Genomic DNA, 72,089 nt, shown 5'->3' with positions numbered 1-72,089 from the left:
TTACCTACAACCCTGCTTCTTCCCTTCAATAACTAGCTAAGCAATTTATAGGTAACAAAGAATACACTCCCCAACACCCAGGTCTCTTTCAGCAAGGCATGCTTAGGGTAGGCTCTCCAACACTGACATCACACACCAGTGACACAACACTGTAGTCCATTCCAGGCAAGTACTTCATATTATAGGATGCACAAATATTGCACATGACACACATCTGACAGCCTGATACTTGTGCTGGGCAATTCCCACTAAATCTCACCCCCAGCATAGTTCTTAGTTCCTTTAACCCTCCCTCTCTGGATGATGCTCGCAGCACTTTCATACACAGTTCATAGAATCACAGAATGGTTTGGGTTAGAAGAGACCATAAATATCACCTGATTCCAATTTGACTGCCATGAGCAGGGACACCTTCCAACAGACCAGGTTGCTCAAAGCCCCATCCAATCTGGCCTTGAACACTGCCAGGGATGGGGCATGCACAGTTTCTCTGAGCAGTCTGTTCCAGTGTCTTACCACCCTCATAGTAGAGAATTTCTTCCTAATATCTCATCTGAACCTATGTGTCAGTCTAAAGCCATTGACCCTTGCCCTCTCTTTCCATTTTGGATGTAGCTTCAGAGGATTATAAAAGCCAAAGAAATGCATTGCAGAATGTGGGTAGGCAATGCAAGCCCTGAACTATGATCAGGTTACTTTCTTTCCCTAAGATGGCCCTTAGTTTTCCACACACTGCTTTTTCTGTCTTGTCTCCTATTTTCAGCAGGTTATGAAAAGAATTATTCTTGAGTTTCTGTACTCCTTTGGGACACTGGTTACCCAAGCTGCAAGTTCTGAGTGTGAAATACAGTAACAGTGGAGGGACAACCTCTCACCCCACCTCCCAAGCTGGGATGACACCAGGCTAAAAGGCTACACAAAGTGGGTATCAAAAACCCAGCAGGAGTTCACAATGACAGCAGCACCTCTTTGGACATGGTTTTTCCTTTCTATTAACTAACAGGATTTTTTTGCCTAATATTTACCAGTGAGCAGCATGTTAAGCATATTGTGGCTCTCAATGACACAATAGGACTGTCCCCCACATATCCCAAACACTTCAAATCCAAAGCACCTGTGCAGCCAGTTATTGGAATCTGTGCAAAGGACAAACCCAAAGCTGTCTATAGAAGCTTACTTTTCAATGCAGCTAGGCTCCAGAGAGAGCTATCAATAATATTGATTTGCAACAGAAATGTTGTTAGAAAGCAGGCAGCTTGAAAGAAAGGAGAGGCACTGCCTCCACAAGAAAGGAGAAGGGAGAGATCAAAGGTTGGGATGCTAGACAGAACTTGGAAAAAGCACAATATTTGCTCTTATTTCCTGTATCTCTGTGGGTTTATGTAGGGACTGTCACAAAAAAGGACACAAATCTCATCTTCATAGACACAGTCTATCTGCAAATAGGCACCTCAGCCTACTTAGAGCCAAGAACTGCGTGGCTACAGGTTTGTTAAAATGATTCTTCCTGTCAAAAATAAACCTTGTCTTCTGTGACTCACAAGCCAGTAGCCTTCCAGACTCACAGTCACTACCTGCAGAATTACACATAAGACCTGCTTAAACAATATTTTTTCTATAAATAAGGAAAGTATAAATTTTCCATCTTGATACTGGCAGTTGTGTCTTGTTTACATATGACATCAATATAGCTAAAGGATTCTCTCCTCTGCATGTGATCAAGCAAGAAAAAGTATTGTTCTTAATACTGACTACTTAATTAAGAAACAAATCTACCTTTGAAGTCAAGTGAATGTAGGAAAGAAATATTTTGGAAAGTGGTTTTGGTATCATGTATTTTTACAAGAAGCCTGAAGAAAACACAAACATCATGAGGGCACATGTTAAAGAGGATGGGGCCAGACTTTATCTAGGGATGAGCAGTGACAAGACAAGGGGCAGTGTGCACAAAACAAAACATGAGAACTTTCATCTCAATATGAGAAAAAATTTCTTTGCGGGGACCAGTGCACTGGAACAGGCTTCCCAGAGAGGTTGTGGAGTCTCTTCCTCTGGAGACACTCAAAAGCTGCCTGGATATGTGCCTCTGTAACCTGCTCTAGCTGATCCTGCTGCAGCAGGGGTGTGAAACTAGATGATCTCCAGAGATGCCCTCCAACCCCAGCTATTCTGTGATTCTGAATGAGGACCTGTAACACTTCCTTAAGCACAAGCTGGGGAAAAACACTCAGGACAAAATTCTCAGATTTATAAAGCTGAATGATTCACCTTCCTAAGTGAAACCTTGCACCTTCCAAGCTGCAGTGTTCATGATTATCTAAATTATGGTGGAGCCATGTATAAATCTCTGGCAGATGAGTTCTTGCCCTGAAGACTTAACAATGCCAGCAAGTCTCCTTCCCGTTGCATCGTGTACCTATTTTGTTTCTCACACCAGACTTTGCCAGTCCCATCACCATATTGTACAATCTAATAATACATGAAATGCCAGCAGATAGTGCTTCTGCTGTTAGGTTAGGGACTAACATTGCTGGTTTTGGTAACTACAGCTCACTGCAACACACCCACTTGTTTCCTTCTAATGACCCCAAGCACCATGTCTGGGCACCACCTACAAAATTAATGTTAGACAAAGACCACATTTTCCAAAGGCAAAGAAGGCCTGCCCTCCCCAGCAGAAATGTGGAGGCAAAAGCTCCTCTGACTTCTCCCAGAGCAGACAAGGTCAAGTCACGGTCCTGGTGTTCTTCCCTGATCTTTTGGTTCCCTCCTGGCTCAAGGTGGGGAATAGAACAGGGATGACTTGCCTACACAGCTGATAGCATGAATTTTCACTAGCTTTTTATGAACATCAAGGTTATTAATCCCATTTTTTCATTTTGATCAGACTGGCTTTCCCCTCCACAGAAGCAGTGGTGCATACTAGTAGGAAAAACACAAGACTTCTCACAGCTCCTGTCAGTTTCAAAAGAACAAAAATTATTCCTCATCCAAGCTGGCATAGAAAACCATGGCTTTTTATAGATGGTTGATGGGCCACAATGTAAATTACACTGAAATCTAACAGAGCAAATTACTGACTGTCATCAGTAATGGCAAAGTATTCAACAGCAAAAGACTATCACCTTGAATTAATGCCATGAGTTAATATTTTTAAATGCAGTATATTTCATACATAGATATGATCATTTTCCCTAGACAGACATCTAGGAGGGAGGTGCTTGGCTCCTTCTACAGTTAAAAAGAGGCCCCATTATAAAGCTTATATAGAAGTCCTACTTTTGAGCCTGTGTTTACCCAGGAAAGCTCACAGAAAACTCTTTTTGATAGGGAAAAGCCCATGGGCCCCAGGAAGAAAAGCTGAAATTCTCTCAAACTGCATTTTTACAGGATGAGCAAGCACGCTGGTCACATCAGCTCCCTGGCTCCTCCTGAGCTGGCTCAGACTCTCTGAGAGCAAGCTAACCAATGGCAGTAGATGTCTGTGGCTTTAAAAGAATTTTTTCTCAACAGTAAGCTTTTTTCCCTACTAATTTAAGTAGCAGTAAACAGAAAACACAAGAAGACATGCTCACCCTTTAAACTAGACACATCAGACATAACAAACAAAGGCTCTTGTATTTCTAGCTGACAAAAGAGACAGAAAGAGAATAATCTAAGAAAATTGATAAATCTGTCAGATAGGTGGCAAATTAGGCCCAAAAATCCTGCCAGATAAATGACTTCTGCAACTTCACAAAATGAGCATAAGGCTGTATCTCCATCCCTGCCTCCAAGCACCCCAAACTCTGATGTTCTCATCAGACCACCCCCCTGGTTAACAACAGAAATACTCCCTTCAGAAGAGTATTTCTTCAGGTGCAATTTACCTGATCAGGCTCCATGCAGCCACACAACTTAGCTGTCAAAGACTGAGCACTTACAGCAAACCACTGGCAATTAACTCAAGGAGTAAAGGAGGAATTCAGCTGCTGTAAAATCCAACAGCACAAATGCAGGAGAAAATCATAACCTCATTGCAGATGCTCTGTTAGCCAGCAAGGACTCTGCATTTGCCCAAGTGTGTTATTCAGTCAGCCTACTGCTTTAAACAAAAATGAGCCATTTTCTACCATAATGCACCAAATCTCAAGAGGACCTGGAGTGATGCTGAGGATTTGGTGCCCAGCTACTCTCAGTGGAAACTGGGTGAACATTGTACTTCTGGATTTGGCCAGTGATATGGACCTGAGACATACGGCACAAGACAAGAAATTGCTTTGTTTTCTAAAGCAGAAAAAGGAAAAGAAAAAAGGGGAATTTTTTTTTGTTTTTTGGCAGACCAATAGATAATGAGGTACCAGTTGGACTGATTCTTGAAATGCTTCCATAGGTGTTTTGATGCAGTATTCAGTGTAAAATGGCAGTCTAAAACCTACATAAACCTCTTCTTCATGTTGCTGTTAAAAGCACAAGTGAACACAGACATATGCCTACACCTTCTCTAGACAGTAGATTACTGCAGAATCTTTCTGTATGCTAAACCAAATGTAAAGACTCATTCCAGGAGTTAGACATTTACTCAAGTTTTACTACTTAAACCACTTAAACTGAAATGCTTGCAGCCTCAAATTTAAATAGCAAATTCCTCTGGAAGTTTCAATGAGAGAACACAAGATTACAAACGTTTAGTCCAACCTTTTATATAATACAGGAATTTCCTCTACAGTCTCAGGTGTAGAAATTATTTCCAGAGTTTGTTTGTTCAAGGAAAATCATGAGAAAAATTTTCATTTGTTTGACATTGTGGTAAACCACAAGTACACTTTTCACAAATTATTTTGAAAACCTGCATTAGTAGCTTGCATATTACCAAATCCAGATAATTAGAAACAACATCTAGTAGTTTTGATAATTCCCCAGCCAGTTTAAAATAAAATTACTCTATTGATGTCACTTGCTGTCTGATTTTTGTTCTAAAACATAAGGTGTTCCACAGAAAACTGAGAAGGCATAAAAACCCTCTAGGAAGACCCCAGTCAGCTGGCAATTCAAAGTTGGAATATCTGCAGTTAGCCCAGATCTCTAACATCTTAACACTGTCCTGTAGTGTACAACATACAAACATGTACATACATGTTTAAGGATACCATCTTTGCAAAGCACTTTGAAAAACCTCCCATCCACAAGCTATTGCTGATGGTGTTTTGATGGTTTGCGTCTCACTAACAAAAAAAAATTTAAGTTCTTCACATATTTTATTTTCAAGTGCTTGTTTATAGTCCAGTTACATGAAGATTTTCTCTTTGGTATTTTATTCCATACAATTTCCTTAAAATTCCGTTTGTCTCTTAGGGAACATTTTACTCCAATGAGAAGCATAGCCAGCTGTCTGATGTCACTGGACTTCTCCTACAGGTCAGATAAGCACATGTGACCCTTAGCAACAGTTTTGCTGGTAAGTACGTGTTCTAAATACATGGAAATTATATATATATATATATATATATATAATTATATATATAATATATATTTATATTTTATATATATATAATTATATATAATATTATAGATATAATATTATAGATATAAAATTATATATATTTTATATATATATATAATATATATATAATTATGGGTGCTTAGCTTGAAGAATTACTAAACTCATAATACTACTTCTTCTTAGCAACTCACTCTGGAGAAAAACTCTCTGAATTTCTCCTTACCAATCACATCATTATCATAATGAATTCATGTCCTAAAGACATTGCATTAAAGGAGCAGCTTGAGCTGAATTCACGGATTTTGTACAATACTAATCCACTCGTAAGACTCAGCCTTGTGCTCATAATATTCATTTTGAGTGAAGCCTTGAGGAAAGGTGTTATTCCCAGCTCAAACCACTGCTTCTCCCACTTCTACTCTCTCTTCTGGACACTTCCTGAGATGTCCTGTGCTTCAAGATCACTTGCTCAGTTGCAGCTTACTGAACGTCCTGAGTAAGCTCAAGTACAATTCCAAAGTGTGCAATTAACTTTGTAGCCTTTCTCAGGCACAACTGGATAGGGGTAATAGCTAAAACAGCCAACAAGCAATGTCTTATGACACAAATACCCCAAAGATCTGCAAGAGAAATACAAACTCACAGTATCACATGATAAAGTGCGTTCATCACAAGCTAAACCTGAAGTGTGAAATCACACATTTGTGCACCTAAATCTCTTTAGTTAGTAAACATCATGGTCTGAAACTACATGTGACATGTGGCTGCAACATGCTTGAAAAAGGCAGCCAAAAGTGGGGCTGTTTGAAAAAGCAGGTCACCATCCTTTGCATTCTGCTGCCTCACCTAGCACCAGTGTCGCTCACAACCCAGGCAACAGGAACTTACACTGGCTCAGTAAAAATACTGCCCAGAACAACCTGCTCACTGTGAGATTGACACACCAAAGAGTGCAAGAAAATCCATAGAAAGAAACCTCAGACATTCCCCCACACCACCATGTGAAATGCTCTGCTCCTTCAAATCTTTTTCTGGGGGGCCACATGTCACCATGATATTTTCTGAAAAATCCCTTTGCCAGGATTTTTCTCCTGAGAAGCTGAGAAGCCTCAGAGGAAAAGAAAAACAATAATTATCTGCTGCTGTGGAATGCAATAGGTGCATCTTTGATTGGTCCATGTTGGTTGTTTCTAATTAATGGCCAATCACAGTCAGCTGGCTCAGACTCTCTGAGAGTCACGAGCTTTCGTTATCATTCTTTTCTTTTCCTTGCTAGCCTTCTGATGAAATCCTTTCTTCTATTCTTTTAGTATAGTTTTAATATATCATTTTCTTTTAATATAATATATATCATAAAATAATAAATCAGCCTTCTGAAACATGGAGTCGAGATTCTCATCTCTCCCCTCATCCTGGGACCCCTGCAAACACCACCACAGCTGCGCATCCTCAGATTTTCCTGCTGTGTTCGCTCCCGCCCACCTCCCCGGTTCATCGGCCGCTGCAGGGCATCTGCAGAGCAGTACATGCTGCACTGCCATCAGGGCACTGATGACACCCAGCTCTCCAGCTCCTTCCCTCTTGACCCAGACACAGCTGCTGGCAACCTCAAACAATGTCTGGCAGAAATTGGTTTCTGGAAGAAGGCCAGCTGGCTGTTGCTCAACTTGGACAAGGCAGAAATAATGCTAATCAGCAGGGGGAAATGCTTCGAGGACCTGGCGAAATCCATAAGTGCTCCATCAGCTGAGGGCATTTATCTGGCCATCATCCTAAGCAGTGTACAGTGCAACCACCAGGTTGAGATTTAACTTTCTTACAAACTCACCAAAAGATTTGCTCTTTCTTGCTTCACTTAGAAAGACCTCGACAGCTTTCCTTTGAGTTTGACTGTGAAAACTGCACTAGGAGCCTAGATAGATGGCCAGGAGTGCCCCTTCTGGTCCTCTTCTGGATAACAAACCAAAACAACTGCAAGCCTGTTCCCTGGTGTCTTGCACATCCATCATTTTATAGCATAACTCATCTGGAAAAATGATAGTCACTTCTAAAAGTGACATTCACTGATGCTTTAGATAAAACTTTAAAAGCAATTTACACCCCACCTTGGAAAAGCAGCAGCAGCCTGGTTATCTTAAAAATCAAGCAATGTGACCAGATCTATTTTCCTCAGTTTCTCCTCAGTCCAAGGATTTTAGGTAAATTATGAGCAAAATGCATTGGGACAGATGATCTTTTATATAAGACAACTCATACTTCTCAGTTCTATCCTTATAAGGGACAAATAAGTCTGCATTAAAATTTCCAGCATTTTGCAAGGGATAATAACTCAGTGACTTAATTTACCCAGTAGCAGGACATTAATATTCTGAAACGTTAGAAGCAAGAACAGATGTGACACCTAAGTCCACTACCATGACATGAACACCAGAACTGACAGCATTGTATTTTGTCTTTGAACTGCACATCTGAAGCAGGCTTTTGGGGTATCTTTCTAAGCCATGCTGATCATTCAACTGCTGCTAGAAACTTCTTTTTCTTTCACAGAATGGGTCAGGATGGAAGGGACCACAGTGGGTCATCTGGTCCAATCTCCTTTCTCAAGCAGTCATCCCAGACCACTTGGCACAGGATTGCATCCAGATGGTTCTTGAATATCTCCAGTGAGGGAGATTCCACAACCTCCCTGGGCAATCTGCTCCAGTGCACTGTCACTTGAACAGTAAAGAACTTCATCATATCCAGGTGGAACTTTCTGTGCATCTGTTTCTGCCCATTGCCTCTTGTTCTATTGCTCAGCAGCACCAAGAAGAGCCTGGGCCCAGTCTCTTGGCACCCTCCCTTCAGATACTGACAGACATTGACAAAGTGTACTCTCAAAGTGTACTCTCTCAGCCTTCTTGAGGCTGAACAGGACCAGCTTCCTTAGCCTTTCCTCACAAAAGAGAGGTTTCAATCCCCTCACCACCTTTGTTGCCCTCCACTGGGCCCACTCTCTGTGAGTCCTCCCTTTAAAGGTCAGCCTGCAGGCTCTTTTGCCACCTGTTACTGGACTTGGGTTTACACCAGAGGTACCTGACTCAACCTCTTCAATCAAGACAGCTACACATTAAGCCAGTGTTGCTTGATCCATTTCCAGACCACAGTAAAGGCAGTAAAATCATAACAGGAGACTCGTCCCTAATAAGCAGTATTATTAGATGGTAAAGCTGCTTAGAACAATGCATTTTGCAAACATGATGAAGGGAATGTAGTTTTATGAGCATGGTTTGTTTCCTTTCTATAGGTATCTTCTGTCAAACAATCAGCTTTACTTGTCTTTGTTGTCATGTTCAAATAGACAGTGCAGTAGGCCAGTGTTACAGGCAGAATTTTTATTTGCTGTTTGTATTTGTTTAAAATATCTATTTAAAATAACACATTGTTTCTACCCAGCTATGTTAAAAAAAAAAAAAAACCACAACCAAGATTCACAATACTTCTTCTAAGTATCACAGGAATTTGGAGGCTTCTTTTTGGCCAAATTAGTTCTGGCCATATCCTTTTAACACTAAGCAGAGGCAATGATGTTGGTAAAAGAAGGCAGGTTATGCAAGGCTGAGAAGATATCTTCAGCACAGTGTGTACGGGACAGCAGTTCTCCAGGGTAACAGACAATAGCATCATTTTAAAAGAAAAAAAATACTTACAAAGGAGAAAAGCTGTGGAAACAAATTAATTTGGAATATGTAAAAAAGGATTATGAAAGAAAGCACAAACTTTCCTTCTCTGCCAAAAGAAGCGATTTACTATGTGTACATCTTTGCCTTGTTACAGTTTATTATGGAGTTGGGTAGCTAAAAGAAAAAGAATTCAAATAAGGAGAGGCTACAAAAAGGCTGGCTCCTCCTGTGAGCACAGGGGTGAGGAGAACATGGAATAATACATGAAAAAAGCAGCTCATTGCAACAAAGTGACTTGTTAAGCCTTCAAAGTCTGTCACCAGCGCTCCTCCAAGCAGTGTAACTGATTGCATGGCACATCGTGGGGGTTCAATGGTGTATATTTCTGACTTCCCTTCTCTAAAAAGAAACACTATACAGCCAAAATACAACAACCTTCCACTCGTACCTACATGCTGTGAACACCAAAAAGCAAATCAAGTTGCCAAGCGTGGTACATGGCAGTATAACAAGGGGTCATGGGATGAAAGCAAGAAAGGAAACATTTTAGGCTGAACATCAGGGGGAAAAGACTTTTGTTGAACTGTGAAAATGCTACATGCCCACGTTAAAAATTAGTTAGACAAAGCACTAGAAATTACTTTGTATACTACAGCTCTGCACTGGCAGAGAGATGGAGCAGAACTAATTGGCCTCTGCAAACCCTAACTTCTTATATCCTTCATAAAAAACAGTCTACAACAGCTCTTAGATTTAACAAAGGCTTGCACTTAGAAGAGAAAATGAAACTGGGAAGGCAGAACATCTCCTTGCAAGCCTATTTCCACTGAGAGCAGCACAGCGTGGGAGGTGCAGTCGTTCAAGCGCTTTATGCTCTGACTTAAGTTGAGAGAATCATTTACAGCAAAGAAACAGGAGGGATACCTTTTTAGCATTTTTATCATGGTGACTTTCTTAGCACACCACAGTTTGGGGAAAAAACAAAAACAAAAAAGTAATCTGCACATTTTCTTTGAGAAAAGAAAAAACTCACTTTGTTCATCTATTAAATCTTTTTTCCTGTACATTAACCCAGGCCCAGTTTCATCAAACCCAAAAGAGGGGCTGATATCACATGAAACATTGCATTCCTACACGTTTCATAAAGTGCAACACCTGTGCAGGAGGGAAAGGCTCAGGTTAAGGTTTCCATTCAGTCACAATTCTGTCAGAATTCACTCTTTCTGACAACAACTGGCAAACCAGTAGCTGATGCATCCTGGCCAGCAGGTCAGCAGTAATGCAGGCTCTAGGCTACCCACACCTCCTACCCAGTGGTTCTGATCTGGGATGGCTTAAGAGGGACTTTGGAGAGGAAAAGACCTGCTCATATCCTCAAATCCCAGAACATACAGTGAAAACATATAGATGCTCTCCATACTGACAATGTTTACTTTATGGACGTCCCTGGTAATACTCGGGGGATGAATTCTTGATTTTCACTGATTGCAATTTGTCACAAATATGGCAAGTAGATGAAATTGGTATGCAACTGGAAGCCCATACTACATTAGGAAAAAAGGCCTGAATATCTATAACAGAGGTCATAAATAAAATGAACTAGAACATATGAGATGAAATTCCTTTCCCTGGTCCTGGTAGAGGCATATGATTTCCATTAGTAAAAGGACCACTGTAAAACTTACTACAGAGGAGCTGATTTTCCCTTGGCAGTCTTCTTCACTATAGATCTTCAGAATTTGTTTGTATCTTGGTTAATGTTTTCATATATATATATATATATATATAAAAAATAAGAGTGGTTTCAACTGTGCAGAACTGACTCCTTTAGCTCCTTATGTGAAGCTAGGAAGATGTGCTGCATCTTACATTGGCTGAAATTCAATTTTTCACAATTATCCAAACCAACAAAACTCAGCCTGCCTAATTCTCATGAACACACACAAGCACCTCCAACAAAGTTCTGATTTGAGCAGATATTCTGCTCATCTGCTCTCTACAGCAGTATACGCCATGCAATTACCCTACAAAATAAAGCTTCTATCTGGTGCACTTTGCACATGTATAAATAGTAGAAGAGGTGAAAGAAATATGAATTATTCCTCAAAACTGCTGTTTGCACATGATAAAAAAAGCATACTGCTGGCACCATTCCCCTGAAATCTTAAACCCAATCCCAAGAAAGCACTAGAGAAGATTCTGCTCCAAGTACCTACGTGCCCATGTTAAATTTAAGAATTGGTTTAAGTACCTTCCCTAGACCAAGGCCCTGAGCAAGTGAAATATGATTTTTCTATTTAAAATATTAAAAAGATACAGGCTGCCCAAGTGTTTTACATTTCTTTTTCCTTCTTGACTTCTAATTCATTTCTGACATAGTGTTTCCTTTCAGTCTCTTGTCTGTACCATAAATCTACCTGTAATAATTTGGTACAAGTCACACACTTTGCATGAAAATGGATCCTGCACCCTTCCCAGCCACAGGATGTGAGGTACAATGTCCATCATAAGTCATGTACAAGGTATAGTTTCATTCAGGCATTGCATCCCATTGTGCATCCCAGTGTATCACAGACAGCTGGAATTAATTCAGCTATTTACTCTGGTGCAAATCACCAACTCCATGGAATGTAAGCAGCCTAACATCAGGAGTAGATGAGATCAAAATTAGGCCCTCTTATATGCACCTTGCTTTGCAGAAACATTAATTAATTGTATTTATGGTCTTGGGGTCCCCATTTTTAACAGAGCTGAGACACCACAAACTGCAGTCACATACATCCATCTTAGCAATTGGAAGAAAATATTTCAAATTTATTTTTAGAAAAAAACACCAGCCACTTTCACTTTTTTTTTTTTCCCCAAAGCTCACACAGAACTATCCAGTCTCTGCAAATGGGATCCAAAAATTAGCTGGGGAAAGCAGGAAGGTGCTAGCTAGGCTCTGGATCAGGCAATAATCCAGCAGCTGACACACAGTTTCACAGCACTATCCTGGTTCTGCCTGATTGCACACTATGTCTCTCATCAGACACCTTGACACGCAGCTGTCACACCTCCACCAAATTATTCAGGAATCCCAGCTCAAGAAGATGGGACAGACATCTTTGTCCATAAAACCATAAAAGGTTTAGAGTGACACCCAGGATGAAGTTGGCCCCTTATTTTCTATAATGGAGATGAATAGGAGGAAAAACTGAAGGAGTAGTTTCTCCAGCTGTTGATGATAAGACCCTTAGTATATATATGGCATGCTCACCACGTGCTACTGGTACAGGGCCCTTCATATTTTGTGAAGTAGGATAGCAAGCTTAGACAACTCAGAAAACACTGCTGAGCAGATATCAACCTGTCAAAATCAGTTTTACTTATTTAACATCATAATCCTTTTTTTACATCACTACGAATTTCTGGGGAACTCTAAAGCCCAGACCTAGGACAATACCTTCCTTTTCCTAACTCATTAGGTTTTTTTAAGGGTACCTTTTTTGTTGTTTTGGGCTGAGGTTTTTTGGGGCTGTTTGGGTTTTTGGTTTTTGTTTTTTTTTTGTTTACAGCTCTGCTCATCAAATCTGCACAGTGGTAACAATATGAAGAAAAGCCAGAGAAGCAAACCAAGCTAAATGATAGCACAAGCATGTTTCACATAAATATTCCTTATAAACAGTGGTACTGCTGAAGCTACTGCACTGGCCACAGACCCTACAGTTTAGTACCACTGACCTTAATAGCAGGCAGATGAAGAGCAAAACTGACATGTCAAGCATTAAGCTAGAGTAATTTGCACTCTTATGACCAGATCCTGAGCTGGCACACAGTGACCATAGCTTCCACAAGATCAATGGTATGAGGTCAATTTTTTTTCTAGCTCAGTCAACAACTTTTAATCTGAGCACTGCCAGGAAATCAGAGAAATCACTCAGCATTTGTTAAACTGCCAAATTAAAACTTACAAGTTGCAGGTTCTTTCATCTTGATACCCATGTTTAAATACACATTTCATATTACTAGAGCTGCAAGAAATTAAATTATTTCAGATCACAGTTATTTGGAGACTCTTTTCCCCTCCCTGTTACTGACTCAGAGCGAGCCTACTGAAACTTCCCAGTGGAATTTGCATGCAGGGTTCAAATAAACACATATATTCAATGCCTGTTTTACTCCTAAAGAATAATACATCCTTTTCTGAGTGAAGACATAGTGAAAATAATTTCCTTTTCCTCATGGATTTTCTGGAAGGAAAATTGGGATACCTCATACACCCCAGAGTACCCTTGTTTTCCTTACAGTAGACAGGCTGTGCTATGGAAAGCTACTTGACATACAGAGCAACTAAATCAGTGAAAGCACATCAACAAGATGGTTGTTTGCTTTGTCTTCACCTTGAGGTAGGAGCAGTGCCAGCAAACACTGAATTAAGAACACAAGACAGGTAAGACTCCTCCATCCACCTAAACATTCCCCTCCATCACTGTGAGCTGCTCCACACTTCCATGTCTTTCCATATGTGTTCCAGTTTGTCTTTCACCATCTCTTTGTAGTTCCATGCCAGACCCCTGGAATTCTGTCCCACGGCAGTTCTCCAGCACAACGCCCTGCTCATCATCTCCTCTTTTGCATTGCTACAGGTGATTGCTCACCTGTTCAAAGGGACCCAGCCAGCACACAGCCACCAGCCCATGGTCACCAACCAGTCACTCAGCTACCACAAGTCACCTACCTGTCACTCAGCTTCCTTTCATCAGCACTCACTAAGTACACTAGTGATGGATATATGCAACAGCTGCAAACAAAAAAATTTCAAACAAGACATATGCAGGGCAATGAAATCTTTCATTTCTTCTAATGGAATCATGTTAAAAGGCTAAATTTCCTCTGAATAAAATCTACAGAGACTACAAAATCCCCAAGAGATGGAAAAATAGTGAGGGCACAGAAATGGCTGAGATGTAGAGAGACTGAACCTGCAGACAGAAAATTTGCAAAATTAAGTTCAACTTGGAAAAAATACAATAGAGCTACATTTTTTCTTAATTAAAAAAAAAAAAAACCTCCAGACCACACAAACCTAGAAAGCAGCAATGGGTAGGAGACTGAGGGTCAGTAACAGATAGTAAATTAGACATGAGTCCACAATGCAGTCTGACAGCAAAAAAGGTCACCACAATTTTAGGCTGCATATGCAGAGACAGCAAGTAACAGGGAAGTAATGTTTTTTATCTATATTGATCGGGTGCAGTCTACTATGGAAAAAACATGCTCAATTTTGTGTTTTGTGTAAACAAAAACTAATGGCAGTTTGGAGGGACTTCATAGAAAACAGCCACAGAATAGCTTGGAGGGCTAGCAGAACTAACCAAGGAAGATGAAAAGCTGGCAAAAATAAAAAAAAAATCAACCACAACAACAACAAAAAACCCCACAGACATTCTCTCACAAAGAAATTAGAACAATTCAAGAAGTTGACAAAAAGTTATTGCTGAGGATAAGCTAGGCAAACCTGCTCACTTTTGCACCAAAAGCAGTCAAGAGTTACTTTGAGAATTACCAAGTCTAACTTGGAAGTCTGTTAACACTGATGGGGCAATTATTTTCAGAACTGCTGTCCTGTGTGAATGTCCAGCTGCAGCCTAGTAATTGTTTCTGGTTCACACAATAGCTAAGAAAAGCACAACAATGTGAAAGACTGGAAAGAAGACACACCAAAGAAGATGTAAAACTTACTCAGCATTGCAAAAGGGAACATGAGTAAAACTTGTAGAAGAAAAATTAAGGAGTAGGCCCGGGCTAAACACTTGGGCAATATTTCTCAAGGCTGAGATCAATCAGTCAGGATGACCTTGTATCACCCTAAGGCCAGAATTCAGTGTGACATAAGGGGGTTCAAAGTCTTGAAGCTGCATCAGAAGACTCATTATTGAGCTGAGGTGGACAACCAAGGCCAGTGTGTCCTGAATGAGTGCCTCAAAATGACTGGTGCAAGTTCCTCCTCATAACATTCTCAGAGGTAGCATAGTCCTTATAGTAAAACCCTGAGAAAAGTGAAGATTTCTGAAAGTATTAAAAGAGTTAACAGCACTTTCTGCTTCCCAGATTTCTGGGAACAGCTCAATCACTTCACACTCTCTGCTGATCAGAAAGCAGTAAAAGTCTTTACTTTTGGCCAAGCTCCTGCAGGAATCAAAGCCTACAAGCCTGGGCTTTGCTTTGCACCGTCCTCATGGCTCCTGGCTGGGCTCAGGGTATGGGCTGAGCCTGCTCCCGTCTGCAAATCCACTGCCTCATGAAACATTGAAGTCAGTAAGCAACCATGCAAAAAGCATCTGTGTGAAGAGGGAAGGCAGGACAGAAAAAAAATAAAAATCAATGCCTGAAGAAAGCATTGGCATCTCAATATGCCATTCAAAAGCAAACCCATCTTGATGTAGTGCAAGATAGCCAATGGAAGTAAAAGGACTGGTCTTTCTCAACATCCTATGCCGTTTACAATTCATTTAGGCAATCAGTATATTTCAACACTCCTTTTAAATCCAAGCTGGAAGTGCTTAGTATTGAATTGGCACAAGTTTAAAAGAGGAAAAAAAAGGAAAAAAGCAAAAGGCAGTACAATAACAAAAGAAATCCCAATCCATCTTTTTCACTGAGGTGCATTGCCTTGCTAATTTTGCTGAGAAAAACAAAGCAGTTCTGGACAGCTGGTTAAAAGAAGCTGTTAATTTAGAATAACCTGTTTGTTAATTGCCTTCAAACTTGGTCAGTCAGTTTCTGCACTCTAAACCCTAAAGGTAGCTTGAAATGAATGCATCTAGGGAGTGAGGAGTAATTAGTGCAAGCAGGCAGCCATGGCTGGAAGACAGAGGTCTCAGTGAAGGGAGGAAAGGTCTAAACCAGTGCACACGCTCCTAGGAATTTGCCCTAGTGCTCTCTCCCTCTGCTCCCCCTCCTTTTCCCTTCTGCTGCAGAGCTGCAGCTACAGCTGGAGCCCTCTGCCAAAGCAGGGATGTCCCACTGCCCCTCAGGCACTCTGCCACCACCAGCAAAAAAAAAACTTTGCAGGTTGGGGTTTTTTTTGGCACAAACAGCAAAGTGAGCAAAGATCCTGCATGCAGCCATGCTGACTGCCTTCCCTCCCTAATCTGTCCCTCTCCTCGCTGGGAGCCATGGGAGACAGCTCACTGGGATCCATGGCACCAGCCCCCCTTCTAGAAAGCTTCCATGGACAAAAGATGCAGAAGGCTTCCACCAGCTTGTGGGTACTGAGGAAAATATCCCCCTACATCCCAGAACCCCAAAATACAACCCATGTAGAAATACAGCTTCCACCAAGATTTCACAGGCATAAAGGATGATTTTCTGTTTTCCCAGCTTGCTGATCTCCTCTCGCTGGGGTAAGGCTGCCCCATGACCACCTTCAGGGAGAGAGACTGCAGAGGGAGTGGAAAGAAAAAAACCCTGGAAATTAGTCACTCGTTTTACAAGCTGCCTCTGCCTGGTTTGCCATGCACTCAAAATAGAAAAACAACTGACCTGTGAGTTATTTAAACATGAGTGTAACATTTAGAGGCACAAGGCAGGGCACACAGATTTTATTCTACTGATGTCTGCCTGACCCCTGCAAGTAAGTCCTCAGGTGACCCAGGCACACACAGCCACTGTGGCCAGCAGTTCTCTTCTGGTGTCCCCACCGCCTCCCTGGGTGCCAAGCAGAAATGTGGTGCTGGTTCACACTGTCCAAGGGGAAAGAAGTCTCCCTTAGAAGAGCAAGCAAGGCTAACAGGAGCCAGGCTTGTTTCCTTGTAATACACATAGCATCATCCTCAGTAGATTTCCATTCTGGCAGAAGCCTAGTGCATTTTCCTGCAACAGCGAAGCAGATGCACAATGTTTAGAGGGAGCTGGGAGCCACAGCTCTGAAACAGAACTTCCAGCAAGCTGTGTATGCTGGAACCCACCACGCTTCCCAGGGACAGTAAAGAAACCGGTGTTCAGGTGGGAGTTTGGTAACAAAGCTCCTCCCTTCTTTAACTCCACCCCTTGAATGTCAACCAATCCCAGCCCACTGTGTTCTGACTTTTAATCCTTATTAAAATCACAGAATCATTAAGGTTGGAAAAGACCTCTAAGATAATCAAGTCTGACCTTTGACTGATCACCACCACACCAACTAAACCACAGCACTAAGTGCCATATCCAGTCATTTCTTTACCACTTCCAGGAATGGTGACCCCATCATCTCCATGACCAGCCCATTCCAAAGTTTAACCACACTTGCAGGGCAAAAGCTCTTCCTGACCTCCAATCTGAACCTCCCCTGCTGTGGCTTGGGTCTGTGTCCTGTCATCCTGTCACTGATTGCCTGAAGGAGAGCCTGATCCCCACCCGGCTACAACCTCCTTTCAGGCATTTGTAGAGAGCAATAAGGTCCCCCCCAGGCTCTTTTTCTCCAGTTTAAGCACCCTGCTCCCTCAGCTGCTCCTCATATGATTTAATCTCTAGACTGTTCACCAGCCTTGAGTTTGTGATTTGTATTGTAACAGCCTATGCCAAAACTGCATTTGGAAAGGAAAACAAACAAACAAAAAATTAATAAAAGCTGGTTTCAAGCTTATACCATACCTTAGTATAAAGTCACCCCTATAGGCAGAGATGAGATGCACACATATGTATACTTCGGCCAGCATCACACCCAGGTCCCCAGCAGGAGCACAAAAGTTTTATTCCTTTTTTTTTTTCCTCTTAAACACAGCATAGCTCTAGGTTATTGTTTCTCCAGGGGCAAGTACATTCCTGTTCTCCCCACACTGCTAAATCCAGTAGTGCCTTAAGAGGCTTTGTCTTAATAATTTTCATCACTGTTATTGATAGATGTATTGATATTGGAGGTGGCCAGGTCAGGTTGTAATGACTCTCTGAACTCATAAGTTATTTATGAGCACCTGCTAATCTGCATCACATGGAATTGCTGAGTTACAACACACACCGTCTTGTAACTCCCATGTTCTCTCATGGAGAGCACAGGCTGCTCCCATTCAAAAGGGGTCCAATACACCAGTGAAATCCACCACAACAGCAGAGGCTTAGCACAAGCCAGCACTTCACATTTGCCCCTTCACTGCTAACACCCAAGACTACCCTTTGCAAGGTGTTCTCCAGACATATTATGGTCACAACACCACCATTTGGAGGGAAAAAAAAAATGGGCAAGAAAGGTAGATTTTTCCAATGCTGAAAGTATTTTATTGGCAACAAATATTTCTGAAAAAAATTATACATGACCCTAAAAGGAGCTTCCTGTATCTTCAAATCCACATTGTCAGAGAGCAGCCACCTCTCGTCCTTTTTGTTAGCTTCCAGGCTGAAGGGAGAAAACATGGACTTCCATTTTAGAAGGGAGGCAAGCACCAGCAACTACCCCAGATTTCCATGACAACTGCAAACTCTCAACACATCTTCTGATTTTGTTGCTGGTGTTTCTGTCTCTTGAGCTAATGCCAAGCTAACTCTAGCAGCAAAATTATCATGCAAAGGCATGTGGTCCATTAAAAATATGAGTCAGAGTTGCAGGGTGATGTCACATCAGCTGCCCCTGATGATAACTATCAAAAGTTAGCACAAGCTTCCAAATCACAAACGCCTTGGCTCTGATCCTATTTTAGTGAATCTGCTTTTACGATTAAACCATCACTGTAATTGGCACTGGAAGAGCATTGGCAGTCTGCTGTGGTTGCCTTCCCTGCAAAGCGTGTTTGTGATGCTCATCTCTGAATGATGCATAGTGTCTGCCTGTCTTCAGATTTAAAAAAGAATTTAAAAAAAGAATGTATGAACAGCAGGTAGACTGGTCAGCAGTGATTCAGTCCCTGGCAGCCATGATGAGAGTACCACAAGCTCAACTCAGCCCTGCTGGAGGTAGGTATTTCTCCATTTCCTTTCATGGCATTGCACCTACATTACACCAGGTATGAAGTTTGGCTTTCTATCTTTAATAAAATATGGTAACTCCCTTTCACTGACTACCAGCTTTTTTACTACCAGCTTTTTTGTTATAGTCTAATTTGGGCAACAGCTTGAATGGCATTGTACTCCATAGTCAGATAGTGGGGAGAAGTCAGAGAAGGGGAAGAGACGGAGCAAGCAATGTGTCTTGTGTACTTAAATAGCTGGGTTGTCGGAGGAAAAAAACCTACATGCAGCAGCAAAAACCAACCAATGCCTAGGAGCTGGGGAGAGGGATTTACACACTTTACATTTTCTAATTTCCCTCTGGATAAGAATTGTATAGTTTATCTAGCCTTTTAAGCTGTGGAAAAGGGGAGGAATATGGGGTTTTGAACACGCTACCGTTGCACGTGCCTGCATTACAAAACCTGTCTTTTTTTTCCCCCAAGCACAAACGGTAGATAAAATTTAAAAAATTAGGCTGGCATTGAGTATTGTGATACATGGGGCACTAAACGTTTGGGTGGTTGGTGAATTTCTCAAATAAATTAGAAGTTAGCATGAGGCAAATGAAAATAACCTTCCCCTCCCCCCCCACTACTAAATAAAGCACAGAAGGGAGAAAGGATGGGGGGGGGGGGCAATCTTAGAGATTTCTCCTCCCCTTTCGTTGTCCCCCTCCCCTTTCCCGATATTGATATTGCTCTGCTTTTTGATCTCTGCACTTCTTTGTTTTGGCTTCACAGGTATCAAGGGAAAATGGCTAGCAGTGAGTTCTGTAGCTTTTCCTGCTCTACAGCCCCTCTGGCTTAGCCAGCTGGATCACACTGAATTAGTCAAGTACTTCATTATCTCCCTTCTCTGCACATTTAGCTCCAGGTAATAAAATGCCCAAACAAGAGAGCCAATGCCTTCTGCTGCACTGTCTGTGAAGTTTTGTTGTTTTGGCCAATTCTGCATATCAGCATTGTGCTATGGGAGGGCATCACTTTTCATCCCTTGCCTGCAGTGCTTCCCAATCTCCATTTAGTCACAGCAGTTAGCTAACCATGTAGCTGTTGATAACATAGCACAGTTTTGGAGCCCCTTAGCCTTCAGGAGGTCTGGGATTTCTCTTCCCAGTGTGGGCCTACAGGAGGAGAGGCAGCTAGCTGGGAGAGCCAGACCAATTACATGGTGAGGATGGATGCAGAGCTGTGGATGTGAGAATTGCTCTTATTAGCAGCCAGTGGAGTAGGAGTTTTGCACTAGGGCATTTTCTGCAGTGGTGAACTGCTAGCCAGATATCTAGGTCAGGTAGAGAAAGCTGTAGAACAAAATCCAGGCAGTTGCTTCATGCACCCTTCTATTGTGAGGCACTGTGCTACGCAGAGGAAGGGAGTTTTTTATGATTATTGGTGGTGGTGGTTTTATTTTTTTTCTCCTGACTCATTGCAATATAATGGCAGCTTCTCTTTTTCATCTGTATTCTTCAGAACAAATGCTTAAAATCCATTTTAATGTATTTTTTTAAATATATTCTTCTCCTCCCCCTGCTCAATGGGATTTTTTTCCCCCCTAAGATGACCTTTAGTTAAAGCCATAAACTAGCTTGAGGCAATCTCTGGCAGCTCTGTCATGTGATGGGCAAAATGGGCCATATTTAAATCACATGAAAAAGAACAGAAAGAAAGAATCTAGTTCACCTCTTCTGTGTTTAACCTTATTCACAATGGTCAGTGCTAAAAATCTCTGAAATGTTCTCTATTTAGGAGAAGGCATGAGAAAAATACATGCTGGAAAAAAGTCTACCTTACATAGAAATCTAAGTTTCAAGAAATCAGTTTTCCCTGCATGAATAAAAACAAAAAATGAAAGATAGGAGAGGATATGCAATTTTTTTTTGCAGTCACCTTTCCCCCATCCTTGTTCCATCAAGTTCTCCAAATTTCTTGTCTGAGACATTCAGCGGATCCTGAGACAGGAAAGCGGATAGGGAAGAAACATGTGAACCAAATTCCACACTAAGACACGTAGCGTTAAAGAAATTCAAATTCAGAGCACTATAAAAGCAGGGAAAAAAGCTATATATACATATTATAGATTTGATTCACAGCCTGCTGAAGTAAACAGCTGACTCTATTGATTTCAGTGATCTGTAGATCAGTCCTTAGCGACAAAGAGAAGGACCTCATAACAAAGGTCCAGACTGCGGCATTTAGATAAAAAAATTAACAGCAAAATACTGCTAAATTAATCCAACTTCTTTTGATTATTGATGTCCTACTGTTTTCTGCCTGAAACAACATACACGATGCATCAGTCATTTATAAATTATTCATTCACAGTTATTTTGGCAGCAGCTTCTTTCCATTTATCAACTGATAAACGTACAGGAGATAAGAAGGGTAATTTTATAGCCCCTTGACATTTACCTTTGACACAATTTCCATATTTAATAAGGTAAAATACAAATGACATTTTGGGGATTCCAAAGTCCATGTTATAAAGCTTCACTTTGACTTCTGTATCCACGTCACTTGAGATGAGTGAACCAAGCACATACAAACCTCACGTGCACACAAGTCCCTCCGAGCTGGCTTCTGAAGTGTGATTTCAGCAGCCCTGAAATGTGCTTGCTGTGCCACCAAATTGCAGAGCCTCTTCACGGCTGCAGTGGGAAAGATTATGGTTGACTTCAGAGGCTTGGATAACATCCAAAGAGCCACAGCTCTGGGGACTGTTGAAACCATGAGACATAGCCAGGTCAAGAATTTACTGTTGCCTGGCCTTGTTTCTAAAGATCTCATTCATATTCCCACACACAAAGCTCTTGGCCGTTTCAGATCTTTGCCCAATATGACTAAAATAGTCATTCCATATGCTCAGTGAAATTACATATTATGAACCCTGAGGTTAAAGATGGGGAAAATCAGGTTCCAGATATTCAAAAACTACATCCGTCTCACTGTCCATATTCATCCGGACCTTTGTAAGGTCTGCAACCCACTGGGCTGTGGTACCACAGCACATGACATGCGGTTGCCACACACCAGCAGAAGTGTGAGGCACTCCAAGCAAACAAAAAGCAAGTGGAATTACTTCCATCCTAGAAAAGAATGACAGAGCCTTTGAACAGCATCTGTCCTATTTTTCAGTCTAGCCTTTGAGACAATTAAAGACAGACTTAATTTATTTTTTTAAGAGGAAAATAAAAAAACCCCACACTATTTAAAACAGCAGAGCAGGAATAAATTATATCTGTACCATTAATCCCAAGATCTACAGAGACTACCAAAATCCTCCACACATGATAAAGTACCAAGAGACCACTGTGAAATTTGTATGCCACTTCTACAAGTCCTATAAGTATTGCACATTATGCATCTAGAAGTAATTACAGCACAGCCAATTAACTGTTGACTTGCTCTTGCCCTGTAATTCTAGACAGTATTCTTTGTGGAGTTGTTCTTTCAGGAGCAATATTATACAAGAGACATTAGCCGCCGGTTCATACCTGCACGTACTTCAATAAAACCCACTACTGTTCACATGCAAGACACTGAGCTCTGTGCAATACCTAAAGGACACAAATGGGGAAACTTCAACTGACAGATTAAATTGGCCAGGATAGATTTCAGAGAAAAAAGAAATTTTTGGTGGATGGGATCACAGCATAGTTTGATCACCAACATCATCCACAAGTGCCATCAAAGGACAGGTTTTTAGAGGTCACATACGCCCCAGCCCAATTCCCCTCTACAAGATGTTTTTTCTCCACACTGTCCTTGAAAAGCCAAGCTAAACAGTCTCATATTATGTGATGGATGTTGGAATATGAAAGGTCAATTAGAAGCTGAGTTATGGTTTTTTTTTTTTTTGATAAGTGCCAACAGATTAATGAATTCTGCACTAAGGAAAACAGCTCAACAACATCCACCTACTCTCAAAGACACATACAGCTTCCACATTCATGGCTAGGATGGAGGAAATGGGAGCAAAAGTGGTGAGATGTCCTTTCTGTCATCAAGCCACTATACATATAATTGAAGTGTTATTACTACTATTTATTCCAAAGAAAAACTAACAAAGCAGAACTCCAGAGGTTTGGGTTAAATGTTAAGGGTTATTCAAAGTCAAATTCTTACATAAAACTTTACATTTGGGAGACTTCTTACCATAGCTTTTGTGCTGGTGAAAGCTGCCAGACCAACAACTCTGGAGGCAAAGACCTCCTGCCTCCTCAAGGAAAAGGGAAGTACAGAGAGAGCTGTGCACCTTTTCTGCAGCAGGGCAATGAGAAATTCGGGTCTAGAGGCACAGATTACTGGGCAGGATGGGAAGCAGCAACCAAGGGCTGGAAGATACCACCTGGGTCATCTGAGATGTACATGTTAGAAGAATCCCCTACAAAACCACAATTTCCCATGTACACCACACACTATGCCACATCTGCAACACTTCTCCCTCCCTGTGCCCCATAATAAACTTCAGAGATTAACTACAAAAGACCAGGCGACTCAGAACAAAATTATCTTTTCCTAAAGTCCTTTCCTGTATTCTGTCCAGAGAGAGGTAATTTTTAGTCTTAGTACACTATGGTTCATGCTTCCATATTTTTGGTTTCTTAAGTAAGACTTAAGTTTTATTCCAAATATATGGCAAGCCCCAGGGCTCAATTCAGATAAGCATGCTTCTGTTCCAGTGCCAAAAAAAACATCCTTTTTTTTTTCTTCCAGCCATCATAAACCAGTCACCCTAGAAAAACCAGCTCTTTGTTCTTGGGGAAACAACAATTGTCAGAATATTTTACATGTAAATGAAACATGGGAGCTCATCTTCCTCTTTTATTTGTCATTGCAAGCTTTCCCCATTTACCATTCTGCTCCGATTTTCCCATTTAGCAGTGTATGGAATCTGCAATAGTGCATATTGTAATATGCAAATTGTATATAGCATTTTGGTGTCAGACACACTGAAATTAAATCAAATGGAAGAAAAAAAAAGAAAGAGAGTGTAATAAAGGTACCTTTATGGCCTCAAGCTGTAGATAAATTGTGGTCTGTGGTAGTTAAACAACAGCTGTTCAGATTTAAAACAAAATTATGATAAGGATCCCCAGAAGATAACACCTCTTGAGGTAACAGCATTTACCTAAATGCATCTGTTAGCAGCAAACACTGTGACTTAAGACTGTTTATGTGATAGTTTATTCCCATTTGTTTTCCTTCTCCTCCCCCCAGTCGCGTTGTTCAGCGAGAACGAATCCTTCCACAGCAATACCAACCTCGGGGGTCTCCAAGCACTTCTCCACCTGCCTCGGAAGGACAGACAGCCTCTCCCAGCTGCCCACAGGTGGAAGCAGGCTGCGAGCCCTCCATGCTGGTAAGTGCAAGGATTATAGAACAGCAAGAAAGCAAATTGCTACAGTTAAAGAAAGAAAACAGCAGGACTAACACGTTTTAGTAGGGGTATGTACACCAAGACTCAGCAATCTTTATACTCTTTGTGAACAGCAGTTCTTTAAGAGCTTTACACCCAATAAAATTTAAACTTTTATATATTTTTTTTCTTCGTTTATTGCACCGGGGGTTTTTATTGCAGACATGTAGCAAGCCACCCATATGGAATTTCAGCAAGTGGCAACCACGCTCAGCCTGAGCGCCTCAGATCTGCCCAAAATGAGCCTAAGGTCAGCAGCTTCAGGACTCAATTTTTTTGCGCTGGATCATTTTGTTCCTTATACTCCTTCCCACTCCCTCTTGGCTGTATTGCATTGCCTATCATGTTAAATAAATTTTAAAAAAAAAATAAAAGTGGGGGGGAATTCCTACAAGAAAGGATTTTTAGCTTCAGTCCCATGGCAGGAAAATAGCTGCTGGGGAGGATGGGGAGATTTGAATACCCAACTTTCTCTCTTCTCCCATCCCTTTCAACAAAGGATGCAGGCAGGAGCATGAGGCATGCTGGCAGTGCGTGACAGCCCTCCATCCCATCCACTGCCCACAGGAACACCTACGTGCCCCTCCATCTCCTCAGCAAGCACGAGTTTAGCAACAGCAATTCATCACTGGGAGAAACATTAATATTTTACCTTAGTTACCAAGTGCACCCGTTCAAACTTTTATCTAAAACATTCTTTATCATCTTTTCATTAAGTTCTCAAGAGCTAATGGTTTCTGAGTTCCCGGGGTAAGGATGATGTTCTGAATAATGAAAGCTCATTATTTCTCCACAGAATGCTTGTTAATTCAAATGATGATATTAAAACTATAGTAGCCTTTAGCGCTGGGGTGATTTCTAGCATACTTTATCATGTATCAATATATACTCTGTTTGTCAAAACTGCCCAGGGCTGGGGCTGACATTCTCTCTGGAGGAGTCTAGTGCTTCAAGAGGCACTGAATACACCAAGGTGACAACTTGCAGAGTTTGCGCCTCTAGGAAATGGAAAGATGAAACTTGAAGTGCCATTGTCCCCCTTGATTTCCTTATTAGTATTCATAAAGAGACAGTATCCTCCTCTTTTTCAAGTCCTCACAGGCCTTTCTTTTGAATGAAATAAAAGGCGCACGCACACACAAAAAAATACACATGCACAAGTTTTACATATAAAACACACCCCTTTGCTGTAATTTAAGCAATCCAAAATGTGTTTCTGGAGTTACAGGTAGGCATGCCTATTGCTTATCCACAATCAAATATTAAAAAAAAAAAAAAGTACCCATTAAAGACGGGGCAAAGCCATTTTTTGCACCCTATTGTTTTTTGCGTCTGCCTTTTTCGCCCTCGTATCTCTCCATATAGCCAGACTGTATTACCCAGCAGCTTAGCTGGAAGCTCCCTGACATCACGGCCCATTTTTCAGCTTTGATCACAAAACTACCGTAAACATTGTCAAGGCCTCATTCTCCCACCATTGTGGCCCCTCCAAGAAAGGAAAAAAAATAACAAAACCGGGGGGAGGGAATAAAAAATTAAGGAAAAAACTCCATCCATATGGAATCCCTTAGTGAATGTTAAAAATAGAACTGCAATGAAAAGGCCAACTAGAGTGGTCAAGAGGCATGTTTCTTCAAATAACATTACATTTCCTGCACAAGGACTCCTTCTCCCACCTCCTACAGCCTGCATAAATATGCACACCCTTATCTGACCACAAATTGTATCATCACCTCCCATCAGGTCTTTTGCAATAGCAAGCCCTGGCATAGAGGGGGAAGGAAGATGCTCAGACTCCAAACTGGTCTCCAATCCCTCATCAGCATCCCTTGTTTCTCTGAATGCTCAACAAGGTAAAAATTGAGGATTTGTTATTGAGCAAGCCCCTCCTGCTTCCACCCCAATCCCTCAGCTCTTTCTCCTGCAGTCTCCCAGAAGGAAATGTAATTCTGAGCATCACAGCAGCCCTGCTGGCTGCTGGGAACAGCCAGGTCAGCATTCACGTGTGCTACAACACACGGCTCCGCACCGTCCTCACGTAATTATCTCTCTCCTGAAAGATTTGTTGGACTTTTGCCCACAGGCAAAAATAATAAGAATATGGTAAACTTTTTCCAGCTTCCCCTACTGGCCTATCCTTAGAGTAGGAATTAAATATTAATGTGCTTTAAACCACCTAACTGGCTGATATTTTTCAGTTTTGCACAGAGGTGAGACTGAATTGCAAGTTTATTTATGCTGCCTCCCATTCTTAAGCAGAAAATACATGTGAAAAATGCATTTTCAGCCCTGTTGCACAGGCTTACAGGAAGAGAAGGACAACCATGCGATTTCAGCATTCCTGTTCACCTGGGGGCATGCTGTCATCTCGAACATGTCCCAGCAGTGTTGGTCTCCTCTGGAGAGCCCCAAGGCTGACACAATGCTCAGCCCATGGACACTGCTCCTGCCTTCCAGAGGTGGCTCTCCAGGAGCCCCACACCAAGCTATGGGTCTGGCTGTTAATGCAGATTTTTCACTGTGCTTAAGGCCCCGGTTATGCCAGAGTCCAAACCAACTTAATGAGAGAAGGGGCAGAAGCAGTTATTGCTGCATAGGTCCCTCAGCCACAACAGGGATGTTTGCCCACAATATCGGGATAGTGCTCCTGGAGGAATCGTGCTGTGGAAGTGACTCTGGCAGAGGCAAGGGCAGTGGCACAGGGACAGGACAGCATGGCCATACAATTACAGTTTATGCACTGAAGAGAAGGAGAAGACCAGCAGAGCCTGGCCCTGGAAGCCCCAACCTCTCCTCAAACCAACATTCATAAGGTAAAACCCACAGCAAGGCCCATAGCTGTGCCAATGTAGAGGTATTTTCAAACACGTTGTCACCCCCTCCTGCAGCCTGTGCGTGCACTTGTGACTGGAACCAGAAGCAGAGCCTGGGGGCTCCAGGGGGGGACTGCACACCGTTGTGAAATGTGCTTATCTGCAGAAAATGAATTGCGAGAGAAAAATAATTGTGTTTCGTGCCTTCTGATGGTTTTAAAGAACCCATCAGTACTGGGCAGTGCTTGTTTCACCACTTTACAGCAGAAACAGATTTTTCAGTGCAATGTTTGTATGGAAAAAAAAAAAAAAAAAAAGCTTGGTTCTTTCATTGATTTTACTCTATTTTAATGACATCCTTACCATGCAAAGTCCAATTGACTGGCAGAAATATGCCTGATGAGAACAGAGGTAGTGAGAGGGAATAAACCCACATATGCCTCTCAAGCTGTTCCTGCTGTACCTTTCAGTTGGATCTACAGAGCCGCACAAAAGTTGTGAAACACACAGGCTAAACTATTAGTTATTTAGTTCTGTGATAAAGGATACAAACCTGCAGGCACACATTTGTGCAATTGTATGTGCATTAGCAGGGATGCTCTATGCTCTTCACACACAAGCATTCATAGAACATTCCTGTCAGACAATTTTTTTCCCAGCAAATGTCAATGAAGCAGCCTTTTTTCTCTGCAGGGCTGGGAAATACATTTTTCTGTCTTCCACAAAGATTTGGAATTAAGGATTCTGACATGCTCAGATTTTTTAGCCAAAAGATATTGAATTAAAGTGGAACATAACATTCCAGCTTTTGTCCTGAATCTGGACTGCTTCTTCCACTAGCTCCAGACACACTTCCATTCCTTATAAAGTACCCCAAAAATAACAAAAAAATTAAAAACCCGCAAAACCAAAAAAAACTTATCACAAAGTCTTCAGACATTTTTAACATTTAATCCTAAAAAATTTGAGCTTAAAAAAAAAAAGGACAAGTGCTGTTGACAGAGTGCAACACTGAAAACGCTCTACTTATGAATCAAGCTAAGGTGGTTCCAACCACCCCCTTTAGTTTCGGGGTTGAGTCTATATCTATTAACTCCTCTTGACAAACCTGGCATGCTTGCAATATCAGAAGGGAGTGAAAAGAGGATGTGGATAGTAGAGGGGTGAAGAAACTGTTTCCCAGAAGTTGTGTGGCCAGCACCCTTACTAAACCAAACCTGAGATCTAGACTCTACTGAACTACCCTGAAATCCTGAGCTTCCAAAACCTTTCTCTTTTTTTTTTTTTTTTTTGACAAAGATTGGCTAAGTGAAAATCATTTGCAAGCGAAGGTTTGTCAAGAGCAAGGCCCTAAGTAGTTCCATGCTCATTTCAGAGGGTGACAATTTGCAGGACAGAATCCAGTGCAGGTTTCCTTTGTGCATTGGCATGCCCAGAACCACCACAAAGGAAGATGTCTCGAAAAGCAGAGCCCAGAGAATCCACCAGCATTGCCCACACAACGTCGCAGTGAGGAGGAGATTACACAACTTGACTAGCTTCTGGTGTAATTATTTTGAAAGTGGCTTTTGCAGTGACTACTGCAGCACTTCCGATGCCAATTATTTTAGGTAACTACAAGTCACTCGGTCAAGGAAAAGATTTAGGAGAAACAAGAGTGGAAAATGAAATTTATTCATAAATATTTTTTGCACTGGTAAATTAAAGCGAATCATCACCAGAATTAGAACTGTATTTTGTGCAACTCAAAATTCCCAAATTCAGAAGATGCCAGCACCTTGCAAGTCAAGGAAAAAAAAAAAAAACACCACACGAAATGCCCCAGGACACAATAAAAATCCAGAAAATTGGCAATAGCACCCTGAGAAATTTGCTGGAGAAGCAGGGACATTGGAAGTACCAAATTTGACAACATAAATGGAAGAAAAATAAAAGTAAAATTAAAAGTCTTCCTAAAGAAAGACACACTCGGCTAACAGCTCCATGATCACTGCCTGAAACAATGCTTGGTGAGTGGCTGATAACCCTGCAACACTGCATGGAGAGAAAAGCAGGTGTTTCTGCAGATGGCCAGGACAGCCAGCCCAGGCTCCCAGCTCCATGTCTGTACCCTTCCCAAAGAGTAGGAGCACCAAGAGACAGGTCTGTCACAGCCCCTTTCACGACAACCCTCGGCTCCTCCGCTGCAGCGCACGCTGGACCAGTGAAACTGGTTCTACACACCCTGGGAAAAAATGACAGCTTCTCCTTGCAAGCTGCACCAACCATAAAGCGTGGAAGAGGCTTCCATGCATGCCCAAACATGCCTCTTTCCAAACGCCTGCACACCCAGCGCGGCAGGGCAGGAGCTTCGAGGAGCACTCCTGGCTGCTCTGTGGCTCAGCTCGGTGTGCAGCCCCTGCAGGTCACAGTCCTGTACCCAGCCCAGTGGCCTCCTTGTGCATCCCTGCCCTGCCTTTCCTCCTCCAGCTCCTCCTTCTCTTGGAGCATTGGCCTCACTCTGCAAATGGGAGCAAAGGGTCCAAAGCATGGCAAGGGGCCAGTCTTGCGTTGCCCTGAGGTAAAAGGAGCCAACTGTTTTTTCCTTGAACGTGCTCCAAATTTCACACCTTTTTTCCCCACAAGTGTGGGAAACAAGCAGCAACCCTTTGTACAAAAGCGTATTTTCACACGTGCAGATAAGGCATGTTAATGAACACTGTGCTGCTCTCCCATGTCCTCCCCAAAGCTGAACCTTAAACACCTTTGAGAGCCCAACTAGGAAAAAAAAAAAAAAAAAAAAGAACAAACCAAACAATAACCCAGGTCTTAAATTGCTGAAAACACCATTCCAACACATTCTGCCCTATACCAAAATCCTGCAATTCCTTTTAGGCCTCCACAAACCACAGCAGCCAGAATTACACAGGCACCAGACCAAGAGCAAGTGTGCTGGCTGCAGAATCTCTATTGGCATCACTGAACCAGAGCACATGGCAGTAAAGCCGCTGTGCAGCCCAGAAGCCAGGTCAGTTACCTCTATTCCCACTTCACATTTCAAGTCCAGGCAGGACAGGGAAAAAGAAAAAAAAGAAAAAAAAAAAAACAACAGAGGGGAAAAAAAAAAGAAAAAATTCCTACCCTCTGCTCTACCAGATGTCACCTCCATCCACAGTGGAACACCACCCGGGTCTTTTGCAAGCATGTGAAGCTAAAACACTGCTTTGGGCTGGGAAGCACAGAAGAAAGGGGAAATGCATTAATATATACACAGTAAGGATGACTAGACAAAGATATAACATCACTTTACCACAAGGAAAAAGAAAAGAAAAATAAAACAAAGCACCCATGCTGGCAAGCCACCCCAAGCTGAACAAACAAACTTCATGGCTCAGTTAACCTTTCCAGAAGTACTGGTCTCAAGTCAGAACTTTATTTGAAAGACTTTCTTAAAAAATTAAAGACAAACAAATGGTATAAGGCAGAGAGGAGCAATCCTTGAAAGCCGCAAGGTTTGGGGCCTTAGGCTATTTCTCAATATCCCTCAAAAGTTCCAGGCATTTTGCCAGCACAAAAATCTACCTTCTGGTGCATCTTCATTCAACTTTGCTTACATCCAACCTTACACTTTAACAGTCCTTTGGCTGCTATAGTTCTCATTTAAATATCAGGGGAAAGCCTCCTCCCTAACTTCTGATAGCCATGTTTCCATGAGATTTTGTTTTCTCTCCAGTTATCAATGTCAACAGGGAAAAAAATCAGATCATTCACACACTTCATAGAGAATTTGTTTTTATAAGTCTTCTAAACTCAAAATAAATAAGAGAGGAAACAGTAGCCTCCTACAAGGGTAGTGAGTGCTTTGAGATTTTTAAATGAAAATGGAAAGCTGTAACTACAACAGGGGAAAAAAAATCCCAAATAACAACACGTACATGGATTTGCCCACCCCTCCCCTGCAGTACACAGCATGTGAGCCAGTATAATCTCCTGATGTGAAACATTAGCAAGACCAGACTGCTGAGAGATTTACATGGATGTGGCCACAGTATAAGGAATAAAGAAAATATCTATGGCTAATAAATATCAGAATGGTAAAATCAGAGTAGGGAGTGAGAAGGCACCCAAAGCAGCAGCTCTTTCCAGTTGAGCAAACTAAGTTGAGCAACTGACCAAACTTTGCCAGAGGTTAAGGGGAAACCTACAGCAAGCAATACCAGGACTCAGATAATAAAAGCCCATTTTGTGTAAAATTTCCACAGAGATTTCCAGTAATTACTTGGAGGGGCAGGAGGGTTATCTTTAAATAAGAAGCAAAGATTGGGCCAAACTTGTCAACTTATAAAATTCAGCACAAGATTTTTCACAGAAAAGTTGTTCTTCAGGAGCTTTTTTTGTGATTTGGGTTTAATATGTAGGATCAAAGATGGGGATTTTTATGTAAAGACTGAAAATGTTGTTTTCCTTTTAAATCCAATTAACTTTTCAGTTCTATAATATATTGAAGTTATATCTCTGAAGAAAAAGCAAATGAGAAGTGACATCCAAATGAAGGAAAAGCAGTTCAGTACAAGCATCAAGCAAAATCCACCCTGCTTCAAGAAAATTTTATTCATGGCTCATATGAGTTGAAATCAAGAAGAGGCAACTGGGAAGCCAATTGTGATCATATGGACCACTGAAAATTACTCAAGTAAGTAAATTCTTCAAAGATGGTAAGGAAAGTAGTTGGCCAAAGGTTAACAAGTAAGATGAGAAAAGCAGAAGGATGGGTAGTTCAGGAGTTAGAAGCTCTCTAAGAGCAAACAAAAGCAAAAGTAATTGCAAAACAGGAGATTGCAGCCCCAGGGGCCATCTTAAAGCTGATGGGATTGAGGTGATATCATTCATTTACATTGATGCATTTTCTACAGTTTGTGGAAGAGATGGGAACTGCAGAAGATATGTAGGGCTCTTACAGAAACTATTTGTGCTTATGGTTTATGACAAAGGGCTGTGCCACCACTCTCTAAGGACATATGTATAACCAGCACAAGAAGAGTCACAAGAAGTGTGTTTAGCAAGCCTAGCGTATATTCAGAACAATTCGAATTTCCAGACCGTTGGAATACTGAGAAGCTAAAGATTAAAGAGGGAGATCAGGATTTTCCAAGCTGATTAGACATTCAGAAATGTCAGATGTCTCTTTCAAAGCACCTGAGCAGGTAAAGCATGTAATCCTCACTGAAGTCAACAGAGCAAGGTGCCTGGCCCCAAGGCAGTTTAGCAATGTTCTCAGGCACCCATTCCAGCCAGAAAGACCTACATCACCTGCAGATCTGGCTCTGGGTGCTGCAGATTGGAAAGAGAGGACACTCTCTTATGTGTCTACCTTCAGCTAAGAGCATTTGGGAAAAAAGCTCTGGCAGGTCTGATAAATAGAGACTACAGACCAAACAAGTGTAGGAGATCCCCAGACAGATTGAGGTTTTTTTCTCTCCCGGGAAGAAAAGGCTTCTACAAGGCTGGAGGGGACCATGAGCCCCTTCCACCTTGTGCAGCCTCATCCCAGGTCACTGGGCTCCAGGCAGCAGCCCCAGCAGAGGCACCACCCTCACCCACTGCCTGCCTTTTACCATGGCTCTCATAATTGCCCTGCAAGAGGTGCCAGATTGCAGATAATGGCTCCTCTGAATTCAGGTGGCATACGTGCAGTCCAACGAGCCAGGTTTCTCTGGAGCTGTCGGGGCCTGATTTTTTGGGAAGGTTACGTAAGTACACGCTCAAGGAGCACCTACGCAGCACAGGAGCTGGCCAACCCCTTCCTCCTCCCTCTGCCTGCTGCAACATATCAGGCCCACCTGTGGCCTGGAGAGCACCTTCCCAACCTTTACACAAAGCTTGGCTTGATTTCCACACTGCTTTCAGCCTTGCATGGAGCTGCAGAGGACAAAAAGCAGTGAGCACATTTGTAGTAAGTGCTGCAGAGTGACCAGACCCTAGGCAGCACCATCTGTCTGTGCAAATGTTCTCTTTTGAAGATATCAGTCCAGCTGTGATAATCCTTATATTAAATATGTATAGCATATAAACACTCCCTTGAATATTGCTCTTTATCTTTACATGGTTTTCCTGTCTTCTCTACATTAGTCTGCACTCCAACCTGTAGCAGCAGTGAATATCTCCAGAATCCTGCTCTTTCCCCCATTTTCCATAGTCATTTCCATGCTGCCATGAATGAAGCAATTCAAAAGTTCTGCTGCTAAGGTCTAATTATGGTGCCTTAGATAAGGTCTGAACAAATTTTCCAGTGTAATAAATAACCAAAACTAGATGAAACAGCTGCATCCCCGCATTTTTCCTGTATTATAATGCAGTTTGAATCACAGCCCAATTCTGAGGTAGAGAAAAGCTGACCCAATACAACCAACTGGAAAGATAGCAAAGCATACGGTGTCTATCAAGTGATTAATTTTCAACATTAAGTTTTAAGCATTAATTTCGGCTACTTTGGAAGGAAGAAGCAAGTAACTGCCAAGATTAGTTAATTTTTGTTTTTAATAACTCCCTTTTTTTTTCCTTAAATTGCTTCTCCTGGAGTAAATAAACAACTTTGTAATCTCAATTTAAAAAAAAATGTACTCTCATCTAAAATTTGATTAGAAACTGCACAAGCTGGAAAGCCCCCAAGTCAGGGATTTAAACTGAAGTGGAACCAATACCTAAACAATAAAATGACAGCAATACAGAAGTTGCAGAGATAAAGTTGAAATTCTAAACAACAGTTATAGTTTCTAAGCCCCAGACATAATTCCTCACAGCAAGAGGGAAAAAGGCAAGTTGAAAAATAGCAAAATGCAACTTGTCAAATGCAAAATAAAAACTTCCCCTAGCTGCTGTTTCTGTATGCTGGGAGCATAAAAATAATATATGAACAGGGAATGTGACAACCAAAGATGGCCTCAATGATTGTTAGAGCTAAGAAAACATTTACTTCTGTGCTTTGTTCAGAAGTACTGCTGAGTTTACAAGGTGTGTCGATGCAACCCCAGCCAAAGCATAATAGTGTTTTCTTTAAAAACCCAATTAATTTGTTTTTCAAGCCAGTCCATTACATGAAGTCAATTCAACCCTGTTTTGCTCTGGACAGTCTCCCAAAACGCAACAATTCTATTTTAAAAAACAGTCTAATTTAAAAAGAAACAAAATTAACACCAGACCAGATCAGACTTTGACAACTCTATTGGTAAATTCAAGTGTAATGGTTTTTACTTCCATAAGGAGAGAAAAAGAGACCTAATACCAGGGAGGCATATCTCAGTGTATGATGCAGTGTCATGCAGCTAGGTGTCCCATGCATGCATGTAGTTTCCTTTCACTATGGAAAAAGCAACTGCATGCTTCAAGACAGACCTTTTCCAGCTTGGCCACCACCATTCTGGTGAATACAGCAAAATGGATTTTCCTCCCACCTAGCTGACATTTAGGGAGCTATTCTGTTGTATTCACAGTGCCCAGATATTTCTCCAAGAGACATCCAGTTCACCGAGATCTTCCACAGCATTTCAGACTAAGGTCCATTTTGAACAGAGCTTCAAAAGAAATTTATTTGCTGGTTTGCTTGACAAATCACTACACGCAACTTGGTTACAAAGAGCCTGAACGTCTCTTGTTGCTTCTGTTGGAATCCAGAAGATAATACTTTGACAAGGACTTTGTGACCAAGCACTTAACCTATAAACAGTTCTGTGGGCTAACATTTAGTAAGTTAACATTCATTGCTACTTCAAATTACTCCTGAAAAAAAAAAAATCTTGAGAGGTTTTATGAATATAAGTGCATGATATAAAAAAAGTTACCAGAGAAGCAAAAGTTATTCTGATACTGAAAATGACTCAAATGTCTCAGGTTGCTAGAAACAGACTCTTGACAGAAGAAATCAGTAGCGCTGCTTTACCAGTCAGGCCACATCTGAGTCCTTTATTCCAGATATTATCATACATGACAAAGGGCATCAGAAAATTAAAATCTTATTGCAGAAGATAAGCAAATGAGCTGAATTTCAGTGGCCTGCTATCTACAAGATCTACAGCTCACTGATCTTAAACTGCATTCACTTTCTTGTCCACTATTACAATATTGTTGATCAACCTCCATTTCAGGACTTTCAGGTGACTACCACTTCATTCATTAAATAATTACAGTTAATAACCAACCACTCTGGGAGTCCAAATAGCACCATGTATCTCCAGGAGCCTCAGTGCTTGTGAAATGACATGTAGAGCCCTACATCTCTATTAAACTGCTGCTGCACCTCAGCAAGTGATCAAAGTGAAGAATGTCTTAACCAGCAGACATGACCATAAAATACCAGCAGATCCCAAATGGCATCACAGGGGAGGCCCAAGCAGTTCTACTACTACTCACTACTCAGTTTTACAACTCTTCCTAAGAGACAAACCTGCTTCAGGAAAGTGAACTGTGTTGCACGCAGTAAATTTACTGCCCTTTAAACACCCATTTCCAAATTAATTGTCTAGTGCTAAATGCCACTCAAGCTCTGCTGACATTCTTTATCCACCCAAGCCACGGCTTTCTGAGGTTTATAAAGCTAACAGAATAATTTGATTGACTTCCTGCCTATTAATTCAGGGGGCTATACATTATTCAAATTACTTGAATAGATGAAAGCATTTACTTGATTCTAAATTTCACTCCCATTGCTCTGATGAGACAAGTTCCCTCCATATAACATTTTAACTTAATTTTCTGTTGCCACTAAAAGATACTTCCAGAGTTACTGCGCTATTTCAAATTCACAGAAAACTCAGAAGACATTGCAAGGTTGGGAGATTTTTGCTTTTTCAGTCTGAAGCTCAATAAATGCTGAACTTCATTCAGTTCAGTTATTTTTAAGCATTTCAAAACTTCTGTGATTTTGCATTCCCTCCTTGCAGAGCAATAAAAGTCCATTAGACTCCCCTCCTGAATGTTTTGTGAGTGCTCTTTATATGAAATCATATCAGACAACTGTACCTTGGCTTATAAAAAAATGCTGACACCTATATATTATTTAAGTTTATTATTATTATTATTCATGCTAGGACAAATAGCAGGCTTCAAGCCCTTCCTGCTGGAAGGCAGCTCAACACATATAGCTGTCCCAGGCTTGCAAAGTGCCCAAACACAAATAAAACTAAATCATATTTCATGGACCCCATTGGGTTCTTCCACGCAGGACTCAAAGGCTGTGAGGTGGTGTCAGTTTTTGGAAGAGGTGGGGAAATACTGAGAACAGATGATTGCAGGGCTCAGCCAAGACCCCTCCAACACAAGTACCTCTAGGCTTAGAGGGCAACAATTTTCAAAGCTCCCAAAACACCTCAAAAACCATTCACAGAACAGTAAGATTAGTTATTTAACATCCCAAAATATCAGGTATTTAAACACGCCTTTGGCACTTCAGCTCTCTTGTGAATTATTTGGGGATGAAGACACATCAGTATTATTTGTAGAGCTCTGTGCTCTTCAGCACTTTCAGACAGATTCAATCCCTTGGTCTCTGTCACTGCAGCATCCAGAGGAAATTACAGTCCAGAACAGATTTTTGAAACTAGACAAGTCTCTGAGCATTATGATCAACAGGCTGCTACAATGTACAATTATCTTTGTTTCTCTAGGCCTAAGAATCAAAATCAACTTCACCTAACCAGTGTAGTCTCACTGATAGATAACTGAGGCAGTGATAACCATCAGGTCCTTTGCCTGGAGAATCAGTGGTTAGCTTGCGCACATCAAGAGACTGATTTAAAAATCAATTAAAACTCTGACATGGGGCAGTTTTCTCTCAAGGGATTTCAAACCTGCAAAAGCTGGTGATAGGGATGCCACAGAACAAAGAGCAGGCTGTAGGGTGCTGGGGTCTGCAACAGGCACACATCAAGGGATGCACATGGCATTTTGAACAGTTCATGTATTAAACTGAAGGTTCTTAGGCTTCAGCGGCTGAACTGGACACAAGCAAGGTATCCTTACCACAGGCTCCCTTAAGTACAGATGATTTTATGTCAGGATAATGAATGCAGCTTTCTAAAGCTCCAAAAAATCTATGTCCACTTTAAATTAATGTTTTCATTAAAAAACACTTTGCTAATAATTAGTTGATAAACAGTTTGCCATAAAAAGCCAGGCACTTGAAGATACTTGTGGCTCAAAAAGGAGCATCATGGTATTTCTGCAATTTCATCTTTCGTCAGTGACATCTAGCAAACAAAGCCTAGCTTATGTGGGACAAATTACACCAAAACATAAAACCTTCTCAGGAGAAGAACTATAAGACAGAGACAAATAAAAGGAGATGCTAATATACCCTGCAGCATAATCAAAGGAAAAAAGATAATATGAAAAGTAAACTGAATGATAGAAGGATGAGCAAGGATGAGAAATGCAGCAGACAGTAAAATCATACATAAAGCACAGTCAGGGAGGGACAGTAGCACCTGTAACATAGAAATTCTTTGGTAGTCCTGGACGGAAACTTCTTCAGCCTTTCTGTCCCAGCACTATACGACACACCTGATCTGCTCAGACCTGAAACTGACCTGTGATAGGAGGTATCAGCTCAAATACCAGACTCCACAGGTATCTCATAGCAGAATGCTGAGCATCATTTGTGTTAAACTACAAACATTTTATAACCAAACTTCCTCTAAAGAAATTACTGCTTTTCATGGCTGCAGCCATCACACCTACCAGGCTTATCTAGCAACTTCTGGGTAATATTATACTGAAAAATATGTTTCATTCAAGTGTCTAGTCAATAAGAGAATTTAGATCATGCTACTTAAAATTAAAGAGAAAAAAAACCTTAAAAGTAAGTGGTTTGAGTAACTCCACAGCCTTAGAGGCAGTCAGAAGTGGTAAAGCTGGTCACATTTAAATTTTTACACATACATGTTTCCATACAAGAGGATAGATAACCTGGGGCATGCCTACACACGTATCCTTTTAAAGTGCAGTGTATTGCGCAGAAGAGCCAAAATTAACGAGACCATCTTAACTCTTCCTCACTTTTTTTGTGTCCTAAATAACACCTTCCAAAAGATTTCCTTTTAGCACCTTCACTAGGCAAAATGCAGGTTGCAGCATGCCTTGTCTGGAACAATAAGGCACAGCTCAGCCTAACATTGTGTAGGGTATTTGGTAGAGAAACAGGCTGCAGCTTCTAGAAAAGGAAGAGAAACTTCTACATTTCCTGGCAGGATTTTCCTATCCAGAAAGCAGTTTCACTTCATCCTTGCATGCATCTGTTATGATTGAATCCCTCTTGCCACAAGAAAGATGGGAAGAAACCAGTAGAGAAAGACCAAATATGAGGAAGCTTCCCAGCTACCTGAATTTCTCTTCTGTCCCTGATGTAACTTCTGGCTTTATGCAAGTGCTACTTCCAGTTAGATTGGATTATTTCCCTTCCCCCAGTGCTGCTTTGGTTTGGCTAGGAGACTAAAAATCCACTATTAACACAGCTTTAGTCATTAATCAAGGTAACCCTTTTTCTGCTTTCCAAAGTTTCTCATGTTCTTATCTTTGCATAATTAAGCATTTGCATTTCAGAAGAGCATCACCTGAGGGAGTGGGGGCAGATTTTGAAAGGTTTGGGATTTTTCTCCCCTTAAGTTTCAAGTTAAAAAAAAAAAAACAAGGAGAAAAAAAAAATCCAACTTTGAAAGGGGATGAAGTTAAATTACCAAAGCCTTAGGGCAGAGTAACTTAAAGACTGATAATGGGTAAGTTTCTCCCATTCACCACAGAAACTAACTTTTCACATGACAGGAAATCAACAAGCAATAGAGTCATAATATTTTGTTCTTATGTAGAAGCATCTTATCAAAAGACACCAAACTGCCTCCTAAGCTTTTTTTTTTTTTTTAATACCTTTCCAAGGCAGAGACAACTGTAGATTTTCTGAACATCTGTGCTGGAAAACGCCACCTCATCAGATCTGGCCACTTCCATAAGAAGTTACAAGTTTGAGCAAATTCTGCCCAGTCACAGTCATGATCTTAGCAGAGCCCTCTTTTCTGGGGCAGGATGCTCCATGGGCAGGTGTTTTGGGCTTTATTTTTTTGGGCAGGTGTTCAGGGAACTTTATCTGCCAGGCCTTACTTTAACCAGGGATTATTTTACAACCCGAAGTCTCTTAAAGTCCCCAGAGGCAGTGCAGTAACACCCTGCATGCCACTAAAGCCAGGAACAGCACTGAGCTTTTGGCAGTACCCAAATCATGACCAGAATAAAGCAGCGCAAGCAGCCCAGTGAGCCAATTACCTCGTCTGTATATTTTGCACAAGTGTTACGATCACATTGTTTCTGAAAAAAATTTGCTGCTTAAGGCTGCACTTGTTTCTTCCCACAGGAGAATCATTCTTAATGTAAAATTAGTTTATTCTACAAAAGCACTTTTATACTCACTCTTTCCATGGACCAATAAGAAATTATTTTACTTATAGAAGGAAGAGGAATTCAAGTAGAACATTTAGGAAAGCAGGGAACAAATACTGCAACAGTTGTCTAATGGTCCCATACTATCACTATCCTGAAAAAGTCAAAATCAAAAAACCTGCTTCCAAACACTAGCCACAGAAATCCCCTCTCAAAGATGCAGCTAATTTTTCATGGTATATTTGTTATTTTAGGCTTGATTTTCATGGAGGAAAGTAATGTCTTTCCTGCTGGTGTTACTGGTGGTAGAAACATAATTTATTGTAAACATCTACAGAATCAAGATAACAATTCACCTGTAAAAACCTGACTGCTGGGACTAAGAAAGTGTTCAAAGGCATTGAAGAGAATCAAAAGTAGTTAGCAAGACAATGAACCACCTTTCTTTTTTTTTCTCCCCACAAGTTGCAGACTATTAGAAAAGCATTATGGCAACACTTTGATCCCACCAGTTAATTTGAGGCAGCCCAGCATAGGGGTTGTGTCCATGAGACTTGGCTCCCAGTACTGCCAAGATTTCCCTTGAATTGGAAGGAGAGATTTCTCTCAACAAAAGCAAGAGCAGAAGCACACTAGGGCAGCAAGAGAAGCATTTTACAGCTCAAACAGACATACAGTAACTTAGTCCAACTTTGCCCATACAACTCTTCTGACAGTACCCCACTATGGATACTGAAACCCAGATCAACCCCAACATAAACCCTTCTCAGTGCACAAATCAGTTGGTGTCTTGGGTTAACCATGCAATACTCCTGATCCAACTAATCCAAGCAAGCAATAACAAATTCCACTACACCAAACCTTCTCTCTACTGACCCAATCAGGAGACATTGCAATTTAAATCCTGGAATTCTGATGCTGCCTGTACCAGCACCTTCTAAAAGAAAACCATAAAGAGAGATCATCTTCTCTCTGATCCACAACAATTTACTCACAACTTCCTTGCTGCATTTTCCAATTTCTAGAGAACTGCTTACTGGGATTTTCTTTCTTAGCTCACCTAAACTTCAGAAAGTTCAGGAAATGGAAAAAAAAAAAAAAACAAACCAAAGTCTGAGCCGGTTTGCATTTGTTTTGAAGACAGTTTAAAAAAAACCAACACACAAAAATTTTCAGAACATCCCAAGCACCATTACTGCCTCTATTTTCTCTAAAGTTTGCAGGAACTGTTTTCATTCTACATCTTGCAGCACTTAGGCTATGCTTTTATTCAGAAATAAAATTTACTGAGCATTGGAAGATTAGGAAAAAGCAAGATGTGCTTAACACTTGCTGCACTTTATTGAAAATGTAGAACAAGCAAGGCTTAGCTTAGCTCTAAAACTAATAAATACTTTAGCTGTTTTGTGTTATGGGTAGTGTTCAGTGGCTTGCATGACTAATTAAACAATCTTGAGTTTGCTTTGAAGGCTAAGCCATCCTTAATGGCTTTAAATTACATTCTATCAAGCTAAGCTCAGAATTAAAATCCTCATCTGTAATAAGGAATTCCACTGTGTATAAATGCTAGTAGAGAGCTGTATTGGAAAGTTTAATAATCTGGATGGTTTCTGGCCCTCACAGCAAAAGGAGAAATCCTGTTGTTCTCATAGCATTGAGAGGTGAAGCTCCTCAGGGAAGGCACAGAAAGAAAAGTGGTTTGGGTGGAGTTTTGCATAAGATGGTAACTCAAGGAGGAGACCAAGGTGCAAGTGGGGGTGGGGAGCAAAGGCAGATGGTCAGGGAGGAGAGCTGTGAGAAAAAAATGTAGTGGTTGTTCTTGTTATGTGATCCTATCTATTGCCAGCACCAGGGAAGCCCAACTCTAATCCATTGCTACCCAGAACTGGAAGAAGTCACCAGCACATCCTACATTCATTTTCATAAACAAATTATTTGAGATCACAGCTCCTCCTCTGTATGCAAGACTCAGGTGTTCATTCTCTCCAAGCAAGTGCACCAACAGCAGTATTTTTTCCATCTACAAACACTCAAGAGTCACCCCTCGTCACACAGGGAGCCACTACCCAGGTTGCAGAGCACAGTTAGGCACAGACACACCACACAGAGCAAGAACAGCATTTTGCAGCGGAAGGTTTTGTGCCACAATCCCTGACGGTGCCTACAAGCCCTCTTTGTGGGAGGGGGAGAAAAGAGCTGTGGGCAGTAAAAACACATCCTGCAGCTCAGTCTGATCAGTGCCAGGAGCAGATGCCCCTCACATCAGCTCTCCCTCATGCCACTTCTCCAGGATGAAACACATAACCCACACCTGCTGCAACAAGTAGGTTGAGGACATTTTTCTGAGCAAGGCAGTTTGATCCCCAAGCCATCTGAAGTCAGTGGACTTCAGCCCAAAAGTGCAAATGTTTTGAGAAGCGAATTTTTTTTTTTTCCCATTCAAATAATCAACCCACGTTTTTCATTCATCCAGCAGGCCTGGGGCCAAGCCTGCCTTAAGGAAGGCATTACCCACCACTCATCCTTTTGGCTGCTCCCTGCAGCACATGTGGTGTGCTCAGTCCTTTTGAGTCACTGCCCATTAAACAATTGTTCCTCCTTCTCTTTCATTAAAACCATCCTCAAAATCCTGCCCAGCATCTCCCTGAAGTTAGCTTGATTTTTCTGTGGTGTCTGTATGCATGGAAGGGGAATCTTTTTTTCCACGATTACTTTCCCCACTGATCTGGTGGTTGAGAAATACCATGTTTTCACTATTTGCCTTTACTTTTAGCTCTTCCACAAACGAAAATGTGAAGCCATCCGTGCCTTATCTGGCACAGCTCTGCCTTGTTTTCCTTCCCCACTTAACGGACTCATTCATGTGTAGGAGACTTCTGATCCCGGGTTTAGATATTCATCCCTATTTTACATAACCATAAGCAATGTACTTATGTAAACTACAGCCAGGTCTTTGCCCCTGTGCACAACAAGCAAAGAGGTTTTAAGCCATCAACAAACAACTGCCCTCTGCTTCCAGGTGCCCCTTTGCAAAACATGCCATTGGCAGAGAGAGAGGGGGAAAAAAAAGAGGTGTCAATGTACAGTGAGCAAAGGCAAGAACCTCTGTCTAGGACCTGCCCCTGGTTTGCTTCTTGTGCTGACTGGCTGCTCCCTGACCAAGGACCAAGGCCACTCAACCCAGCACATACACAGGATCCTTGCTTCCAACCAGGCCCTCAGCTTCTGGCAGCTGCTGTAGGGTTGGGATGAGGCCATTCAGTCTCATACTGATGGAAAAGGGGGCAGAGAAGGTTAGTTGATTTAAAGCTTCTATTTAATAGCTTAGTGACTGCTTAAGAGGGGAAGTTGGTTTCAGTGCCTCCCACATTCAAAGAAATTAAGGCTCACAGTTCCTGCTTCCAAAGCAGAGTCCCTGTTATCCCCAAAAATGCAAGAAACTGGCCCCAGAGAGCAAGGAATCCCTGAAGGGGCAACTTGCATCATTGGGTCACAGAAACGCCTTGGAAAACTGTTCCAGAGCTTTCCACTTCACAATATAAAATCCAATTAAGTAGGAATGGAGATTACCCAAAATAAAAATAAAATAAAAATATTCAGCATTGAATTCATTAAGCTAGTAACTTATTTTAACTACTGTAGCCACTGTAGCATACTAGTGTCCTGTATGTACACATTATATTTTTACCAGCTCCTCCCTTCAGGAGGAAGCATGCAGTTCCTTCACACACTGTCTGTGCAGCAACACCCATGCAGCCACTCAGCATAAGAAATTAAAGTTACTTACCACGTGGCTTCAAATTTCCAGCAAGCCCACCCCTGAAGAACATCCTTGTGCTCCACCACAACACATTCCAGCACATGGCTGTGGGACAGCACTGAGATTTAAAGGCTCTGAATGGCTCATGGTCTTCTGTCCTCTCAGTTACTGCAAGAGTCTCTCCAGACAGTCAATAATGTGGACTGTGTTTGCTTCCAAAAATGATTCATTCAGGATATAAGTGCACCCTAAAACCACCACAGAGGCACGCTCTAGAGTTTAGCTCAATGCCACTCCAAGCCTCAAGAGGAAAAAGGCAACCCACGAAAGCAGGAGCACCACAAAGGGAAAAGGAAGTGGAAATGAGAGGGAGGGGAATAAAAGCCACTAAGTAGCCATAGGTTCTGCCATAACTACAGCATCTGATTGCAATGAATGTGAGGCAACTGTTCCTGTCACCTGGGATCCTCCACACACTCACCTGGGGAGGATCTCAGCTCAAATGCACTGGCCCCCATCCATTCCTTACTGTCTAATTCATATTTAATCCCCTTAACACCAGGGCAGGTAGCTAAAGCTCTTGTAGCCCCTGAGCAGCGCTTTCTAAGAGAAATCAGCATGTTACCTTCCACTACACAGCAAGAAAGAGAAAATAAATGATGTTATTAGATGTGGATTTACTTAAGGAAAATATTGTTAGAATCTGAACAAACCCCTACAGTTCTGTGCTGTGGATGGTGCAATAATGAAAAGTATTATTGGATATAAAGGAAAGTTATGACACTATAATGTAACACAGACAAGTGAGAAGATGTATCAGTCATTATCTAGAATACAGGGGACTCCTGTGGTTTCATTTTTCATTACTAATTTAATGTACTTACAATGCTATATGATAAAAAGTGAAAAGGAACAATAAGAAGTGAATGTCATCAGAACAAACCGGGATCTGCAGAATTCAGAGATTTCAATAAGTTACTTGAGGAAAAATGTCCAAGATCCCTCGAGATCTGAGTAATATCCATTAACATCCAATAAAATATCTAATAGCAGAAACAAAAGAAATGTGAAAACAAAGTTTTAATAAACACAAATTAGGAAATACATTTCTTTACGTATTATAGTTGTGCTATAGGAAATTATTTCATGCAGAGAAAAAAATAATTTTAGCCAAGAAAGGATGCTTTGCAAATGTTAGCTCAGCAATCACACTCCTGTGATTCAATACAAACAGTTTATTCTGCATTCTCTCACGAAGCCTTATGAATCTCATGAATCCAAGACCCTTAGGGTCTTGCAGTATATTTTCTTGTAGCCATGTAAATGACAAATAGTCCTATGCAAGTAAAATGAACTTACACCACAGTAAAGTTGGCACGAGAGGATAATCACACCTTGCATTGTTTGCTGGGAAAACAATTACAAACACCCTCTGTGTGTCTTTCTGGGACAGATTCACCAGGCAGCAAACACAAGCCAAAGATACCTCAAGCTTGCTAGCTGAGCCCAGGTCAATCAGATTCCCAGGACTGGCTAGAATGTCCTGCCATAAGAGCCCATTTAGCCAAAAGTCAGCTAGTAGCAATACTTTAAAAAAAAGGCTGGGGGATAGAGCAAGGGAACCCTGACCAAGACCACCGTGAAATTGAGCGATAAGTTGTCTTACAAGTGTGTAGGACACTCAATATTTCTTTTGTCCCAAGTGAGAGTCACTGGGTATCATAAGTTTTTTTTAAAGTCTAAATTAAAGTTTGTGAACTTCTATTTTTGTGAATGTTTGGGCCTGTATCTCAGAGAATAATATAGTAAATACCAGTAAGTGTAGGTGAATTCACAGAGACCTTTCAGTGATACTTGGGTATCAAATGTTCCACTATGGTCTTCCAAATCTTAGCAATGAACAAGCATGTTGGAACATTGGCTCACAAAATCGAAAATTCAGAAATCCTCAACAAAAACCAGCATGTGACTAGGAAGAAAAGCTGCCTACTTGTACCTATGGAAACTGGCTGGGAAGAGACAGAAGATACTGTGTTAATACAAATGAAGAAAAAATCTATTTGGCTGCAAAATTATCCTCACCAGTAATATTTCCTTCAAAGTAGAAACTTTCCCACAGCTGTTTTGACCAGCTTGTGCTCCATTGCAGTGTCTGTAAATTGTAATTAAGGACTGAGGGCTTGGAGGAAATGAAGGATCTGACTAAAATTATGGAAAGGAATGGAGGGGGGTAGGTTTGAGGGGGTACTAATGGGGACGTGATCCAGCAATATTGAAAATAAACAGTAAAAATATTTTCAGATGTACTTTCTAATGGAACTGGCTTCTCTTTGTGTTACTCATACTCAGCAAAGAGTTCTTTCTTAATAAAAAGGAATTCTGGGAACGTTTCCCTAAATTACCTGTAGCAGAGGCAAAAGCCATTGTTTTCCTTGATATCTTTGGACTTATTATTTGCCACCAATTTATAATGTTGCATTTCACAGCATTTTGGGACACCTGAAGCTTGCAATATTCATGCCAGTAGATGCAAACCATCTGTCTCTTTTACAAAGAGTGAAGCTTTCACGCAAAAACTCTCTCCCCCTCCTCTTTCTCACACACTAAGGTAAATTTTCACCACCTGAGTTTTGCTTCTTTTTCTTTTTTTTTTCTTTTCTCCTTTTATTTTTTTGGCTTTATGAGCTGTGTCATCTGTGACTGAATGCCATCAAGTATCACTTAAGCCTGTTTCCACAGTAAGAGAATATTGGAAATAAAAACTGCTCAAGGAATGCTTTCTGGTCCCCTTAGTAATGCAGAGCTTGATTTGCAGCTGTGGCGAACAGGAAAAATTCTGGCTGGAGTCCATGGGAGTTATGTTTGCTCAGCATCCCTGAAAAATCATATTTTGGGTATCTTGGGTTGAAACACACAAAGGGAGGAAGCCACCTATGTTTTTGAAAATCTAGCCTTATGTGCAGTTCAGATTGAAAATTTTCACTCTGGTCTCTTCACCAAAAAAAAAAAAAAAAAAAAATTTCTCCAGAGGGTTTTACAGTATCCTATCAGATGTTTGGTATGTAGGGAAGTTGAAGAAAAAAAAAAATCACGAGTTACAATAGAATATTGGGTCCTTTAATTCTCTTGGAAATGCATGTGGAAAAGATAACATTAAATGAATCTCACTGGGCAGTGCATATATTTGGTAAAATCTATTTTAAAGATGGATTTAATTGACAACCCTATCACTATTTTAAAAAGAATGAGAAACATATGAAACCAGACATTTCTGTTGAACTATTAAGTGTGAATTCATAGCTGGACATAGTGCCTGTGTGTGCACAGTTCATTAACTGCACAGCTATTTGGTCCAAGGCACTTACAGGCTCTTCTGTGAAAATTTGAAGAGAAGGAACCTATGAAATCTTTTGGATTTGCAAAGAAGTGAGCAGAGCTTTTAGCTTTTAGCCAACTGCTCAGGCTCAGACTAAACTCCCTAAAGTGTGTTTGTAAATCCCCACTAGGTGTGGAGAGAGAAGCTATTGATGTTCCTCTGGCAACATCTGTGGGACTTTCTGCATCACACAAAGCTTTCACCTGTGGGTGGAGGGCTAAAGCAGCTAACAGACAGCACACAGTAAGATGAGGTTCTTCTTTGTCACCCCAAAAAGGAAAAAAAAAACCTGCAAAATTAACACCAGTGAAAAGTGAAGGATACAAAAGAATGACATGCTTTTAAGTCAGTAATTACCAAGTCCATGGTGTGTGTTTGGGCTGGGGGAGAGGTCTGTTTTGAGAGGAAAATATTGTGCTTAGCTTACTGTGCTAACTTCATCTCCCATGCAGCTCTGGCAAAGGGGCTGTCCCACAGGAATTCCTGCTGCTGGCAGTGCACTTTGTGCAGCAGGGGAATCCTGTGGCAGGACACAGAGAGCAGCAGTTTCACCTGGATGGCCACCCTCGCTCCAGGAACGAACACCAACCTCCACATGAAAAGCAGTGCAGGAGGAGCGGGCTGAACAAGGCACTGTCCCACCCTCCTTCCTGCCCCTTCCTCACAAAGTACATCACTGCAGAGCAAAAACTCTGTAACCAGTTGTCATGGTTTGATGCTGGTGCAATGCCAGTGCCCCCATGAAAATATATGCTCCCTGGTGTCTGCTGTGAGATGTGACCAGGAATAAGCAAAGCAGGCCCCCACTTAGAAATAAAGAAAAGAAAACTTAATTAACTAAACTACAACTCTAAGTAACAAGAAACACACATGGAAAATGAAAACTTTCCAAAAACATTTCCTCCTCCCCCCACCAAATTTCCAATATATCTATTCCCCAAATCACCAACTCTTGGTCCAGCACCACCCTTCAGACAATCAATCCTCAGTCCATCAAGAGGAGAGGAGTCCTTCTTGTGCCATGGGCTTCCCCTGGAAACACAGTCGAAGCCTCGTGTGTTTCCATGTCAGTTGTGGCACTGCCCGGAGTACATCTGCCATTGTGACCTCTTCCTTTCATGGCCAGTGCTCTCACCACTGAACATGGACCAGAGCTGCTTCCAGGGTCGTCTTTTTTAAGGATGCTTTGTACCGTTCCAAAAAGAGCACAGTCTCACCTTTGGGACACCTGTCCCCCGCAAATTTCACCCCCTGGGGCCGAGGGGCACCAACACTGAACCCTCTTGGCTCTGAGCCATTGCCTCCCCCTGGATGAAGTCTCTGTGTCACAAGGAACATGGTTCTGTCCATGGCTATAACAAGAAAAGTCCAGCTAAGGCCACTCCATCATCTCTTCCCACCTAAGATTCCTCTCTACTCTCCCGACATCTTTCACTTGCCCAGACCTTCACAGTTGCACATTTCCTTCTTCCATTTCATCTCTATCTCTCTTCTAGGAAAGGTTAATGTTCTGCAAAGTTTTCATTGTCCAAAAAAGGGTTAAAAGCTCGGGCTCTGCCCGCCCAAACCTCCCACATCGGCCGGACACCTTCTCGCTGCACCCCTGGCCTTCTCAGCCAGGCCGGGCTGTGCTGCCAGCACATGGTATCAAATTTCAAGGTGGCACAGGCTCTCTCTCTCTCTGTCTCCTGGGGGGGCTGCCCGATGCCTCTCGGTGCTCTCTCTCTTCCACCCTTCCACCCCCGGGCTCAGGCCTACCTCTCCCGGCCACATGGCTTCCCCTCCCCCGCCCAGCCAGCAGCTGGGCCGGGGGAGGCCTGACCTGCTTCCCTCGCTGGAACCCAAAAGAGCTTCCCCCGGGAGTGCTCTGCTTTTAACCCCTGTGTTCTCAGAGGCGCATCCAATGTCCCCAGTGACCACACCAGCTGCCAATATTAAAATCTGAACACCTATTGGTGACCACAGCATATCCCAGAAAACTTACTTCCTCTCAAACCACGACACCAGTAAAAAATGTTCCACTGTAAAAAGCAGCTTAAACTTTGTCACAGCTGTGGGTCTGAGCCTATGCTTGAAGGAGCTGGAGCAGAGATGATGGCACAAAACTTGGGTACCGCCACTGGCAGCACTGGGTTCAGCTTGACCCACATGAGAGCAGCTTTTCTCCCAGTGGCGTGCCATCAGTGCTACTGGCATATCCAAAACCTGAAAGGGGACAGCCAGGGCAGGAAAGCCAGGCCACTACCAGGCTCTTCTGTAACGCAGAATGCCCTTTTGAGGCAGGGTGTCCTGAGGAAAAGGACCAGGTGCTAGAAACGTGAAACTGCATCTGAACCACCTTGAATGCATAGGCTTTTCATTTGTAAGGCATGCAGCTGATCCCTGCTTTTGAACACATTCCCATCAGTATGGCTGGAAATTGCTAAAACCAGGTGCCTGTCTCCAGACTTTGGGGTGTGCAGGGCTGACACGTTCTCTGGGAGCTGCTCTGTCCCTGTACCCACAGAACAAGCTCTGGACAAGTGTATCATCAGAAGTCTCATGCTTAGTTCTCCTCTGATGGAATTTTCAGCACCCTTGTTGCTCAGCTGTTGACAAGATATTTGCTTGTTTACTACATCCATTGTTTCCTTCCAGAGACAGCATTCATTTCAACTATTTCAGAAATACTACATTCATTTGAAGCTGGAGCAGCTTCCATAAAGATTGCAACTAGACCACACATTTACACACAGAAACCAGATTTGTGTTTGGTGTGGATTGTCTGCATGTTTACTACAATGCTTATTTTCTTCTTTGAATAAAATTGCAGATTTTTTCCTCCATTATTTGCCAGTGCTATTAACCAGCCTCATTCTTTCCTTTTGTTGTATAATCTGTGTCCTTCTCTGATCTTCTCCAAAGTAAACAAGTCATTTTTGAGTCCAAGATGCTGTGCCAACACCACCACAACCTTGCCTTTGCAATAACTGTGCCATGAGGAGAGGCACTGTTGGGTCTCCAAGAAGAGACCCTTTCCGGCAGGGGTAGCTCAGCGCTGCTGTTTACCCTGGCTAAGCTCCTACCCTGGCTCCTTAAGCACACAGTGGGGTGTTCAGTGCCCAGGAAGACCCTGTCCACAACAGAGGATGGACTGGAGGAGCTGGGGCAGGCAGTACCACAGCTCTCTGTCCCTCCTCACCTATGCTTTGGCAGCCTGGAAGAGAGGAGGGCTCTCCCCTCCACCACAGATGCTGGGCCTGGGAGCTGAGTGCTGGGAGCTTGCACCTGGGGGCTGCTGGCACATGGGGGTGAGGAGTGTGCATTGAGTACAGTCAGTCCTTTGAGCATGAGTCAGGCAAGCCAAGCAGGAGGCTCTGCAGGGGGTTGCACAAGCTGGTTTTAATGGACTTTGTGGAGTCTGAGAGCTGGCGTGGCCGCCTGTGTAAACACAGCCAGTAATACCTCTGATGTAAAACTCGTGTTGTGAGACGAGAGTCAAATGCTTTTTATTCCCCCAATACCTTGTTCAAAGCTTTATCAGGCAGATGAATCAGATCTCAGTCTCCTAATGTCACAAGCATTTAGCCAAATCTCCCACTGTTCCCCAGTGTGGCCAGAGCCAGAAAGCAGCGTATCAGCTCCTGGCTGCCCTTCCCTGTACTTTTGTTGGGGTTGGGGGAGCCACCAGAATGCTATTTACTGCCACTGCAGCCATGAATGGGCTCATAGTTGTAGCAGAAGAGCTCTAGCTAAGGGAAGAGCATGCAGCTTCATGGGGCTGATTTGGGAAGTGCTGACAGTTCTCAGTCTGCACCTGTCTCACTGACCGGATATTGGAGTCACGTTGACCAGGTGCGGAGTGATCCCTTCACATCACTGATAGTCCTCAGACTCCTGAAACCTAAGGAATTTTGGGAACTTTCTGGGGTGATTTTGGTGGAACATTCTTCTGGATCCAAGAGGGGACACTGCCAAGAGGCACCATGATGTGTGAGAACAGATGAAATAAAGAGGAATATTTGTTTCCAGACATTTTTCATGAACAAATGCATTTAAGGACATATTTTTAACTATGAGAAACTTCTGCTTTGAGCTGTGCCATGTTGCCTGCTCCTACAGTGTTCCTAGGTGTCCTGTTCATTGGTGATTTTCTTCAAAACTGGAGTATCTCTCTTGCCCTATAGGGACTCAGCATGTTGTCTTCCTTCAGCATCCTACCAGGCAAAAGCCTCCACTGAAACTACATCCTGGGAGAGCTTGAACATTTCAACAAGGCTCATGTAGGCATATTTCTGGAAGAACAATTAAGGTGTTATTTATCAGACACCATGTGCAGCAGCCAAATTGATGTCCTTTGACACTGCTCTTGTGGAGGTTTACTGATAGGGCTTGGTAAACTACTTGAGGTGAAGAAACCCCGTCCTGAACCTTGTGGGCAGGCTGAAATGACCAGGGTTTATGGCTCACAGCTTTATTCATTGCCAGTTGACTACAATTATGGATGTTAAAAAGGAAGCACTGTGGTTATTGATCTCTTTAAGGGAATAGGAATAACAAAAAAGAAATGTAAGTGGTACCACACAGGTGAGTCTTAAGACAGAAGACATGATTTCTATTAGTAAAATACTCCATTTCCACTCTGTAGATTGATACTGCTATTTGTGCAGCTCAAAGCCACTTGTGCCTTACTCACTTTTTAGGTAGATAAAATTCCAATTCATTTCAATTGCAGGGCTTCTATTTAAGTGCCTTTGGTATAGTCTATTAAAATGGGAGGTGTTAATTTTCCAGTAATCACTACACTTCTCTTCCTATCTCTCAGCTGAAAGGACAGCCTCATCCTGCATGGTTAAAATGTAGTAATGCATTTAATGCCAGGCCATGATTTTAGACCTCCAGCTGTTTTACTGGTTGTGTAAGTAAAAATAAGATAATGTTATGCTTGGTAACCATGGTTTTGTAGGCATTCACATTTTACAAATCACTGCACAGTATGCAAACCATTATATATATTTAAAATGTTTAAAATCAAGACAACCAGGAGTCTACCACTTCCATTAGTTAAGGAGGGGGACTGCTAGACTGTGAAGAGTGATATATTCTATCAAGCTACTCAGCAGAGTTATATTATCGGTGCAAATTATGTGAAAACATGTGCTTCAGCGAGACAAGAAAGGAGTATTCTCTGCTATAAAAAGTGCGCTGTGGGAAGCTAGATGGAGTCATCGGTTTGGTGTAATATATGAGTAAAATCTTATTTGTTCAAATAATAAAAAAGGGAAAAAACAGAGCACAGAGAGAAAGGAACCATGAAGTACTTGGTTATTCCCTCCATGTACAAAAACCTGTTTCTGCCTCAAACAAAGGAATTGAGACTTATCTCCCACAATTTTATCCATGTGTAACTCGTCTGAGCAGAGATCTCCCTGATTTATATGGGCAGGAGCAAAAGCAAAACCAGGCTCAGGAAGAAGCAGCTTATTGATTTGTTCCATACACACAGGCAAAAATATTATACATCACCAGCATGATCATAAGCACATTGTTAAATCCAAGCAAACCTTAACTGGAATATTTCTTTGTAAGAAAACACTGGTTAGTGGAGCTATTGACAGCTGCATTTTCAAGAGCATCTGCTTTTGGAAACAGCAGCCATTCAGAACAAATGTTTCTGAAGGCAGATTGTGCTGCTCTGATTAGGAGTACAGGCAAAGATAATGGAAATGGATAGTGTTTGGCTGCACCTGGAATTGCCTTTAAAGTTCAGTAGGAAATTTGTAGCAGGAGTAGGGAAAAAAAATGGCTTCTGCTTGTGCTGTAATTTTTCAGAGAACGCATATGTAGCTCTCTGGACAGTATGAGCTCTCAATTTTAATTAAAAATGGTAAGTACTACATACTACAGTCAGACCTGATTAATCGGGGTGGAGCTGGTTTATGTGTATGTTTGGGAATAAAAAATATTTTGGTTATTAATCAGGGATGCTGTATTTATTTATTTTAGATATTTATTCAGATTGGTCTCCATTTGCCAGCATCCAGCATTCAAAAACATCCATCAGGGCAAAATCACAGATCTGGCTTCCAAAAAAAAAAAACAAATAAAGTAGAGGAAAGAAAGAAAAAAAAGTTCTTTTTCAAGCCATGGTCTTTGTGTTCTTTGTTCTTTTCATCTTCAGGATGCATTTGGGTTAACTTCAGAGCTCTTTCTTCACCACTGGAAGGAACAGAAACCAACATGTCCAGCATCCAATTAAATAGAAACCTTCTACCATTCAATTAAAAGAAAAAACCAACCCAAAGTTTGAAGTTTAAGCCAATAACCCAGCTTCATGAATGGGACTGGTAATTAAAACTTTGACTACAGCAAGAAGTTTGTATGTGAATGGTGGCAACACTAGCTTTAATAACATCTCCTGATACATGCCCAGAAGGTCCCACAAAACTTATTATAGCCCAAGAGGTCCACACATGTATGCTGCCAATAGTGCATTCATTACCTGGTTGAAGGAAGATTTCAGCTGTGTAAAGAGCCCATTTGTTTAGCTTTAAAACAGAAAACTCACCAACTGCTGCTCTTCATCAGAGAAGGAGTTTCAGCCCCGTGTCCTGTTCATCTCCCATTTCTTTGGGAAACAAAAGATAGGCAGTGTGCATAGAGTTCTCCTGAAACACTCCTGCCTCTGGTGCAAACTGTAGGCAGTCTCTTTCCCCCAGCAAAAATTATCTGACACAGGAAAGAAATGTTTTGTCAGCCTGAGCCAAAAGGGAGAAGGGATGGGTTTAGCCTGATACGACAAAGTGGGAACAGATAACCTATTTCCATGAGGACAACCCCCAGTGGTCCTACATCACTGGGGGTTTTGTTATTTACTTCCCTGGATTAGTGCATTTAACAATGAAGACAAGCATCTTGAAATATTTTTCTTCCCAGTGAATAATCTAGAAGTGTCACATGAGGAAATCCCTATATACATCTGAATTCAAATTCTGACTTTCTTTGTATTTTGGCCACAAAATCTTAATTTCAAAAATCGCACATTATTCCTTCTGCTGGAAACCTCCTAGATATACTTTAATAATAATTTTCACACACTACATCTGTGGAAACCTGCTTTACAAGAGTTCTTTCCTTTTAACAGACATCTAACAACTTTGCTCAACAAATGCACTCACACAGAGGGGGATTTTATCTATGTGCTTTGCATTCATGAATTCCCTAGAATAATAGGAAACAGCTACTTACATAAACAGGCTCACCTTGCCCACACACACTTTTGTGAACAAGTCTGTCTGTAAAGTAAAAATAACAATTTGTCTTTATACAGTATTTTCAACCAGAAAACAATTTGCTGCTTGTAAAGTAGTAGTTGTGCTTTTGTGTTTCTTCAGGGTACCGCAAATGTTAAAAAAAAGAAAAAAAAAGTAGTGTCATTAGAAAAAGTTCAACCTCTCTCAGACAAATAACATCTGCTAACAAGATGTCCCTACATTGCAGATGGGCACTCGCTTCCAAATTCAAACTACCATTGTAAAATCTGTGTATATTCACAAGTTAATGAAAATGTGGTCTCTATGTCTGTTTAAACTTCAGTGGGGATCACTTGAGATTACACAGGTTTCCATCTGATGAAACAATGCGGTTGCACCATGTTGTTCTTGCTCTGTTCCAGAGTGAAATGTTTTTGTGTGCATGAAGAAAGTGAGAAATAAAAATGTGTGCACCGATGCAGAGACTAGAAAGATATGTCTGAGCTATAAGGGACTCAAATTTGTTCCATCTTTACTGGCCCACAGCTCATCACTGGTAATCAGAATAGCTTATGCCATCAATCTCCTTAATTAAGAAAAATAAGATTAAAAGGCTGGCTTATCTTCCTGAGTTCTCATGCTAGGGTATCTAGGCAACATTCAGAGTCCCCAGGGAATCTCTGAGGGCTCCTCCAAGGCTGGATGAAGATGAAGGACCCCTTTAGCTCAGCAGCCTTCTACATTTGGAGGAGTACCTCTGGACAACTCACAAATGAATTTCATGGAATCACAGGGAAGGGACCTCAATCACAGTTGGAAGGGACCTCAAGGATGATCTGCTCCAATCTTTCTCGGCTAAAGCAGTCTACACAAGACAGCTGAACACTCTCTTCAGCTGAGTCTTAGAAGTGACCAATGTTGGGGTATCCACCACTTCTCTGGTAGATTATTCCAAGGGCTGATTGTCCTGATTGTAAAAAATTTTCCTCTTGTGTCTAGTTGAAACTCCCCAGGAATAATTTATACCCATGATCTTTCATCTTTCCAAGTGACTCCTTGTAAAAAGGGAGTTTTGATCTTTGTAGCCACTGGAATATTGTGAAAACATTTCTCTGATTTGTCCTCTGAAGCCAATACAAGGCATGCTACTTATATAGGGTTCAAAAAAGACAGGAAAACTACTTTCTCCTCTGCTGGAGCATGATTTGAATTTGTTACAAAAAGGTTCTTCTGCACAGGCTTCTGCAGACAAAAGGGCAGCCAGGCTGAACTCCTCTGGGTTATATCTGCACCATGGCTCTTGGTCAGTGGGAGATGAAGGGGTGAAAATACCACCTGATGTTCCTGAAAAGGGGACCTAAAGGGACACCTATCTCCAGGCTAGCCTCCACTCCAAGGACTTTTCTAGCTTTCTCAGAAATAGTGACAGTATGAATGTCATCAATGTACAAAGAGAAGTTCACTTAACATGCTACAGCAGGACAGGGGCGTGTTGTAAGCTTTCCTCACCACTGGACACCTCGTTTGCTCTGGGATGGCACTGCACAGTGCAGCAGCAATAAAGTCTGGTGAGGACACCCCCAACAGTGATTAGTCCATGGCTCTGATTTCCTGGGGACACATGGATAGGCATATCTGTCACCTCATATTGCAGAGTCACTTTTGAAGCAGTTTGCATTGGTTCAGCTGAGCCAAGAGGTAGGGTAAGTGTCCCTATAAGTTTTATGAAAAGAAGTGGACAAAAAGGTGCAAGAACTTATTAGTGCCAATGAAAGGAAAAGCTGATGATCTCTGTCTCAGCCAGCAGAAGATCCACACAGAAAGGAGCTGTGGGAAGCCATTTGAGGAGAACTTTACTGTGCAGCTGACTGAGTGCTGGAGCAGATTTTCCTCAGAGAGATTCTGGAGTCTCCCTCACTGGAAATATTTGAGAACCCTCTGGATGCAATCCTGTGCAACGCGCTCCAGGATCCCCCTGCAGGGAGGTTGGACCAGATGATCCACTGCAGACCCTTCCAGCTTCACCCATTCTGTGAAACCAGGCTTCATTACTTCCAATATCCATGGAACTATTTGTTTAATAGATTTTTTATTCATAAAGGATTTCTATGGAAAAGATGAACACCAAAGAAACCCTTCTTTTGCAACATCTTTATGAAATGCTCACAATGGATGATTGTATTATTTAATTTGCTCACATTCAACAGTTTTGGATCCTATGTGCAATATCTTCCCATCCCTCTGAAGACTTGTAGCTTTTTAACTTTAGCTATTGCTAATCCATCAGCTGTCTGAAGCAGTCAGCTCTCATTTGTTTTTTGTTTCTTCAGTGCTAACAACTGGATCTGTTCTAAATATGAGATTTACCAGACACAAGCAGGGATGCAGGAGAAACAGAGTATATTTAAATATACTGTTGATATTTTTAATAATAATAATAATAATAGTAATATTACCACCATCACCATTATTATTAGCATTATCATCATAGAGAAAATCCCACACCACCACCAATATGAAACCTGTATCATGCATAAATACAGGAAATGAAGATACCACAGAACACTAATGCCCTAATGGCCTAGGTTGCCCTTGTGGTTCCCTACTCCACTTCTCTCCCTAAGGGAAAAATGCTCAAATACAGAAAGGAAAAAGGCAACAGAATGCTTTTACCTAGCTATTAGGTCCTGGTATCCCACAATGCTGGAAAGAATTTTCTGGGCAAGAGGGATGGAGCTGAAGATCAGCTGGTCTATGTGAGATGATTCCCAGGCAGTTTGGAAATGTCCTCACCCAAAGTACTTAGTAAAAAGTTTGTGGCCAGAACCGGTGTCATCCCTTACTCTGTATCAATTTTGAGATTATTTTTTACAAAAGATGAGGAAGAAATAGATGTGTCCTGAATAAATCACAATATGAGTCTTCTAATATACCATATAATGAGCTCCACACTCTCTTCAGATACACCCACATTTTTCTGCGTAGATCACCAAACCCAAAGGAGGAGTTAGTTTTAACCTTCTGCCAGCACTCACCTGGCAAACCCAGCAGAACATTCTGTAGTCCCTCAGGCACAGGAGTCCCCTGGGGTAAGGCAATTTTTAGCCAGAGAAAGCTCAGCAAAAGTATTCAAATAGCACAGAGCTGCTCAGGGGAGAACCTTGCTCTTTGCCTGGAAGGCTCTTGGGAGACACAGCTAACTGGGTGAGTGAGAGTTACCTCATTCCTGATCTGGGAAAGATTTTCTAGTAAGTGGGAACCAACATGAGCTATGTGGTGGTAGCAGTAAGACCGTGGCAGGCTTGAGCAGGTCCCTCACTGGCACACCACACCCTGGTCACTAGGGACTGGCTCACTCACTGCACCCTCTCCCAGAACATAAACCGTGGGTCTCCACCTCCCCACCCTCCCACCCAGGCCCTGAAGTAGGCAGAACTATTGCTTGCTCTGACCTCAGGAGCATCCCAGATGTGAGGCTTGTGAGGAAACCAGCCAAGGCTGCAATACAATGTGGTGGCAGCTGACCAGGGATTTGCGTGGCCTTTTAGGGAGCTGCGGAGATGTCACCTTTCAGCATCTCGCTTCTGGCATGAAACCACACCTGGTGCCATTGCTGAAGCTGATCAGCAGCATTTGGACACCAGGGCTGGTCTGTGCTCCACCATTCTCCACACCACCCAGGCTGCAAGATGTAACTGTGGGGAAGCTGCCCACCCCATAGCCATTACCAACTTGAAACCACAAGGCATGGGAAAATGCTCTCTCAGATGACTCCTTGGTGAAGGCATTGCCATTCTGATTAAACCACAGTTTAATAAAAAGTTTTCCTCATAGCATTCTGGTATGTTCTACTTTTGACTCATTTGACAGTTCTGGGTATTCTGTAAGGCTTTCTGCAAACATCACCACCAGGTATAATTTCAAGCAAAGGTTTCAGTAATCCACACCACTCCATCTTTTGGAGCAACCTTCTTCTTCTGGGGCACTGTGGGCAGCTGAGGGGGGGCTCTGGGGGAGGCTGTCAGCACCCACCCAGCCACAGGCTGCAGAACCAGAGCTCTGCAAGACAATGCCTGTCTGTGAGGTGCTGTTGTGGGTTTCTCACCAGATAAGTGGATTATTACCCTGGCTCGCAGCTGCTCCACAGAAATAGGTCAGCCTCAGGAACAAGCTTTGCCTTCCCCTATTTGGCATCAGAAGCATCCAAGAGGAAGAGGGGCTGCTTACAGGATCCTTGTCCAGGGACCATTAAACTCCTGAACAATGGCTTTCCTCTGTCTGTGTCTCCTAAAGTGGGAAATGTTCCTAAAGTCAGCACCTGTGTTTTTCCTTGTACTAGATATAGTGTGTCCCATAGTGGTAAGATATTTTCTGCATCTATACTTGCTCAGCCTCTGTTGAGGAAGCATGAGGGTAGCACTGATACCAGATCTGACAAAATGGGAGAGGGAGGTAGATCCTGAACATGGCTTTTCCTTTCTCAAAGGTGACTCTGAAGCAAAGGAACAACCCCAAGCTGTTTTGGCCCAGGCTGCCCAGCTGTGAGGGCTGTAGGACATTGTGCCTGCTCCATGCAGGAGACAGCACTCTGAAAAAGCTGTTACCCACTGTGGGTAACACATCCTCCATCTTCCCAAATGAATTCTGCAACAAGCTGACATCTCATTTTCATCTGTTTTTTTCCAATCAAAGCACAGTAACTGCAGCTAACATCCCAACACCAACCACCTCCCATCTCTCTTTGCCCACCGTATATTTGCCCCTTCAAATTGTGCTCAGCACAGAATTTGAAGTGGGGTTGCAGGCTGAAGTAAAAGGGAGCTGCAGTGTAACATCAGCAATGCAAACTTTAGATCTAAGCATCATGTCAGCTGTGCCTACCATCAGAAAAACAAAAAGAAAAACCAACCTGTAGAACTGGCAAGAAGAGCAAAATGAAGTACTGAAATCAAGGATATGCAACATAGCTTTGATCTGGATATTTCTCATTCCTTCACACCCTTTTCATGCATTATAACTCAGCTGATGACTTTGCAGTAGAGAAAGCTTTTAAAGTTTCCATTATTGCATTTTTCTTTTCCCTCATTCCTCTGCCAATTTGGATTGCCATTAAAATCGCTGAAAAATATTAGGATAAAAGCCTTTATCTGTTACATTTGGTATGGTGGCAGAAAGATACAGGGAAAGCCTTACAGGAAACATTCTTCTTATAGGAATTCTAGACCAGGAAATCAGGGTAGTTTCCCACTTCTGGAGAGCATGCCCAAATAAACCCTTTTTGCACAGTTCCCACAGGCACTTATGCCAGAAGGGCCTCATTGCCAGCTGGTGTAAATCAGCTCAACTCCCTGAATTTTTAAGGAGCTAATCCAGTTTTCCTCAGCTCAGGATCCATCCCTTGGATGCTCACCCCACATACCTGAGATGCTCTGTGTGAACAGAGAGGCTCTACACACCGTTTTCCCCAGTGAAACCGTACAGGAGGCAGAGGCTGGGTAGAGCATCCCTCCCTGCCTACAGCACGGTGGCAGAGCCACAGATATCTGTCACTGGGGTGGGCACATCAGCTTGCTCCTGCACAAGGATGTGTGCTGCCATGGCTGACACGCCGCAGTTTCTGGAGCAGCACAGCAGATTTACAGCCAGGCTTTGCTGAGTTCCCATTTCCACATCCCAGTGACCACATGCTGGGGACTGTGGGAGAAGCGCAGGTGACTGACCCCAAAGACTGTGGCAGAAACTCGCCCCCAAAGCCTGGCAGCTGAGTGAGGCCCGAGCCCAGCTGGAGCAAGCAGACGAAGGAGGGAGGACAGGCTGCAGCAGCCTTGGGAAGTACACCACGGCCAGCAGCCTGCCAAACAGGTTGCTCCCAATAAAAGTGCTTCACCACTGGATTGGGGTGGCAGATGAATTAATTGTGCCATTTCCATGACATTCTACTGGAGCTTAAATGTATTAGTAACTGTTCGTCCCCAAAACAAGTTTTTCCTCCCACACAAGGGGCAAAAATATCCATCTGAATTTTTTAGATTATGTGACAGGCTTGCAAACTGTTGTTAACTTTATCATATGGGATATGGATTAGACTGCAGCACATTAATTTATCGGGAAGTAAGAGCTGCCTGTTCATCTCTTTTCTGTTATGACATCTGCAGTAAAATACAATAGGGGCCAGACAGACAGTGAGTAATAGACTAGAATATGAAGTTTGGAAGTGGGGGGGGTGTGGGGAATGGCAAGGTTTGCTGCAGATAGAATTGAACCCATTAAAGCAAAAAATAAAAAAAAACAGCGGTCATTCTGCAGGTATCACTTTTAATGAAATTGCAGATAATGAAACCTGCCAGTTAAAAGTGATATCAATTCACATCTTTTCAGGCTGGTAGAGAAAAGCCAAGTAAAAACCGGTCCTGCAATTGAAGATGTTTTGCTGGAGTCCCCTGGACTTTACAGATGCCACCCACTTCCTCCTCACCTCTTCAGCCCCTGCCGTGGAGGGGGCACACACAGAGTCATACACACACATTTTGGCTCTGCAGGGACAGGCCTCCAGGCACACAGGGTCCTCTCCCATCCTTCACCTTCACTCCTGTGTGACAGACCTGCTGCAGGGCCACATGGCCAACGTGATGGGAAAGGTGAAGGCCTGTGATTTGTGGGACAAAAGAATGCATGAAACATTAAAGAGAGCCTTGCCAGCATTCTAAATTGTTAATGCAAGCTCTCCAGGTCTGCAGAAAAACATATTCCCATTGTCATTTTCACTCCCCCTTGGCCTCTTAGTCCTCCAATTATGTGAACAGCGACATGTGAACAATTACATGGTGCAAAAAGTGTGAAGCCTAGGTACTTAAGTTTGGCCCCTTGATGCCAGTGGGCAAATCTATTTACATTATCTATATTTAGTATGTGAGGGTCAGTCTCCATGAACTTCTAGACTGAACTTGCCCTGTCATGACAGTGTGGTGAGGGTGTCCCCTCACAGCAATTTATACAATTTATACACTTTATTACAACATTTAATGCTAAAAACAAATCATCTACAGGGCACAGAGCTATCTGCCTTATGTGGGTACCAAACTTCAGTCTTATTTCCCAGCTCTGTGGGGAGCAGACCTGCTGTCCCAAATCCTCCAGGATTTCACTCCTCATCAAGGTATGCTTTTGTGTGCCTGGACACACTAAAATTCAGCAAATGCAGCTAAAAAATGGTTCACAAATATTTAGTCCAAATAAATTCAGCCACTTCATGCTGAAGATGTTCCCAGGCACTTTTTAATTTATATTATGTAAACAATCCCAGCAACAACTTTTTTCCTTTGTTCCTATTAATTCACTGGGGGTGTGCATGCGCAAGAGGCAAGGGTTTATGTCAGGAGTATTCAAGTAGACTCCTTGCAAGCTCTTTGGTTTCCCCCTTTCTGTTTTAAAAGGTATCCCTGGCCTAGCCTGGATGCAGAGCACAAAGGAATGGCTGGGTGCTGGATCAGGCCATTGTTCTACCACTCTCAATGCCCATCCCTGCCAGCACCCCAGACCAGCTACCTCACAGGACAGTGCAAGAAACTCCCTATGAACCATCATGGGATGATCTGCCCACGAGAGAAGCGCTTTCCTACTCCTCACCAGTTAGCTGTTTCCCAACGCCATGAAGCATGAGAGTTTGCATCCCTTATAGATTTTTAGATCTTGCCTCATGCAATTCTTCTCATCCATAAAATGCCTACCTAATCTGTTTTGAATCCTGTTAATCTTTTGGACTCAGTGGTGTTTTGTAAGTTCCCAGGGTTAATTAAATGTTATCTAAAAATATTTCCTTATCAGTTTCGAATATTCTTTTTTCCTCTTCTGCTTCCTCATGGAGTGGCTCTCAGTCATTCAATTTAAAAAGTTGGCTGAGACCGTCTTTTCTAGCCTTTCCAATATTTCTCACTGTCCACCCAGTTTCTCTCCTTTTATCTATATCATCCCTGAAGAGAAGCAGGAGGTGCCTTTTGGCCCCTTGTGAGGACCACTCTTCAGGACTAGATCACACCCCCTTTTTATGTATAATACTAGCAACGATCCAGTCCATTCATGCAGCCTGACCCCAAGAGCCTCAGAAAGTTTATGCTGCCATAAAAAATAGACCAGACAGTCTCCAAAGGCAAAAGCCCCCAGAGCTGAGCAATTCAAAAGCAATACACCAGGCTGGACAACATCCACTAAAAGATGATTTGTCGTTCTTTTGGGATCGACTCGTTCAAACCCATCGGAATCAACAAGTTTGCAGGGGAACTTGCAAAACCAGCAGCCAGAAAGGTAAAGCCATCTACGCCCATCAATAAATCCGAGGGGCTGGCTCACCCAGCTTTCCTTTGGTCACGCAGCCTCACTGGGCCGTGTAATTGCCGCCTTATTGGAGAGATACCAGCCTGCCCGTCGAACAGATGCAAGTTTCCCCTGCTCTCGTTCAGCTGGGAACCCGCTCAGCAAAGCAGAAATAAATCACGGGGAACTTGCTGTCGTTTCTCCACCTTCCCGCACACCCTCCGCCGCTGCCGCCTGGCTGGCTAGAGCTGGCATAGTTTTTAAATGAAATCTGTGAGATTGGCATCGACAGCCTCGCCTGATTTTTAGCTAATACCTTGGTGGGTTCTGCATTCGCATCTGGCCGGCGCCGCCACGCTGAGCCTGATGATAACAGGCTGCTGCTCTTCCCGAGCAGGATCCCGGGGTTCCGCCACCCACAGCCCAAACAGGGGCTCGTTCCAAGCACAACAGCACATCGCAGCCAGCCAAGGGTCTGCAGCACAGGACTTCTCCCAAGGCATAAAAAAAGGAGGGGGAGAGGAAGAGAGAGAGGGAGAGAGAGAGAGAAATGTGTTAACTATGCTAACAGTGCCAAGTAATATGCTTCGTTAAAAATTTAATCACCTGCAAGTGCAAAACAAGTGCAAAGCAATCATGTTGTAATTAGCGCAGCAATTAACACCTCCCTTTTCGATAGCACATGCATCCTAGGAAGTGCATGATTGCAAGTGTTTATGCTGCTGACAGGCTAAGTTCCTATAGAGAGGGAAAAATTGCTTAAATAGATTTTTTCTTCCCCCCCTCGTCTTTTTGGCAGTTGGGCTGTTATGTGTCCATGAAAGCCCAGCACCAGCTGCCATGTTGGTTTTGTGTGAGTGCTGCTCCAGTGCAGAGCGTAACTAACAGCTCCAGCTTGAGCTGGGGCCTCCTGAAAGAGGGCTGCAAGCCTCCAGAGCCCAGCTCCACAGCAAAGATGTCAGCATGGCAATTACAAGATGATTTTTTGCAGGCTAACACTTGCCAAAAGGGGAGCACCAGGCCTGAACTGAGATTGTAGGATTTGGAATGTGACAGCAAAGGGGACAGGACAAATCGGAGCTGTGGCTTTGGGATGGGTCTGCAGCTAGAACATGCCAAGCTCCATGGTGCTGGGATCCCTCTTTAACATGTGCTCCCATTGAAATAGCCAGTTCTCCCCAAGGATGTGCTGGAAGCAATGTGATGCAGTTTGATAAACTGCCCAATGCAGGACTGGCCGGGGCAAAGCCTGTGCTGCCAGCTGTGTCCATGCCACTGCTGCTCTTTTACCCATGCACTGGGCTGGCCATGCTTCTCCATGATCTCCTGTTCCTTGTCCTCCCTAAAAACCCCAAGTTCGACTGTCCCATTCGCTGTCCCTCTCCTAGGGCTCGTTGTCAGCTGCTTGTGAAGACCACATGAGGAATGAAAGCTGGCTCTCAACATTAGCTTAGAGAAGTTATATAGACTTAAATGCTCACATTCCATGAAATATTCTTATTTAGAGACTGTTCAACTTTAATAAAATGGACTGTGTTTGTACTGGGACAGCACTCTCGGCATCCTTGCAGAAACTCAGTGACTCTCATGGTTGCTCAGTTACTGACAAAGAGCTGGTCTGAGAATTTGGCATCCAAAAGCTGAGCACCAAAAGGTAAAAGTCACCTTTGGAAACATAAACCATGGGGCCAGTCTTGAAGCTCCTTGCCTCCCAGACAGTGAGATTGCTGAAAGGTATCTTCATCACATAGTTCAATATTGGGGTTCCTATTTGCCCGGTTAAAAGTCACAAACAGCATTACTATCAGGCCTGGGCCAAACAAATAACCCTGCAATAACAGCAGCTCCTGAAAAAGTTACTTCCTTGCTGCATATCCTCAGAAATTCACATTTTACACACCATTAATTCCATTAATTAAGACAAAATTGGAGCACAAATTCAGCAATTATGAAAGAGGCAACTAGAAGGCAAGTGAAAACAAAGCTGGGAAAGAGCCATGGTACTTTTGCTATCCCAATGTATTTTGCTGTTTCTGAAGCTGCTTCTGAACTGAGACAGAGGCCAAGTCTGAAAAGATAACAGTTTAACTGTGATTTCAGCACTGTTTCTGACAACAGTGGGGCCCTATGTTAATTCCCCTCTCTCCAGCCAACTGACCCGTTTCATTACAGACCTATAGGTTTCCCATTTTCATTTCTATTTGAGGTTTTGTTCCCAGCTTCCACTGGCCTGCTTGCACCATTTTCTGCCTCCAGCAAACACTCCATTGGAGCCATAGGCCTTGGAGATGATTCCATACTCATTTCTGTTAGGAAGTGAGCACATATTTGTGGTTTCTTGGCACAGTCCCCACATTGCCTTCCTGTCGTTCAGACTAAGCATGAACCTGCCCCGTTCTCCTCAATACAGCTCAAGCATCCTGGTTTTGATGCTTTCCATTGGCAGTGACAGGCACTTAGCTCTAGCACACAACACATTTTATGCTACTTTTATAAGTGCTTTGTGTTGTGTGGGCTGCAGAGTCCTGAAGTGCATCCCCTAATCCTGCCTGAGGCTCTGCTGGAGAGGAGTGAGAAGTTCTTGGGAGCTGCATTAAAAGATCTGCCACCACCCTGGTGAGAGGTTTGGGGTGATTTCCCTGCCTCTGCTGGAGTTCACCTTCTCAAAGGCACACTGCTAAATCATCCCTGCCTGAGATGACTTACCCCCAAGGCTCATAAAAGTACTTCAGAAGAGCAGTCGTGTTTGTACTTGAAATGCACTGAAATAAGCCATGTGTGAGAGTTGGGGGGGCAGGGGTCCTGAGGAGAATTCCCCCTGGGACACTGACCCAGGGTCCTCAGCTCAGATGACAGCACATTTCCAGTGACACAAACACATCATCATGTGTAATCACATGTACACAAAGCATGTGTTGCAAGAAGATCTCATACAGTGCGCTGTCCACACCTTCACTAATTAGGCATGGCTGGATTCTGAGGTGTCAAGTCCCCTCCTGAACACTAAAATGGGGTCCACCAAGTTGAGGGAGAAAATTTTGTGCAAGTTGTTTGTTAAAGTGTTTGCAGCACAGCAGAAAGTTTAAATAATGGAAGCCCCTGTTCTCTTCAAACCACGGAAAGCTGATAGTTATCACCAATAAAATTTAGGAAAACCACTGGGGAGAAGAGAACCTTACACTCATAGGAAACCACAAGTTTGTGTAACTGTACAAAAGCTTGTGGTTCAACATATATGCAAAATACATCAGAAATTTCTCATCCTGGGAACAAGCAAAACAGTCTGTGCCCATGAGAGGCAAACACGGGGGGAAATCCTCTCATGGACAAGGACCACAGTAGAGAGTGACAGAGTGGGACCTGTGATCTGCTCAAGGGTGTGGTTACCAGGAAATTGTCTGGTCCTGGTTTTGCTACATAGAATATGGAATTACTTAATGGTTTTGAGTCTAAAAATTAAAAAAAAAAATTAAAGTGTGGTTTTATCAAGTAGGAGCAGCAAAGACTACAGCCCTGGACTCTTGTGGGTACTATTGTGAGTACTTCCTTACAAGATCAATCTTTATAAGGCAGAAAGAGTCCTCAAACAACTCTTTACAAATGAATAAGCACCAGGGCCAAGCTTCACCAGCAGGATTCAGGCATTTTCAGTGCCCATGTTCCCTGAATTGTCCAGCCAAGCCAAGAGCACCACTATGTCCCTCAGTGTCACATTATAGATGTTGTGCTCAGCTTTCAGAGAGGTGAAGGTGGGTGGTGAAAATTCACAGAGAGTCGTACAGCTTTTTCCATTAGCAAGGCACACGCCTTAAAAATAACAGATGACATGGGGAGGGAAGTACCAAAGCAGTGAAAGGAGATAGGAAACCCAAGTATACCTGAACTGCACATAAAAAAGGCTTGGGAGGTGTTTAGGAAGGCCAGAAACCTGCTTCATAGACCCATAGACAAAAATTTACTGGTTTTTTTTTTTGTGCTATGACCATGAATAAGACTTCAAAGTCTGCAGCTTGTTTCCCTTTTAGTGGGAGTTTGGAGAGAGGAAGAATCCCACCCCTCACTAATAACCCACCCAAACTTGACAGTCACTTCTCTCCCACAGCTGGGGAAGATAACCTTTCTCACTGATATTTGTGAGTCTGGAATAAAAGAGAGTGAAAAACACAGAGGAAGAAAAAAAAATCTGAATTCCCACTCATTTTGCATATCCAGGTTCCCAGGCACCCATCCCTTTTTTGCTAAAGTGGGGGGAGAAATATATTTAATAAAGATCTGGCAGGAGTATGATGAAATAATGAGTAGGATGAGACCATGTTACATAAATTGGCAAAGCTCCAGCTTGTAAATGATTAAAACAAAAGAAAAAGGGAGTTTCCATGAAGACTAACGTAAAAAGCATTTTATAATCAAAAGGCCTGAAACTATGGGGGCTGATGGGAATGTCTAGCAAAACAAGCCTGTTCTGAAGCTTCCAGATGATACATGGAAATTTAATCAGCTCATCTCAGTCAACCTTAAATCAAAGAAAAGACTGATTGGAGGTTCAAAGGGAAAAGTGGGTTTGTGGCTTAAGAACAAGAGCAGGACACTTTCCTGATTCTGCCACAGATTTCCTTTGAGATCTTGGATAATTCAGTCACTTGTGAGATATTAAATTTCATAGTTATTTGGTACAGAAGTTTTCCTGATATGCATATTAAAATTTGTCTCTGGAAGTGGACTATTGCATTTATATGCCTGGCTCTTTACACCTGCCCATACCATCCACACAGCCTCACTGCTAGCAAGCAGACCTTCAAATTTCTTTCAATAATTTCTTTCTCTCTAAAATGTGGAGAAGCCCCATGTACCTTTATAGCAGTGCTGTCATGCTGAATTAATGCATAGTATTTCTAAAGATCTTTGAGGAGAAAACATTATGGAAGTGAGTGAATTCTCTGTAATTTACTACTATGAGATTAACAGTAAGTGCTTTTCTCTTAAGTAGACACCAAAAAACAAAAAAGAAGAAAAAAAAGGAAGCTTAAATGGTTGCAATCTCTCTGCTATTAAGAAAAGCATCCCTTTGCAGTTGTCCAGCAACTCTTGCTTCTTCTTTAACCAAAGCCAAAATTCAGTGACATTAAAACTGAAAATTATAACATCAAGAGAGGCACAGATCTAATTGATGTTGGAAAAGAAAATTTGTTACTCAAAATCAAATTCTAATTGGCTGCAGCCCTTTAAACTACTCAAGCTAAGAGGCTGTGGAGAACATACAGTCTTCAAGGGGAGTTTGCTAACCAGATGCCGTTGAAGCCCAGCCTTAATGTCTTTTTATCTTCCAGGTTCACAAGTCTACGTGTACGTGTGTGCACATTTCTGAAAGTCTGTTCCTCTGTACACTGAAAATTCAGATGAAAGTCAAGAAGAGGAAAGTTAGATCAGGGGATGAAGAGTTCTTTATACTGCTTCCAAGCTCTGCCCTGATGCATTGTGTAACCTTGGGCAAGTCATTTAACTTGTCTTGCTCATCCATCAGATAGAAATATGATGCTTATCTGTTGCATGAAAATGAGTTAATTGCTGTTTGCCAACTGCTTTCATCTCTTTGGATGAATCAGATTGAGGCCATATATGTAAGCGTATATAATTTTGCATGTGTATTTTTATTTGGAGCTTGCTTATGTCTTGCAGCATAGCATCTTCAGGTCAACACTGGTTATCTGCTTGGCAGGGAGCCCCTATTGTACATTTCTGATGTAATGCAAATCACAGCAATGAGAAACACATAAGTGAAAGGTATTACACTTATCATCATCATTAGCTGTTGTTGTTGTTGTTATTGCTGTTGTTATTATTATTATTATAGTCTCACACTTGGATGCAGAGATAGGACCACTTTAAAAAAATATGGCCCCAAGAAAGAAGTCTTCTTGAGAATAAGTCTCTTAAAATAAAAGGAATGGGAGAGGCCTGGGCCTGAAGCTGCCTTTACACAAATGTGTTGATGTGAAATTTCCCAGGGGCATCACCAAATCTCTAAATTCATTTATTTATAGGCTTTATTACTCAGGAACTGACCTATGAAAGTGCTTGGCCAGAGGGTGGTTCTCTCCAAAACAACAGATCTCCTCCCCTGGGGAGGAGTCATAGCACTCATGACTTGTTTGATTTGGGGTTACAGAAGGAAATTGATGTGAGAGACTCAAAGGGAAATAATAAGGAGAAATTCTTTAAACCATAGACACAGCTCAGAAAGAACTCCAAGGGCTGTATAAGCCTTGGGAGCAAAGTCTGTTTCTCAACCATCATTGGAGGCACTATGGACTGTCCCTTGTCAGAGACACATGGAGCTAACTCTGCTGCTGAAGGATGTGGAGTTGCCTGCAGAGGCCAAAGGGGTCACCATTGCTTTGGGAAGCAGAGCTGGAGCAAGCAGCAGACAACAGCAATTTGGTGTGCTTCAAAAGGTATGACATTTAAATATACATAAGTGCTAACTATAAAATCTTGTCACTCTTTCATTCAAGGCACTCCACCATCAGAGTTTCTTCAAATGAGGTCAGATTCCCCAGTCCTGTCTGACCTTCACTATCTGTGCTGCTACTTTTGTTGTGTGCTAAGAGTCATCTTTGGAACAGTAGCCTCCAAAACCACTACCTCTGCAGCTCTAGAAAAAGCTTTAGCCTCATGGCAGTTTTCATCAGAAAGAGACTCAAGGACTGAACGGAACAAAATCCGGATTTGCTAGTGTCTCATGCTCTGCCCCAAGCACCAGGGTTTCCTTTCTCTGGGGCACAAGCTCCCAGCTTACATCTGAGTTTAAAAGCACTGCAGAGATGTTCCTCCCCATGGGAGGGCTGCAAAGCTTTGGAACTTCTGCTCTAAGTCTCATGGACTGCAACAACAACAGAGCATCCTCCATATCAAGGTCTTGGCATGTTGTGTCTGGACTCATTCCCAGGCCCCATGGTTGGAGAAACACACATTTTCTACCCAGTGGCTCTTCTAGTTCCTCCTTCCACAGGACTGAAAGGATGGGGAAGATTTTATCCAGGCTTTCCATGCGTGGTTGAGTTTTGCCCGTAAGGACTTGTTTTTACTCATCCCACACTTGCGTCACACCAAGTATGAAAGATCTAATAGACTGGGATGCAAATGCTGTTAAAGTGTTAACTTGTGTGATTTTTTGTTCTAGATTGCAGTGCTTGTCATTATTTAAGTTAGATTGGTTATCTCATCTTGTTGTTTCACTCTGCTTGCTTTACTTGCTATTTACTGGTTGACTTTTATAATGACTATGATTAAATTAATAGATCTTAGAATGTAAATTAGTTTCCAGTAGTGTTTATTAGATACATCTGCAGATAGGGTTTAAATAAAAACACAGCCTGAAATCAGAGTTGCTGTGCATTCTAATCTTAATGGGTGGCATGGACCTAACCTGCTCTTTGTTAGATTTGGGTATCTGGAACAACTCTCTTCAGTCCACCTCTGAAAACCACTAGGGGAGATGTTGGCACAAATTAATTTTTTTCCTCTTTCATACAGGGGCCCAGCTTTGTTCAGATACAGACACCACAGTGAAGGGATCAAGTTTTGCAGACTAAAGAAGACTTATTCACTGTTGAAAAGGCTCCATAGGAACACTAATCAAAAACAAACTTCCAGCACAAGTTAGAAAGTCCGATGGACAGCCACAGAAACTTCCTATGCTTCATGTGCCTTCAAATACCTTTTTGCTTGCTAGTACATTTTGCTCCTGCTCCTTTTTTGTAAAATATGATTATTAACTGACTCTGTCACACACACACACACTTCAGTCTAAACTATTTTTAGCAGCAAATAGGTCAGTAACATTAAAACTGCAACAGGTGAAGGGCACCTGTATGTCTCCACACTTGCATGTAGTCATCCATGATTACTGGTGGTGATTCTTGACTCCGTGGAGCTCTTGAGAGCCATGTTCATCTGGCTCTTTGTGCTTGAAGGCATTAGGAAGCAGCAGTATTCCCAAAGCATCTTGCAATTATTCTCAGTTATTGGTATGATACCAGGTCTGCTGGGATTTCGAGAAGGATCATCCTGCCTTGCCATACCGGACCCTGGTCCTCCACAGAATCATCTCACCAGCTCACAGTGCAACTGGAGAGAGAGACATGGAACACAAAACCATCTACTCTCTCCTACAGCCCTCATTCCTATGTCTGCCTTGCTCATGGGGAAACAAGTCCTTGCTCTCTACATTTCCTGTCCTTGCCACCTTTGCCTTTTGCACAGCCACATGTGCCTGGATGGTTTTTGCTTCACAACTCTTTCTGGTCCTTTAAAATAAATTACATGGGGAATGTTAGTGATGCAAACTTGTTTAAACCTGAATACACGGTTAAGTCAGCTTTGTAATTAATTGCCTCATCACTGCAGTCACCCTTCAGGAATGCTGTGCTGCTGGTTCAGAACCCAGTAGGAAAGGGCCAGATCCCCAGCAGAGATCGCTCAAAGTGAATGAAATCATGAAGCTGCGCAGGAGGTCAGGTCTGACTCCCTGAGATGATGAAGTGGCATCATCATGGGCCCACCAACAGCCTAGTATGCAGAGCTGGGCATGAGGGTGCCATGAGAGCCCCCAGAGCACCACTGGCTTTGTCCCAGAGAAAGGATTTGTCTCCCCAAGGCATGGCCTGTGCAGTCATCCCCCCGGGTGCTGTGTCATGGCAGGACTGCTTTCCACCGGGTCAGCTGCCTCAGAGCCTGCTGGGGCTCACACACAGAAGGGAGACAGCAAGCAAGGAACCTACTACTAGCATGTGAGAGCCAATGGAAACAGCATGGGACTGAAAAACAAGTCATTGGAGGCCTGTCTAGAGACAGGTATGGATTGTTGGGGAGGCACAGAGGCAGCACCTCCTCCCTCATGTTCCTGCGGTAGGAACTAACAAAGGCAAATGGGCTGGAGCCATAAAGCTCCAATTACTGTTGTCTTCTGTCTACTCACATCTAAATGTGCCAAGGGTGAGTGTGTTCAGAAGGTGGTTTACTGACACAATTTCTCCTTGACACTGGGCACTCACATACATATAATTGAGGAGAAGGAAGAAAAATGAGAACAAACTTCTCAAAGAGTGACAAGTAAGTGAAGAGAGGGAGAAGAAAGAAGAAAACCAGTAAGTGAGAAAACATAGGGTGGAGGGAGCTGTGCCTACAAGGGAAGAGCAGAAAGTGATGATGACAAGGAATACCAAACTAAGAAGCAATCTGGACAACTTCTGGATCAGTTCATGGCCATCTTTTCAGTCCTTGTACCTCTTAGAAGGCTGCTGTCCATCATGGGGGAAAAAAAGGCTGATTGATAGATAGATAGATAGATAGACAGACAGACAGACAGACAGATAGATAGATAGATAGATAGACTGATAGTTAGATAGATAGATAGATAGATAGATATTTCAGATAAGAGCTATTCTTAACATTTGTGGCAACTTTTAAATTGCTACTTACATTCTAATTAAATAACTACATAGAGGAAAAGACCAGGCTCTGAATTAAGGGCTAGATGAATGATGTGGGTAGCAGAAACTTTAGCACAAGTCCTGCTCAGAGAGTAGTCCAGGACACACAGCAGCCCTCATCCCTATGTCTGCCAGTGACCAGTGCAGCCCCTAGGTTTAACACCTCTTGTGAAAAGAAGAAAGCTTTACATGGATTTCTGGGCA

The 72,089-nt window shown here is 42.3% G+C and overlaps 1 protein-coding gene across 2 annotated transcripts; it reads left to right on the top strand.

Moving 5' to 3' along the window:
- Window positions 1–18,781: 18,781 nt before the first annotated feature.
- LOC143694432 (uncharacterized) lies at window positions 18,782–35,015 on the top strand. Of its 2 annotated transcripts, none has more exons than XM_077180896.1 (4): window positions 18,782–19,053; window positions 19,830–19,962; window positions 24,306–24,447; window positions 24,667–30,393. In XM_077180896.1, exons 1-4 carry the CDS (start codon window positions 18,963–18,965, stop codon window positions 24,721–24,723), a joined length of 423 nt encoding a protein of 140 aa, XP_077037011.1. In that variant the 5' UTR covers window positions 18,782–18,962; the 3' UTR covers window positions 24,724–30,393. The 2 variants fall into 2 exon arrangements, with proteins under 2 accessions (XP_077037011.1, XP_077037014.1); XM_077180899.1 differs by lacking the exon at window positions 24,667–30,393 and adding an exon at window positions 31,786–35,015 and having other exon boundaries at window positions 18,783–19,053.
- Window positions 35,016–72,089: the final 37,074 nt, after the last annotated feature.

Source organism: Agelaius phoeniceus, chromosome 1 (assembly GCF_051311805.1).
Source record: "Agelaius phoeniceus isolate bAgePho1 chromosome 1, bAgePho1.hap1, whole genome shotgun sequence".
Lineage (NCBI taxonomy): Eukaryota > Metazoa > Chordata > Aves > Passeriformes > Icteridae > Agelaius > Agelaius phoeniceus.
This window is presented reverse-complemented; position numbering and strand designations above follow the sequence as displayed.

Bases quoted from the DNA above. Each gene is read 5' to 3' on its own strand.
- LOC143694432 (XM_077180896.1), top strand. From the start codon at position 18,963: ATGTATGAACAGCAGGTAGACTGGTCAGCAGTGATTCAGTCCCTGGCA. The intron at 19,054-19,829 runs GTAGGTATTTCT...TTGGCTTCACAG, and splicing joins TCAACTCAGCCCTGCTGGAG to GTATCAAGGGAAAATGGCTA. The intron at 19,963-24,305 runs GTAATAAAATGC...TCCTCCCCCCAG, and splicing joins CTCTGCACATTTAGCTCCAG to TCGCGTTGTTCAGCGAGAAC.